We start from the raw sequence: 72,089 nt of genomic DNA, 5'->3' as shown, positions 1-72,089 counted from the left end.
CTGTCCATAGCATTGAAAAGGCAAATAAGCAAACGCACCCAAAGCATTGAAAAGGTAAATAATTACCAAGTTGCGTTTCAACAGAAAAAAAAATAAAAATTCAATAACTTTAGTTTTGAATGAATTGAATTGAATTACTTTTTATTGAAGGGATTTTCTGCCGTAGGCAAGTTGATCCCCAGTTACGTTAAAAAAAATTCAGGACAAGTCTGAAGGGCCAGCCTGAGGAAAACAACAATAATGTTGTAACTAGTCCAGGGACACATAGTTATTACATCGAGTTATTACATCGAGCTAGTGGGTTACGATCACGTGAATTGTACATGGACAATATATCTAAACCTTATAGTATAATCCGGCGTCCTTAATGAAGGAGATTAGCGCCCCCATTGAAGAGAGGTCGTCCTGCAGGACTTCTCGTATGCTACCAGAAATCCCATACATCTGTCTGGGGCTGTCAAAGGCTGGGCAGTTGCGGATAAAATGCTCAACTGTGTTACCCTCGCAGGACCGATGGAAAGGGTTTCCTCCGTTATTGTGGGACATTCTTGTGTGGCCGGATCTCAACCGGGAGTATATTATATGGTCCTTCATCGACTTCAGGTTTGTCCAAGCATCAGTGCTTCGTTTAATTTTTCGCAGGTCGTGAGTTCGCCCATTCTGCCTGCCATGTCTGGCGTATGGTCGATTTCACCCACCTTCGAATATCAGCAAGGGGTACCCTAGTGCTGTAACGAGGGCCAGAAGGGCCGGATCCTGCTAGGAAATCTGCGGTTGCGTTACCAGTGTGTCCTGGAACCCACATTATGGTAACGTCGCATGGGGCCCTTTTTATTATCCCCTGGATCCACGGGTGACGAGGGGTTTCAGATAGGAGCGCTGAGTAACAGCTCGCTGAGTCGGTGATGATGACTATAGGGCAGGTAGTAGGTACAGTGGCGGCATTTGGAATAGCCGGTGTTTCGGCGGAGAAGATAGAGCACTGTCCGGGGAGGTTGAGGTTGGTTGCTTGATTTTCATCTGTTATACCTATCGCAACACCTCGTACGGAGAAGGATCCGTCAGTGTATCGTCGCTGGTATGCTGAGTAGTCTTTCCGAAAAATCTCGGCGACGGTTTTTCGCAATCGGATGGATGAATCACCTGCCTTAAAACTTTGTTTTATTCTGTCGTTGAATTTAAAATTTGAGCTGCGCCAGTCACGTTCGCCACACCAGTGCGTTTTGGCAATTGGTGGGAGACGCGAACCGGTGGCGTTTTCTAGCTGGTGGTCTGCTTCTCATGAGGCGAGTTCTGCGGTTTCCCGCGGTCCTCTCAGCAATAGCGGCTGCTTTCGTGCAGAGGGTTACAATGACGAGGAAGCGGAATGGAAGAAGCCCGTCTTCAACACATGCAGCATCAGCCAGAGTGGAAGGAAGAAGCCCCGAGACAATGCAAAGTGCAAAACGTGGCCGGTGAAACCCTAGCTGGCCAACTTTTGCAAGACGAGAGGTGTCAAAACCCTGTTGAAAGCCTTTGATATATCAAGTAAAATTATTTCGGTATGGTGATCCAAAGATTTCGCCTCCTGCAAAGCCTCGCCGAGGGCCGCGAAGTAGGTATTAGTACCGTAATCGGGCCGAAAGGCGTGCTGCCGGTGATCCAGCAGGCCGCGTTGCTGGAGATGATGTGTAAGTCGACAGTTTACCATTCGTTCTACTACCTTAGAGAGGCAACAGGTGAGTGCGATTGTACGATAGTTTGGTGGTTCTCGAGCTTGATTGCCGGGTTTCGCGATTGGGACGACGAAGCTCTCTCGCCATTCCGGTGGGTAGGAGTCATCAGTCCACAGCTGATTTATAGGCTCAAGTAGGATAAGCTTACCATGACCTTCAAGATTTTTCACCAACATCGTCTGGGGCTGCGGATTTCCCACTACTGCGACTTAAAGCATACTGCAACTCTCGAAATGAGAAAGGTTGATTTATGGCAAGCTGTGCATTGTCCTCGGGTACAGTGAACCATTTTATGTCGTTGGCAGTCGCACCGATTTGGCGGACGAAGACCGGATCATACGTCCCAAAGGCTGCGAGATTGGAGAAATACTTTCCCAGGCCGTCGGCAATGATTTCTGGATCCGCAGTACTGTTTCCATCAATATCGAGGGTGGGGGGAGTGACGACTCTTTGTCCGTTGAGGGCGTTGACCTTGGCCCGTAGGTCAGCGGTTGATTGGGTTGCGTTGATGCTATCCAAGAACTCCTCCCAACAGGATCGTTTGGCGTCTCGGATGGCTTGCCGACAAGTGTTACGTTCGATGTGATACCGATCAACGATTACATCTCGGTTTGGATGGTCAGGTGCCATTCCCTTCACGGCGCGAAGAACCTTTCTACGTGCCTTGATCACTTTTTTGATCTCTGGAGACCACAAACGAAGAACTTTTCGACCAGGCTTGCTGCTTGTTTTCGGAATAGAAACGGCAGTCGCTTCCGTGAGAACGACAGTGAATTCTGCCATATTACTCGGGTGGCGAGAGCGAAGTGATACACTGACGCTGTTATTATAAGCAGTCCAATCTGCCTCATCGTACAGCCAGCGGGGCCGCTTGGTTGTGACGGGAGCCTCCACTGCTAATGAGATTTGAAGAGGATGGTGATCGCTGCCATGTGGATTCGAATTGACGCAACAGTTGAACCGTCCGATCTCCGACCGGGTGACAGCCGTAACATCGATTGCCGTCGAACAGCGACTATTGAAGAAAGTATATCCATCGTTTAGGATAGTAAGATCACTTTCTTCGAAGAGATTTAGTAGTGTATTTCCCCTAGAGTCTGACCGGGATCCACCTCAGACCGGATGGTGAGCGACTTAAGTTTTAAATGACGAAAATATTTGATGCTTTATACACCTATGAATGATGACTGCAACTTCCCCAACATGCGTCATCAAGTCGATCATTACGATAAACAAAAAAATAAATTAAAATTAAAACATTCGAACGTCTACCCGACGGAATAAAATTAGTTTGTGAATGAGCATGATTATAATCTTTCTGATGGGTATGATTATTATTCAAGCGATGGTTAACTGTAAAATGAGCATTGTTCGATACTCTACCAGGGGAATTTCGGAAATGACCGTTATCGTTACCGTAACGGACATTATCGTTCATCTGCATGACCGAGCCTCGACGACTCGCCTACGTGAAGGGCAATCCCAAAAGTTAGATTAATGAGGGCCCCCGCAGTTTGCACATACAATCAGGTATCAGAAGGCCGGCTCCAAAGGCACGTTCCCCACCAGTTGGGAGATTTGTGCCATTGCCATATTTGAGCCTATTTCATCATCTACCCGATGGGAGAGGAAAGGGAAGGGAAAGATGGGAGGAAATAGGAGTGGGGTCCCTTGAAGAGGGAAGCTCGCATTAGCGAAATGAGAGCATGTAGCTCCATACCACAATGGGTTCGAACAGCGCCCTAAAAAGGACACTGCAAAACGCATGAGCGTAAAGAGAGCCTATAGCTCATTACCACAGCGGGTTAAGAATAACAGAATATCCTGAAGATTCAGGCTTCTGAATTCAGTTTCACTTAATAAGTGTTTACCAAGTAATTGGAATCGCATTTGCGAATAAACTGGACAGTTACATATCAGGTGATACGAAGTTCCATAATCGGACTCACAACTATCACACACAAATGAGTCAGCACGCTGAATATTTGCCATGTGATAGTAGAGTCGGCAGTGGCCTGTCAACGCTCTGACCAAGAGACTGCAATTCTGCTTTGACAGATTTGTTAAATACTTCGCCACCCTTGGAGATGGCTCAGTAATGTACAATTTTGTTTGACGACATGACTCCAAACTATTCCAATATTGCTTGTGCTGAGTTGCCGCCCAAGAGTTTATCTGAAGCTTCACCCAGCACTTGGAAATTGGAATAGCCGGCTCAGGGCCAATGAAGTCATGTGATGCTCCATCGCGAGCTAGCTCATCAGCCAATTCATTTCCAGCGATGGAAGAATGGCCAGGTACCCATACAAGGTTTACAGAGTTGACTGAATTCAGTTCCTCAATTTGAGTTCGACATGCGATAACAAGCTTCGACCTTGAGTTGGTCGAAGCAAGAGCTTTTATAGCAGCCTGACTATCTGAACAGAAGTATATGACTTTACCCATTACGCGCTGTTGAAGTGCTGATTGCACTCCACACAAAAGAGCAAATATTTCCGCCTGAAAAACGGTGCAGTTTCTACCAAGTGAGTAAAACTGATTCAGCCTTAGCTCACGGGAGTATACTCCTGCACCAGCTCTACCTTCAAGAAGGGAGCCATCAGTGTAACATACTATATTGTTAGATATACTTCTTTCCAAATAGCCAGACGTCCACTCTTCCCGTGAAGGGAATTGTGTGGTAAATGTCCTGTAAGGAAAGTGACAAGCAATTGTGAGATCACTTGGAGCAAGGACAATTTTGTCCCAATTCACCAAAAGTGGAAACAACGAAGTGTGTGTAGATCTACGATTCACTGGATTTTTCTCCAGTAGATCCAGTACCCATAAACGGTAAGAGCAAGAAAGTTCTTCTTGTTTAAGATGTATGTGTAGTGGCGCAACGTCGAAAAGGGCCTCGAGCGCTGCTGTGGGAGTTGTAGAGAACGCACCAGACATCGCCATCAAGCACATCCTTTGGAGATGGCCCAATTTTGACTGGATTATTCTCACTTCACCCTTTTGCCACCACACAAGACATCCATATGCCAATATTGGTCGAACAACTGTTGTGTAAATATATTTGGGTTTGAGGCCCCAAGTTTTACCAAAGGTTCGCCGGCATTGACCGAAGGCCATGCAAGCTTTTTTGACTCTGAAATCAATGTGAGGTGTCCATGAAAGTTTGGAATCTAGAATGACTCCGACATACTTTACTTGATCAGTCACATTAATCTCAGTGCCAAAAATACTCAAAGGTCGAATTCCATCGCGGTTTCGTCTTTCCGTAAAAAGAACAATAGATGTTTTATTCGGGTTAACCGAAAAGCCATATTGGCGACACCAACTCTCGACTACCTGAAGAGCACTTTGCATCAGGTCGAATAGGGTGCTTATGCACATACCAACTATCAAAGATAGATAGTCGTCGGCAAATCCATAAGTTGGAAAACCGCAATTATTGAGTTGCCTCAATAGCGTATCTGCTACGAGATTCCACAAAAGTGGTGATAAGACTCCCCCTTGGGGGCATCCGCAAACACTCAATTTTCGAATCGCTGCTTGACGCAATGTCGAGAAGAGATGTCGGTTTTTGAGCATTTGATGAATCCAATTGGTAATCATTGTAGGTAGCCCATGGTTTCGTGCGGCTTCCAATATGGCATCGAAAGACACGTTATCAAAGGCACCCTCAATATCTAAGAAAACACCCAAGCAGGATTGCTTCTGAGCGAATGCTTTCTCGATATCGTATACAACTTTGTGTAAGAGAGTCACAGTGGACTTTCCAGATTGGTAAGCATGTTGATTCACATGAAGAGGCATGTTTGCCAAATAAACATCACGGATGTGATGATCGATAATGCGTTCCAGACATTTCAGAAGAAAAGAGGTCAGACTGATTGGTCTAAAACTCTTCGCTTCTTCATACGACGCACGTCCTCCTTTCGGGATAAACTTTACAGTAATATCACGCCAGGATCTGGGAATGTACCCGGTAGCAAAACTGCTTACAAGTAGCTGTTTCAAAACATGTTTGATAAATTCAAATCCCTTTTGGAGCAGAACAGGATAAATCCCATCCGCTCCTGGAGATTTGAAAGGAGCAAAACTATTAAGTGCCCATTGAATCGATTCAGTAGTTACGATACTGCGAGCCGAGGCCAGAGACTCGTAACTACATGAAAAGACATTTGGTTCATCCGTAGATGCTATGTCCACACATCCGGGGAAGTGTGTATTGAATAAACATTCTAAAACTTCTTCATCGGAAGAAGTAAAGTCACCATTAGGTAAGCGAATTTCGTTCACTTGGAAATCCTTAGATTTTGCAAGGATTTTGTTCAGCCGACTGACTTCACTCAAACTGGAAACATTTGTACAAAGGTTTTTCCAGCCGGATCGTTCAGCAGAACGAAGAGCCTTCTTGTAAGCCTTGCGAGCCGACTTGAACGACTCTGATCCAGCTGAACGGCGTCTGTTCCAACCCCTTCTACATTGTTTCCTGAGTCTAGTCAGATCGGAATTCCACCATGGGGTCCCTCTTGTAGTCTTTACAGACCGCAGAGGACATGCTTCTTCAAAAGCTTCCATAATGTAGGATGTTGTAGTATCAACTGCATCATCCAGATCACTTGGATTTTCAATGGACGGAGAATATCCATGAAATTTGGTCGCAACCAATTCAATATAGAGTTCCCAGTTTGTTGACCGGGGATTCCTAAAACGCAAAGTCTGTGCAGTTACATTTGAATGTTCAAAGAAGATGTAGCGATGATCAGATAATGATTCCTCATCTGATACATGCCAATTCGTCAACTCGTGACTGATTCTATTCGAGCAGAGCGTTATGTCTAACACTTCTTCTCTATTAGAAACTATGAAGGTTGGGCGATTGCCTATGTTAAGTAATCCAAGGTCTGTACTACTTAAGTATTCCATCAGACTGGAGCCTCTCAAATTGATGTCTGAGCTGCCCCAGATGATGTGATGAGCATTAGTATCACTGCCCACAATCAGCGGAAGGCCTTTTGTTACGCAGTGTACGACAACTCGTTTGAAGTCATCCGTTGGGGATGGTTCATCATGTGGTAAATATACCGAACAATAGACGTATTTCCTGTTGAGGTCACCAACAGAAACATCGATTGTGACAGCACATACATCTCTGGTAGTTAACTCAGAAATGAGTGTAGCAACGATTGCTTTATTAACGAGCACACATGCGCGGGGCATGGAGCGCGAGTTTGCCATTTCAGGTTTGCTGAAAGTAGCAAAAACTGGGTCCACAAGGTTACCTAGATAGAAGTTCCCTCTACGAAAGTAGGGTTCTTGAACTAGCGCCACTTGGGCTGCACCATTTTGCATGAGTCTGCAAAGATTGATCGTTGCTGTTCTTTTATGCTGAAGATTGATCTGAGCTAACCTAACCGTAGCCACTACCCAAACTAGGCAGGATAAAGCTTTTTGCAATCTCAGCACGAAAAAGACCAGCAACGAAAAAACCAGATCGGTATCTATTTAAAGTCGCCAAAGGCGAAAGAGCACAGAATACACTGTGTAAAACGCATAATGCGAATCCATATAGGTGATAATTTAAATTAAATGTCAACATATTCATAATCCCACCCTTATTAAGCCTCAGGATAGAGACTGAAGAAGGGCAGCCGATTATCTCGGAGAAACACAAGGTCACCTGCACCATTGCTCCGGGTAGCACAGGAAGGACTCAATACTGTGGAGGGCGCCCTGGTACCCTACAGGCTCCGTTAGCGGTTAGGTTTTATTTAGACCCCCCTAACCATTCATTCTTAGGCACGGTACGCATCACACCATAAATTAGGGGTCACCTGTGAGGTGGACTTTTACCACCGGAACAGGCAGTCCGTAGTGCTAATTCTTAGCCAGTTGAAAAAACCGCTACCGACACTACGCGGCTATCTAGGTTGCTCGGGAAAAGGAGGTTAATATTGATGATTAACTCCTGACGTGCCCAAGCAGCCGAACATTGTTCGATACTCTACCAGGGGAATTTCGGAAATGACCGTTATCGTTACCGTAACGGACATTATCGTTCATCTGCATGACCGAGCCTCGACGACTCGCCTACGTGAAGGGCAATCCCAAAAGTTAGATTAATGAGGGCCCCCGCAGTTTGCACATACAAACTTTTTGGTATGGTCTTTCACAGGGCAGACGGCACTGAATGTGGTTCTGGAAATTTCCTCCAGGTTTCTGGAAATGTTCCCATGTCACACGGACATCGAACATAAGTCTAGCTTTTTCTAAAGCTTTAATATTATTTTGATCTCTTGATCTCTAGATGTTTTAGAAGAAGTTCACGATCTTTAAGAGTTTTCGGTAAAACGCGACAGTCTCATTTCATTGCGATTTGGAAGGAAACCTTGATTCCCCTAATGGAATACGCTTTTTGAATAGCGCCCAAATCATTGAATTTAGCGATATAGTTTGTTCGGAGAAGTTTCTTGGTATATTAAAGCGCATCTTTTGATGATCAGTTTTGTGATCAACCCGTCAGGTTCCCCTTATAACTGCCTTCGGCACAAAATCGCGCAGATAATTCTTACAAATCATCAAAGTACCATATCTTCTCTTTCGGCGGATGATACAAACATTTGTCAATAAGCGTCTTTTCATTGGTTCTTATTTTTAAACAAATAAGCCTTATTAAAACAATTTCGACCGATAATTTCTTTACATTAAGAGATATAAAGGTGCCATGTTCAGCAAAAACGCGCGTTTTAAGATATCTAACAACTTTGTATAAGATATGAAAAATGTTAAAAATCTTGTAAAAGAGTTACAAATTTTTTAACAGAATGTACACAAAGTCGTATGAAAAAATTCGCTTAAAATCATAATTGTTCATAACTTTTACTTAGATTTTTTAGTCTTCCACAAAGTTGATAGATATTTTAAAACGCGTGTTTTCGCTGAACATCGCACCTCTCTATCTTTTAAGGTAAAGGATTTATCGGTAGGAATCTTTTTAAGAAGGCTTATTTCTTTAATAGTAAGAACCCATAAAAATACACTTATAAACAAATGTTTTTATCATCTGCCGAAAGGGAAGATATGGTACTTTCATGATTTGTAAGAGTTGTCTGCGCCATTTTGCGCCGAAGCCAGTTATAGCGGCCTGAACTACCCTTTAAAAAAGAGTAATCATAAATAACTTTTTTTTTTATTTCTTCATTAGTACAGTCACCCCACGCAGTTGAATCACCCACAATTTATGAATCAGCTGATTTCAAAAGACAAAATTATTACCATACTTATTACAAAACATCACAGAATCATTTTTACTGACAAGCAACACATAGTGTTCAGCCATTACAAGGCTTTTTATCTAAGTCAAACAGCTCTTGATCGCGGTATGAACCAATAATACTACTAAATTCTTTTTGTAGCTATTTGGGCTGTGTTTTTGGCCAATTTTGTAAGCCGTGTGCCTATTGACGCTTAGCTAGAAACGACGTTTTAAAGTTTGTTTCAAAGATTTTTTTGTGAGAGATCGAGCCCCAGACAATATTTACAGATTCAATAAACATAGCTATGAGAGATAAATGCGTATTTATACGGATTTCGATAAGATTTTTGAGTGAAATACTTGTTTAATAAATTGTGGGAAATATACACACCAGTCACAATTTATGAATCAGGGTTCAAACTAGTCGTACTTAGTATTTAAAAAAAATGATTTTATGTTTCATATAATTGCCAATGTAAAATTTTGTTACGGGAGAGCTAAAGTGGTTTGGGACCGATCATAAACTACGATTTTTTTACGAAGCAAAAGGTATTCACATTGAAAAAAAATGAAAATCAGAGGTCACGAAGTATCGTTAACAGTCATGTAGCCGATTTTTTCACGTGCGTAATGTGTCACCATATAATCACCATATAGTATTGGTTTCCTCACACTGAGAAAAAATACAAGACAAGGTCGTGTGTTTTACTTATGAATTTGCGCAATGAGGAAAGAAGAAATTTGGTAGAAGAACTCTTGCTCCCCAAAATATGGATCTAAGGCTCCACTGCGGGTTGCAAGCTCACTTGAATTTTTTTCAAACGAGTGAGCCAGCAACAAGCAGGCAGCGCAAATCCATGATTTAGGAAGCCCGGGATTAGCATATTCCATTTGATTAGAAATTGAAAACCAGGAAATTCTGGTAGTGGAATCTGATTTTTTTTTAAATCATACATTATGTTCCATGTTATTATAGAAAGGTAGAATCCTCTTATATCGGGCAACTATACTAATAAAAGGAAAATCGAATACACAAATTTCCATCCAACACTTCCAGCTTCAAAATTTGCTTCTTCTCTTTGGAAGCATGATGATGAATGTCGATCGACACAAGGTCTAACTGCAATTTGGTTCATTATGGGTTGATCACAAACAATTTAGAAGTTTTGAACATGGAAATTGATAGCAAAGCTCATAGATTTTATCAACACACACTAATTGCGCAAATCGATGAATTGACCAACTTGAACATGATTATCATGACACAAGCTAACCATAAGCAAACCATATAGAATCCGTGTTGGGTGATGATCTATGCGTCCATTGGTTGACGCATACGAATCTGAAGGAAAATCTTCGGGAACTTATGGAAAAAAATGGAATTCCTGTTTTCGGATGATGCATCAATACATGAAACAAAACAAAGGAATTTATTGTGTAACACACAAGAAATTTGCAAGAAAATCACAGAAAATCGATATGGACTTTCATGAATCGATCCATAATTTTAAACACACAGATCAAACGGGTGGATTTTTATCAGTGCAGTAAAGGCAGTCGAAGAGGCAAGCATTTACTAGTTCATGTAGATCTAGGGCATTTGCCCCCTTGGCACCCCCCCCCCCCTAAATCCTGGCCTATACCTGCCATCATTCTCCAAATAAACATGCTCCAGAAGCATATTAATCCACAAATTCAATGCTCACTTGGCCCACTCTGTAGCAAAATTAAAAATCAAGGAAAGTCATGCAGATTCTTAAAATAATTGGTTCCGGTTCACCCCCGGATATAATTAACATTGTCCGAGGCAGTGTTTTAATAAACATATGAACTATACAGCATTTACTTGCAAAATAATTGAAAGTAAACAACTGATTCATAAATCGTGTTTACATTGATTCATATTTGTGGACAACTTTTTTGCCGATTCATAAATTGTGGTTTTAGACAATCTTCAAATAATTGAAAATTTCAAATGTTTTCAACAATTTTAATGACAACATTGTGCATGAACTACAAGTTTATACCTCACTTTACCATTCGGCATTAATTTCATCAAAAAATATTGTTTATTTTGCTTTCTATAATTATTCACATTTAAGCAGAGCCTTAAATGATTCATAACTGTGGGACCAGTGTATCATTCTAAACATTACATCCATTTCTTATATCTAGGTGTTTTGTGTTATTAGACAACACTATCATCCTAAGTTGGTAAAACATATTTATGATTGTATTAACATTTTGTTAACAACATATTACATTTCATTTGCCGTAGCAGTTCAGATTTTTACAGGTGAGTTGGTGAAATCAACTGCTTATAAGGGAAAAAAAACACGTTTTCAATTGACTTAACCTAACTTAACCTACACATATAACGCATTAATCGTGGCAATAGAAGATTGTAACGATTTTTGCCTGAAATTATTAATTATTTTGTTTGACATTTGTTCCAATGTTTCAACATTGGATATTCTATGTAACTCATTGGTACAATACCAGGAAGAAAGCTTCAGAATCATTTTCAAAATTCATTTTTGATTTCTTTGCAGAGCTTTCTTCCTGGTATTACAACAGCTAGTCCATATTGGTACAGCATACAACATAGCTGGCCTGAAAATTTGTTTGAATATCAAAAGCTTGTTCTTAAGACAAAGTTTTGATTTTCTTTTAATAAGGGGATAGAGACATTTTACATATTTATTACATTTGGCTTGAATGCCCTAAATGTGATTTTTGAAAGTTAAATTCTTATCTAGCATGAGCCCTTACTTGACTTTATCTGACCAATTTATTGGAACCCCTCTCATCGTGACAGCATGCCTGTGGTTTATGTGGGAATATCATTAGTTGAGTTTTGGGAGCATTAGGAAAAATCTTCCATTTTTGCAAGTATGAAGAAAAAATATCCAAACTTTTTTGCAATCGACTAGAGATGACCCGCAGACTTCGTCCTTTGGTGGAGAGGCCTGTGTCATTCGCAAACAAGGATTTTTGACATCCCTGAGGTAACTCAGGTAAGTCAGAAGTGAAAATATTGTATAATATTGGTCCCAAAATGCTGCCTTGGGGAACACCAGCTCTTACAGAAAGTGTTTCAGACTTGGAATTCTGATAATTAACCTTTGACAGATAACTTTGAATTATTCTAACAATGTATGTTGGAAAATTAAAGTTTTTTAAATTTACGATCAAACCTTCATGCCGAACACTGTCGAATGCTTTTTCTATGTCTAGAAGAGCAAGACCAGTAGAATAGCCTTCAGATTTGTTGGAACAGCTCAGATTTGTTGGAACAGCTCAGATTTGTTACACGTAAAAGTTGATGAGTGGTCGAATGTCCATGGCGGAATCCGAACTGTTCATTAGCAAAAATTGAATTTTCGTTGATGTGGACCATCATTCTGTTCAAAATAACCTTTTCAAAAAGTTTACTGATGGAGGAAAGCAAACTGATTGGACGATAGCTAGAAGCTTCTGCATTTTTTTTCTCTGGTTTTAAAATTGGAACAACCTTAGCATTTTTCCATTTGTCAGGAATATATGTTAATTGAAAACATTTGTTAAATATATGAACTAAAAATGATAAGCTACTTTGTGGAAGTTTCTTGATGAGGATGTAGCAAATTCCATCATCGCTAAGAGCTTTCATATTTTTGATTTTTTTTAATAATAGTTCTCACTTCTTCCAAATCAGTCTCCTAGGCATTTTCGAAAACGTTCTCTTGATTGAGAATATTTTCGAACTCCTGAGTAACTTGATTTTCAAATAGACTAGTAAGTCCTAAATTAAAATTGAGCGCACTTTCAAATTGCATAGCCAGTTTTTGAGCTTTTTCGCAATTAGTTAGTAATAATTTGTTTTCCTCTTTCAATGGCTATTGGCTCCTGAGGCTCCTGGCTCCTGAGGTTTTTTCAAAATTTTAGATAATTTCCAAAAGGGCTTAGAGCCAGGGTCCAATTGAGAAATCTTATTTTCAAAATTTTAGTTACTTAATTGGGCAAAACGTTTCTTAATTTCTTTCTGCAAATCCTGCCATATATTTTTCATAGCAGGATCGCGAGTGTGTTGAAGTTGCCTTCTCCCCACGTTTTTAAGACGGATCAAAAATTGTAGATCATCGTCTATAATCACGGATTCAAATTTTACATTCACATTTTGGAATTGCAATGCTCCTGGCTTCAACAATGGGATTTGTCAAAGTTTCAAGAGCATTGTCAATATCAAGTTTTGTTTGTAAAGGAATATTAACATCCAGATTAGAGTCAATAAATGTATCATATGTACTCCAGTCGGCTCGAAAATAAATGAAAGTAGAGCTGATAGGATTGAAAATCGCTTCATTGTGTATTTGAAATGAAACAGGGACATGATCAGAATCAAAATCAGCATGAGTAATCAGTTGGCTACAAAGATGACTAGAGTCGGTTAAGGCCATACCAATCGTAGATGGATTTCTAGAAGAGGAAAAACATGTGGGACTATCAGGGTATTGAATTGAGAAATATCCTGAAGAGCACTCATCAAATAAAATTCTGCCGTTGGAATTACTTTGAGGATTATTCCATGACCGATGTTTGGCATTAAAGTCAACAATGACAAAAAAATTTGACTTATTGCGAGTCAATTTTCGCAAGTTAGTTTGGCTCAAATAAACTTGCTGTCCAGAGCATTGGAAAGGCAAATAGGCAGCTATGAAAGTATATTTACCAAGCTGTGTTTCAACAGAAACACCTAAAGTTTCAATAACTTTAGTTTCAAATGACGAAAACAGTTGATGTTTTAAACGCCTATGAATGATGATTGCAACTCCCCCACATGCCCCATCAAGTCGATCATTACGATAAACATAAAAGTTAGGATCTCTTTTGAGTTTAGATGCAGGTTTCAAATACGTTTCAGTAATAACTGCTATATGCACGTTATTAGCTGTAAGAAAGTTAAACAGCTCGTCCGCTTTACCATTCAAAGTACGAGCATTCCAATTTAAAATATTTAAATTATTATTTGGATCCATTAGAAAAACGTGATCCAATAATAATTTGATTAGTAAATTTTACACCTACTTGGACTGCTTCAGTCATAGTGGTGGCTTTGAACATTGCATCAATCATTAGATTCAATTGTTCAGTTAGAAAATTAAAATCAGAGGCAGACATATCACCTGAAGTGGGTACATTATCTAATGATTTCCCATTAGAATTTTTGGTAGACGAAGAAGCGGAGTAGGAGTTACCTGTGGCAGTAGGGTTTTTTTTTCATTTGATTTGAAACAAGTAGAATGGGCACTCATAGTACGAACAGGGGAGAAATCATATATAACTTTGTTACTTCAAAAGATAGCGTGATGATATGTTCACCAAAAACACGGGATTTTTAAGACAAACAACTTTGTAGAAAACACAAAATAGTCAAAATTCAAAAAGCGCATGAAATCGACATAATCCAACATAGTGCATTCTTGCCACGTTTAGTGACAGTTTTAAACCCCATTTTTGAAAGGAAGTTGTGAATTCAGAGATTCACCCTTCCTTTTGTTTATAGTTGCAATGGGTCCAACGAAAAATCGAAGGCACGGGTCCAAACAAGGATCGTAGAGGAATCAATAGTAGAAAAAAAATACTGAAAAGTGTTATTTTTGTAGCACTGATGTAGTACGATGCGCACTGGTTTGTTTTTATTAATTTTTGGTTCTCCCTTTTTTTTGTTCACAGTCTTGCAATAGGTAGCACGCAATTGTGAATGAATCTCGATCAGCTTGATGCTGCCTGGTAATTGTTGAGTTGGTGCTATCAAGTTCATACTGATAATGTTCACAGAAGAGCGATTGCTAGCAAGCAACATATAATATTCCAGGATAATTAATTTTGTTCAAGGTGAAGATGAATCAAAGTCACACCAAATCTTCAAAGCCCCAAATCATAAGAACTGGATAACTGTTTGCGCTTAAAACATTTTCGATTTATCACTTACTGGTGGTGACCAATCCATCAAATTTTGAACGCAAAGCGTTGATTGGTTCTTTGATTCTGCGCTTTGATTTATCTTCACGCTAGCATTTTGATAAGTTTTGAATATTGCAATTTTTGAGCAGTATGACTAACATAAAAATCCAAAAAAAAACAAATATTAATAATAGGACCTCTCATTTCCTTTCAACCAGCTACAGATCACATGAAATCGTGTGGAATTTCGATCGCTTTTTAGGTTCAAACAAACCGAAACAAATGAAGCCATTCGTTACTTGACGGGTCACGGCTCACAAAAGTTTCTGAAACATCGCTATCGTTACTTGTGCATTGCGTGATGTATTCGTACTTTACTTCCGATGCATTGAAAAAAGCATTCTTAGAATTCCTCCAGTTTGCGAAACAGTCGAAACATTACTGTATTTGTTTATAAAAGCAGCCCATGAGGTAATGAGTTCATTTTCTAATACCATCTGACCAAAGTCGTTAGGGTGTATTGTGAATTGTACTTGACGTGGAGTACAATAACAGCAAACCACATGTCGATACTTAATGTTGTTTTTAAATGAGGTTTTTCAAAAGTGGCAATTTTCACTCACTGCTGCCACAGTCTGTAGCAGGAATACGAAAAAACTTTTCACACGATGGTATCAAATTAACCACTGATTTTCTGGCTGTTGAACCGCATCGACGTACTAACTTCACATACCTACTTGTACAAAGGAGCCTTAACCTCTGTCATCTGGTTGGTGGTGGTTGCGGTTCGGGTTTTCCATCAAAGATCATTTTTGGCAGAAAAGAAAGCCAAAAAAATCTGTGAGCTATTCTCATTGTTGCGCAACATAATGTATGTAATGGCAGGGAAAAAAACTGTTCTTCCGCATTTTGGTGGCAAATTATCTCATTCAATCAATCTGTTCTTATCTGCTGTCGTGCTAGCGTGTATATATTGTTTCAGGCCCGGAAATAACAGTGGTGCCAACATTACCTGTTCCTATGTACGAATTTATTTGCGTTGGTCGAACGAAAAATAAGATTCAAGATTAGATTAGAAAATTTATCTGTTATTAATATAATTTTGTCGTATTATTATCTTCTCCAATCGGAAAGGAATAATCAAATTATAACAACCAGATGTATTTATACATAAATGTTTTATAATATGATGTGTTATTATTGAGTTTGAGAACCACTGGTTCAGAAGTAAACAAGCCTCCGCGTACTCTGAATTTTTGGATCGTTTTTTTCCGTCGCGTTCGCAAGTAAAATTCGTGCGTCTGCATCCTGGGGAAACCCAAACCCGGTAGCAGTCAGGAGAAGCAGGATGCGGCCACCAGGACGTCTCAAAGGATCATAAACAGAAATGCTACAAAATCTGTCAATACTCTAACCTCAATCCCCAAAGACAGTATGGCAGAGTATGTGAACAAAACACTGACCCATCCTACCAGTGCTTCGAAAAGTCCAACCCGTGTTCGATCTCTGGACAGAATATCGGGTCAATCGATGGCATACGCCAACACTGATGCCTGTACAAGTGAATTGGACTTTACGGAAGGCGATGGTGATACCGTCGCATCACCATTCATATCTCCAAACCAATTTGAACCACTGAGTGACGATGATGAGGGTGAACTTCCGAGTGCAAGTGCGCAATCGAAGAAGCCTTCCAAAGTTAGATTGCCGCCGATTTTCATCATGGATTCCACAATCAGTGATATATTCAAGCTGCTGAAGAACTGTGCCACACCACAGAGTGAGGATTTCCTGTTAAAGCGCAACAAATCTTCGGTGCAACTCTTAACCAAATCAAAGGATGTGTTCGACAAAACCATATCGACATTAAAGAGTAAGAACGTTCCGTTCTTTACGCACGGTACGCCAGATAACGTCCCAGCTAAATTCGTTTTGTCAGGATTGCCACTCGCCGAACTATCGAAACTGAAAGACGAACTAACGAGAGTTAACATTAACCCAAGTGACGTCAAAGTTCTGTCGACCACGAAGACATCTCAAGATACGTATGCACTATACGTACTCTATTTTCCTCGCGGTTCCGTAAAGATACAGGATCTGAGGAAAACGAAAGCACTGTTCAATGTAGCTGTATCGTGGAGATTTTATGAGAAACGTGCAGACGACGCTGCGCAATGCTATCGCTGTCAGCGTTTTGGACATGGCTCTACAAATTGCAACCTTGCACCCAAATGTGTGAAATGTGGTGGAAAACATCTCACCGATGGATGCACACTCCCCAAGAAAGCCAATCTCAGCAGCAAACAAAACGATAGGTCTCTGTTAAAATGTGCGAATTGTGGTGCAAACCACACTGCCAATTTTCGTGGTTGTCCAACTAGGAAAGCCTATCTGGAAAACCTTGAGAAGAGAAAGACAAAGCCTGTACAACGCCCGCCTCGTATGACGAACGATGATTTCCCATCCCTAGTCGGCCAAGGTACAGCCCTCCATAGAACTTCTCCTAATGCAAAAGGAAGAGCTACTTATGCGCAAATCTCTGCCAACACACCTCTCGCAACTTCTGCAAACCATTGCGATGAAAATCTATTCACGATTTCTGAATTTTTGTGTCTCGCCAGAGATATGTTTGCCCGGCTCAGTGGTTGCCGAACTAAGGAACAGCAATTCTTCGCTCTGTCTGAGCTGATGATTAAGTACTTATACCATGGGTGATTTAACCAAGCTTAATATTGTCAACTGGAACAGTAGGTCAATCCTACCAAAGAGAATTGAATTTTTCGATTTTCTAAACCAGCACCAAATTGATGTTGCTACCGTAACAGAAACTTGGCTATCACCTAAAAATTCGTTTCACCATCCTGAATATCACTGCATTCGTAGTGACAGGAGATCAAATAACAACGAGCGAGGTGGTGGTGTCCTTATTGCTATCAAAAAAGGCATAAAGTTTTCACAATTGGACCTCACTACAGGAGCAATAGAAACCGTCGGGATAGAAATCCAAAATGCAGCGCAACCGATCCACATTATTGCCGCATATTTTCCAGGTGGACACAGAGGTACAAGTTGGAACACGTTTAGAAGGGACATTAACAACTTAGTGAGACGCCCCGAGCCTTTCTTCGTTGCGGGCGACTTTAATGCACGTCATCGGCAATGGAACTGTTTGAGAGCGAACAAAGCTGGAAACATTTTGGCCTCCCGCGCATCTTCCTCTGATTTCTTCATTCATGCCCCAAGCGCGTTCACATATAATCCTCAAAACGGTCGCAGGCCGTCAACGCTAGATCTGGTTCTTTCCAATAACTTGGTTAATATGTCAACGGTGTCTGTTGTTAACGATTTATCATCGGATCACCTGCCGGGTCGTTTCGACATAGATCTAATCGCACCAGTAATCACTGTTACTTCCACATCACGATGTTACGCACGAGCTAACTGGCAACTGTACAAGCGATTGGTGAATAAGAAAATCGATCTAACTGCCGGTGTGATAAACAACCTCAATTGCTCCGCAGCGATAGACAACTCCATCCTACTTCTGACCACAACTCTCAAGGAAGCAGAAGCAATAGCAGTTCCAAATGTGCCAACGAAGATGTATAAGGATGTCAAGGGCTCAAGTTCTACTCGCCAGTTAATTCAGCTAAGAAACGTCCGTCGTCGACAATGGATTCGTACTCGTGATCCTCTAATGTTGATGATAGTTGAATCACTCAATAACCGGATTAAAGAGGAGTGCATGTCGGAAAGAAATCGTCAATTCTCTAGGACTATCTCCAATCTGGAAAACGGTGCAAAAGATGTCTGGAAAATCAGCAAAGCTCTTCGTAAAACTGTTAAATATAGTCCACCACTGCATCAAATTGACACCAACACTCTAATATCATCTTCTTCTGAAAAGGCAAACCTCCTCGCAGAATGCTTTGCTAGTACTCATCGTAACCCTTTACCAAGCGACGATCAAACAGCCATTGCTGTTGAGGAATCGTGTAATCTCATCGCTAATACGGCAACCGCGATCAACGATGTTCCAATGATTCGTCCCAGAGAGATCGAAAAAATCATTAAATCTATGAAACAGAAGAAAGCACCCGGAAAGGACAAAATCCGGAACGCACTTCTTAAGAATCTTCCTCGAAAAGGATTGGTTATGCTCACTAAAATCATCAACGCATGCTTGAGGAACTCCAAAAGTTTGGAAACACGCAGTTGTCACTGCAATTCCTAAGCCAGGTAAGGACATAACTCTTCCTGCGAACTATCGTCCTATCAGTTTGCTGCCCAGCATGAGCAAAATACTTGAGCGAGTCATTTTGTCTCGAATCGAAGGACACCTCGAAGGTCACAACATCATTCCTGCGCAACAGTTTGGGTTCAAACGTGGTCACTCCACAAGTCATCAGCTAGTTCGTCTCACCCAGTTCATTAAAACTGCATTCACCAGTGGAAAGTCAGCTGGCATGGTACTTTTGGATGTGGAAAAAGCTTACGATTCCGTTTGGCAAGATGCAATTCTGCACAAAATGAGGACTGCCAACTTTCCAATGTACATCCTGAAGCTTCTGCAATCTTTCCTTAAAGAGCGTAGCTTCCAAGTCATCGTCAAGGGAGAGCTGTCTCACGTTCAACAGATACCCTATGGTGTTCCACAAGGTGCTGTGCTGAGCCCGATTTTGTACAATATCTTCACGTCAGACATGGTGATGGTGAACGGAGTCGAATATTTCCTATTCGCTGACGACACTGGCTTTGTGGCTGTCGACAAAAAAGCAGAGGTGGTCATCGAAAAGCTACAGACAGCCCAAAAAGCTATTGAGGATTACCAACGGCAATGGAGAATCAGGATAAACCCGTCGAAAACTCAAGCTATCTTCTTCACTCGACGACGTAATCAACGTTTCCTACCACAAACGCAATTAACAGCAATGCACCATACTGTTCCTTGGTCGGATGAGGCCAAATACCTTGGCCTAGTGATGGATAAAAAGCTTAAGTTTGATAAGCATATTGCAAGCATATTGGGGAAATGTGACAAACTCATTAAAATGCTTTATCCTCTAATTTGTCGTCGATCACGACTCAACAGCGTGAATAAAATACTAATATATAAAATGATATTCCGGCCTATCATCACATACGGCTTTCCAGCTTGGCACAGCTGCGCTCAGTCTCGTCGCATGAAACTTCAAGTCAAGCAGAACAAGATCTTGAAAATGATGCTGGATTTACCATTCAACTGTTCATCTGATGAGCTACAAGAAGTATCACACACTGAACACTTGGGTTCATGGACCACAAAGCTGCTCCAAAAATTCTGGACTGGATGCACAATTTCGGAAAACGATTTGATCGTCAATTTGGTGCCATAATTTGTCTGTGATATAGTTTTAAGTAAATAATCCTTCCTCTTTCTGTCCCATCTCTAAAAGTAATGATTGCAGGTTTTTTGCTAGTATTTTCCTGCAGAGCTGCTCAAACGATATTGTATAAATTACGTCAAATGACAAACTGAATTATGAAATAGTTGTAAGGAAAACCAAAACTCTATTGTTAATCTAATGATACACTTTGTAAACTGACAAAACAACAAATATACATGAATTGAATTGAAAAATGTGTTATTATTTAGGTTAGGTTAACAAAAATTCTATCTCAAATTTGTGAAATGGAATAACAGATGTAAACTAAAACGAAATGATAAAATAAGATTAAAATGACTATCAAAATAAAAGTTGATAACAACTAGATACATTATTTGGATATAAAGTTATATCACATGTATGTTTCACAATTATTCATAATCTTGCAATAATTAACTTATTATTGCTAAGTTCCATCAAACCAATATATATCTCAAAACATCTATGTGAATTTTGTTGTATTATTGAAATATGTTTCGTGAATGTCGTGAAGGTCGAATTTCTTTTTTTTCTCTCCGGCTGCATAATGCAGCCTACAGACGTTCAGACGGTTTGACCAACATTGACTCCGCCCCCAGGTGGGTTCTCATGTTGTTGTTAAGTTTCACCAGTAATTAGGGGATCCACCAATATATCATCCAGTGGCTGAATTGATTGTATTGGAAAAGGTCAAAGTTATAGCCTATGTACACGTGACTTCAGAATATTCCATGAAAAGCTCATTGCATTCGCGGATAATCGTTACACAAATACAAGACCTGAGAACACTGTAAGACCACCAATAATTGTGCATTTGCAACAATCTGCAGCCTCATCAAAAGAAAGTGCTATGTAACTTGGAGCAGATTGTCGTCGCTTCCGCCTATGCCGCAAACCAATGCAAAAGCCAATTTAAAATAACCGAACGACGCAGAAGAGAACAGATTTTTGATTTATTGCCGTGCATGTTACAACACACAAGCCAAACCGAAATGCTGCCCGTCACCACCACCACTTCGATTCCCACTTATCACGTCGATAGCTAAATGGTTATTTTCGGAACGCATCTCTTTTGATTTTTGCACTGCAAATTCTTTCACGACGACTTATTGCCGGCGACGACATCAGAGTTCGAGATTTTGGAAGTTCGATAAACATCTGCCGCTCGCTCGGTTCGGTTTCGGTTGGGTCCTCCTGTGACGCCAATCAGTAAGTAGTGAGGCAAGATGCTGTGTATGTCACACAGATGTGATGAATTTTGTCATGTTTTGCAAAGAAATTTGTGTAATTAGTCGGTTTTTTGATTTCTCACCGTCTGTCCAATGAATGGCAAAAGTGTATTGACCTCATTCGACGCTCAGTATTTTTCCGATACCTTGATTGGATGCCAGCTTTCACGGTTCGTGGTGAAACTTTGACAGCATACAGTTTTGATCCAATGTTTCATTTTGGAGATTTTATAACATCACCTATTCTAGTCACGCTTTTTGTATGGATACTTTTTCAAACCATTACCCCCAAAATTAACTGACATGATAAACGCCCTGCCAATGTTTCATTAGCTACATGATCGATAAAGGTTGAATATTGAGTCTAAAGCAGGTAAAATCAACTCATCTGCAAAAAATCTGAACTGCTGCGGTAAATAAAGTGTAATATGTTGTTAACAAAGCATAACTAAGGATGATAGTGTTGCCTATCACAAAACACCAAGATATAAGAAATAAACGTTATATTTGAAATTATACTGATGAAGGAATTAAAAATAATAATAAAGAAACATTCCACTCTTACGTACCAGAATGCCCTTCAGCTAAAATCAAGAATCTACGACAAAAGGTCGAAAAACTAAACGTAGAAAGGACAGATGTTACGAAAGACAAGGAGTTTTTTAATTAATTTTTAAGTATCATTTCGAACATTACATTCATTTCTCATACCCAGATGTTTTGTATTATGCCATACTATCATTCTAATTTGATAAAACTAAATTAAGCTTTTATTTACATTTTGTTTGTTTTCGGTAGTTTTCAAACTTCAACTTGGCTGGTTAGCCGCAAACCACCAATCATAATTAATTGAAACGAGTATTTATCGAGCAACGGACTCATGTTCCGTAACCGGTCGATTTAGAACGTCGCGACCTATTGGAAGCCCGCACTATAGAAATCTCAGCCAGCACGTCGTTGGCGAGTGTGGTGTGGTATTTCAATACCTAATAAATAATGCGCTCTCGGGCTAGGCAATGAATACAAAAAAAGAAAGCGTTGTGTTTGGACGGGCATCTAATTCTTCTGAAATCAAAATAGGGCCACGTGATTATTGAGCTGAAATCGAATTCAGGTTAACTTCTGCGTCCATGAGTCCTCTCGTGACGTAGGGGTAACGCGCCCTATCTAGAGAACAGGGAGTCGTGAGTTCGATTCTCACCGAGAAGACGTGTAACTTTTTCGCAAACTTCACATCAATTTGTCAATTTAATCCAATAGCAAAGTATATGTAATGTTTAGTTTTTCGGTAGTTGTCAAACTTCCACTCGGCTGGTTAGTCGTAGACCACAAATTATAATTAATTAAAACAAGTACATTTTGTTATTAAAGTATTAAATTTAAATTCCCTTAGTTGTTCAAAATTTGTACTGGTGATAATTCACCCGTTTCTAAAACAAGCTTTGTGAGTAACTTAACATAACTGAACCTAAATACATAAAACATTTATCGCGACACTAAAAGATTGCAACCATGTTTGTTCAAAATTATTTTATACGACATTCGCTCCAATGTTTCAACATTGGATATTCTTTCTAATTCATATGTATTATACCATAAAGGAGCTTCAGCACCATTTTCAAAATTATTTCAAATCCTCTGTAGAGCTTTCTTTCTCATATTACAACAGCTAGTCCATATTGGTACAGCAAGAACATAAATCGCCTGAAAATTTGTTTGATGATCAAAAAGCTCGTTCACAAGACAATGTTTCAATCGAAGACAAAATGTCGAAAACTGAAAAAGAAGACACAAAAGGTCGAAAACATCATCTCGACCTTTTGTCCTTTCGACCTTTTCTCTGGCGACTTTTCGCCCGTGAACCTAAAACCAAATATCCACAAAACAATTTTTCAAACTTATTTTTTTTTTCAGGGAACACAAAGACCATTCTGAAGCTTATAATTTATGGGATTGTAATTAAAAATTGATTAATTGAAAAAACACACAAACGACCGGAGAATGACGATGATTAAGATGTTTGCAGTCGTTGTTTCCCATGGATGACGAGGATTGAACGTTAAAGTAAGATGTCGTTCTCTGTTTCAGAAGCAAAGACCACGATCTCATATGCAAGAAGGTTTGTACAGGTGGTCAGAAATATATAAATCCGTCATTAACTTTAAGTTTATGGCGCACATTCTCCGGAAAGTGTGAATTTGGATTCGATGCAGATCAGGTTGCAAAGTGCCTGACAAATGGTGATGGCAGTGATTTTCACATTTTTATACGTTACAAAGAAACTATCATCAAGATACTTTTTAAATTTGACTTTGATGAAGCTGTTTGACTTATCGGTTTGGAAGCCGTCCATATACCGCACAAAACCATGATTTTATACCCTCTTCCCCTGTAAAAAAATCTGAATGAACATTAGACTGATGCAAATTTTGAAGTTTTTGCTCCCCTATGCTTAAACGGTGTCAATTATGATAAAAATCATTCTCCCAAAATTTGAAGTGATTCGGAAGAAATTTGTTTGTGCACACGCCATTTGAAGTTTATATGGAAATTACTATGGGAAAGGCGAACCTTTTGTGTTCAGTCCTCTAACTGCTCGTCATAATAATCTATGGAAAAGTGAACAAACTCTTCTCATGTGAAATCTTCCCAGCTACAACTTTGCCGAAGACCACATTTTGATTGGACGTAAGGATAATTTGTCATCATTGATAACAAAGTCTAAATCATGCTGAGATGATCATTCACTTATTTTCAGAGCAACACTGCGTTTTTGCTGTAGAACATAGTAGCCTGGATTGCTTCGATCTATTTTTCCCGCCAGGAACACCACTGTTGCCTGCCGAGCAGTTGGTTAAGCATGCAAAATACAAACCCTCTTTATGATTATGAATAGCAATTTATCCTGACGTCCAATCAAAATGTGGTCTTCGGCAAAGTTGTAGCTGAAAGCATTTCACATGAGTAGAGTTTGTTTACTTTTCCATAAAATATTATGACGACGAGATAGAAGGCTGAACACAAAAGGTTGGCGTTTCCCATAGTAATCTCCATGTAAACTTCAAATGGCGTGTGCACAGTCAAATTTCTTCCGAAACACTTCAAACTTTGGGAGGATGCTATTTACCATAAGAAAAATCGTTTAAGCATAGGGGAGCTAAAATTTCAAAATTTGCATCACTCTAATGAACATATTTCCACTTACCAGAGAACATTGAAATAACTATCAAATGTAACGGAAGAGAATTAAATGCCCAAGTAATAACAAGTATGATTATATTATTACACGTTGATGTGCGGTATAATATCAACCTTATCAATGTAACATTACCTTTATTCAACAATGTTCAAGAGCTGTCAGGCAATAATACACGAAATCAACATTGCAAATGTATCAAAACATCACTGATGCACTTAAGTATGTTGCATTATCAATTCTCGATTGCTTTATTGATGCATTTGCATTAGTTCAGTCTGAGTCTAGTACACGACACTAAAACGGCCTTACAGTTGAGGTCGAAATACACATCCCGAGCAAAGGTGGGTAACTGGATGATAACGAATTTTATTATCGCTGTTATCATTTTGATATTCTGTTATCACTGATAGTCGAATGATAACATCTGTTATCATTGTATCCATGACAGATACGTTTGATAACAGGTTGATAACAAAATATGTTATCACACATTTCTCCCATGACATTTTTATAGAGCATGTGTTAGCCCCTCTACCGGCAGCTTATTTTTTACCGCTAAAAATATATTCAAATCGCGATAACTTTTTTGTTTCTTGATATTCTTGCACCATCTTTTCACAAGCTTTCGAAACACTTTTCTAGTTTAAGAATATGTGTCGATATTAATAATTGGACATCTGGATCCGAAGTTATTCCAAAATTACTTGGGAGATCGACGCGTAGCCATAATTCACGTGAATAGTATTCGGATAATCACTCTTCGGAATGACATATTAATGCGAGTATGTTGTGAAAAAATGAAGCAATTTGGTGCAGCTGTCTTTGAGTAATGAGCATTTATACCACACCAAATAAAGATCTTGAAACTTCAAAAAACATCATATCGTTATTTTCACACTTCTCCAAGAATACTGAACCGATTTGTATGATTTTTTTTTTTCAAAGTAGCTACTTATTACCTGGCATTGTATAGCACACATTTATTAAATCTCGTTAATAAAGTCAAACCAACCAACCAACATTTCATATTTTTTATTACCTGGCATTGTATAGCACACATTTTATTTTTTTGATAAATTGATCAAAAACAAAATGGTCGCCAAACACATTGATATGAAAGATTTCCGTTCCCTCAAGGAACATCGGAATATCTTCAAAACTAGATCACCAATGATTAATATCGACACGGATTCTTAAAGTTTTTTGAAAACTTGTGAAATGGTGCAAAAATATCGAGAAACAAAAAGTTATCGTGATTTGAATATTATTTTAGCGGTAAAAAATGAAGCTGTCGGTAGAGGGGTTAATAAACAAAGCAGACTTTTCATCGAACAATTTAATTCTAAAATTGTATGGAGTTAGTTAGTTTTGAGCCAGAACACTCATCTCTCTATTTTTTCTGTGATTTGTGACCATAATATTCAAAAAATAATGATGATATGCATTTAGTTATAAACTTGAACTCAGTGATAACTGAATTTAATGTTTTTTTGTTAATCGACGAACAAATTTGAGTTCTCATTTTTGTTATGTTGGCTGTTAATTCAGCCAAGATGATAACAAAATAAGTTATCAAGTGATGATAATCAGGTAACACAATTTCTTATTATTCTGTTATCAATCTTTAATGGGGATATCTGCCAAAGGAAACAAACTCAAAAGTGTTTTTAAATGAAATTGTACAAAACTTGGAACTTCATTAATAAAATAAGATTTATAAAATCAAACGTTTTAAAGCATGCATAGGCTCAATTGTACAATTCTCGCATAAATTATTATTTCACCCTAAAACCATTGGTAACCTAGTATATTGCTTGTTATTTTTAAGCATACTCATGAACAAAGATAAAAACTATCACAACTGGGAGATAGAAAGAGAAGCATCTCTTTATCATGTGAAATAACGCGTGATTTCATTCAGTAACAACAAGCTACCCTCTTGATTACCATTGGCTTTTAGGGCGAGATCATAAATTATCATCAGATTCACTATGTAAATACAAGTAAATGTAAATAAATAATTTTAACTTGTTTGTTTTAAGTCGTATGTTAACGCGTTGTGCTAGAATGCAACAGTGGTGACGCGAAGGTGGGTCTTAAATACTCTGGAAATAAATCCACGTGAGGGAAAAAGTAACAAAATGCAAGTTTTCTACAAATTCTGTAGTTATCGAAGAAATTCAAGTTGTTGAGATAGTTGGATCTTCAATCACAACTTCTCGGACCAACATCATAACAACCAGTACGTTGAACCAACAATCACGACGTTCTTGTGAAGACCGATTGAAGGATTGTTTATTACAACCAGCCATCATCAATCGAAGGCGTACAATATTTAGCGTATAACAGTCGACTCTCCACATCTCGATATCGAAGGGACAAGATAGGGAGAGATCGAGACAAAGAACTTTTTTTTTTAATAAACACTAGATTGAAAATCACTCCGATATAAAGAAAACTAAAAACAAACCGACGTCCTTTCGTGTTCGCAAATTGCTTTGAATCTCTAAAATGTAGAGAGAAAATCATCCACTATCCAGTGGATACGAGTAACTGGCACTGAAGAAGACTACAAGTGGTAGTCGAAATACGCGTATCTGTCAAAGATAAGCATTTAGGAGCGGAATTAAAAGGTACACGGTACTCCATCTACTTTTAAGTTTCTCTATCGATATTCTGCTCAGAGGATTCGAATATATTAAAAAGAGCTCCAAAACCAGTTTTTTTTTGCTCAAAATTCAAGCAATGTTTAAGAAAATCTATCATTGCATTACACTTGATACCTGGATTGCGATGAAAGATTTTTATATTAAAAAACTTTGTCCGTGATAATAGACGACGAACTTAAACTCTTAATCCGTCTTGAAAACGTGAGGAGAAGGCAATTTCAACGCACTCGCGACCCTGCTATGAAAAATATATGGCAGGATTTGCAGAAAAAAAAACTAAGTAACAATTTCCACAATTAAGAAACAAACAATTGAAAATAAAATTTCTCAATTGGACCCTGGCTCTAAGCCCTTTTGGAAATTATCTAAAATGTTGAAAAAACCTCAGAAGCCAATACCAGCATTGAAAGAGGAAAACAAATTATTACTAACTAATTGCGAAAAAGCTCAAAAACTTGCTATGCAGTTTGAAAGCGCGCACAATTTTAATTTAGGACTTACTAGTCCAATTGAAAATCAAGTTACTTAGGACTTCGAAAATATTCTCAATCAAGAGAACGTTTTCGAAAATTCCTGGGGACTGATTTGGAAGAAGTGGGAACTATTATTAAAAAAATCAAAAATATGAAAGCTCCTGGCGATGATGGAATTTTCTACATCCTCATCAAGAAACTTCCAGAAAGTAGCTTATCATTCTTAGTTGATATATTTAACAAATGTTTTCAATTAGCATATTGTCCTGACAAAAATCCTGCAGCAGTTTCTAGCTATCTTCCAATCAATTTGCTTTACTTCATCAGTAATATTTTTGAAAAGGTTATTTTGAACAGAATGATGGTCCACATCAACGAAAATTCAATTTTTGTCAATGAACAGTTCGGATTCCACCATGGACATTCGACCACTCATCGTGTAACAAATTTGATCCGTTCCAACAAATCTGAAGGCTATTCTACTGGTCTTGCTCTTCTAGACATAGAAAAAGCATTCGACAGTGTTTGGCATGAAGGTTTGTTGTAAAATTAAAAAACTTTAATTTTCCAACATACATTGCTAGAATAGTTCAAAGTTATCCGTCAAATCGTACACTTCTGGTTAATTATCAGAACTCCAGATCTGGAAGACTTCCTGTAAGAGCAGCATTTTGGGACCAACATTATTCAATATTTTCACATCTGACATACCTGAGTTACCTCAGGGATGTCAAAAATCCTTGTTTGCGGATGACACAGGCATGTAGTCGATTGCAAAAAAGTTTGGATATTTTTTCTACATACTTGCAGAAATGGAAGATTTCTCCTAATGCTTCCAAAACTCAACTAATAATATTCCCACATAAACCAAAAGCTCTTTATTTGAAACCTTCAAGTAGACATGTTGTCACTATGAGAGAGAGTTCAATAAATTGGTCAGATGAAGTTAAGTATCTAGGGCTCATGCTAGATAAAAATTTAACTTTCAAAAATCACATTGAGGGCATTCAAGCCAAATGTAATAAATATGTAAAATGTCTCTATCCCCTTATTAATAGAAAATCAAAACTTTGTCTTAAGAAAACTATTTAAACAAATTTTCAGGCCAACCATGTTGTATGCTGTACCAATATGGACTAGCTGTTGTAATACCAGGAAGAAAGCTCTGCAAAGAAATCAAAATAAAATTTTGAAAATGATTCTGAAGCTTCCTTCCTGGTAAAGTACCAATGAGTTACATAGAATATCCAATGTTGAAACATTGGAACAAATGTCAAATAAAATAATTAATAATTTTAGGCAAAAATCGTTACAATCTTCTATTGCCACGATTAATGCGTTATATGTTTAGGTTAAGTAAATTCAAAGCGTTTTTTTTCTCTTATAAGCAGGTGAAATCAACTCACCTGTAAAAAATCTGAACTGCTACGACAAATGAATTGTAATATGTTGTTAACAAAATGTTAATAAAGTCTTAAATTTCTTTTACCAAATTAGGATGATAGTGTTGTCTAATAACACAGAACACCTAGATATAAGAAATGAATGTTATGTTTGAAATGATTCTAATAAAGAAATAAAAAAATGACATTTTAAAATAGGTTTAATTGATTAGTGACAGGATTTGCTATTATGTTCCATGTTGCTCTTTAAATTGGACTTCTAAAGAATATGTTCGCAGAATTCTCTTAGAAATTTTCTTTCGGTCTCTTTAGGTATACCCTGGAAGAAAAAACATTCCGATTATTTTTCTGTACAGATGTGTTGAGCTACTGTAACAAACATTTTTAAAATTCGAACATATGTCAAAAATTCTTACTTATTGAAGGAGCTTAAGAAATTCTTCGGCGATATTCTGAATTTCATCGCAATTTTTAAGTCAACAGAATGTGGCCAATAAATTGCATTGAAGAGATCAATTGAAAATTTCTTTTGAAACATTGAACGTATTAGAAACCTAGAAATCAATTCAAAAAATGGTTTGCCACAGGTTTAGCGATAGCCACTTTATTTTTTTTTAGAATTTATGATATAGGGTAGGTGTACCAGTTATGGACATAGTGGTGGTTCCCTATTTCGCCATACGTAATTACTTTAATGTCTTAAATTTTTTTAAATTTTTGTTTGGAGTTCTGTTTGATCTTCCGACCTTGACGCTTGCTTCTGCGGGAGCGGGTGACGAGGGCAGGATATAACATGTCGCGCGTGAAAAAGTGCCGCGATCGGTTAGTTCTGTTTGATCTTCGACCTTGACGATTGCTCCTTGGCAGTGCGTCAAGAAAGCCCGAGCAATCGTCAGTTGTTTTCCCTCTCGGGTTGTGCGCCTATTTTCTCTGAGTGCTTTTATATAGCCGAGCAAACGAGTTAAGCTGAATGTGGATTGTTGCTGCTCAGTCAAGGATGACGGATCGATTGGTGAGCTCGTTCCATGCTACTATTTCTAATCTATAAAATATGTATGACTGCACATTTAATCGATACAACGGTAGGACGTTTATATGATTTTTCAACAAACTATGAATGGTTCGTCACTGTGAGTGTCGACATAAACTCTAATTCATGAATTATTTATGTTTAACATTTTTTTGATTTCAAAACGCTCCTTTCTTTTTATATTTATTTTTGTAATTATAAAAAAACTTTGAATGGTTCGACACTACAAGTGTAGACTTGTGAAAGTTTCACTATATTCAACAAACTTTGGATGGTTCGCCACTGTAAGTGTCAGCATAAGAATAAGAGTGTTCTATGATGTTCCAGCCAATCGAGTTTTTGTTTCTTTTCAAATAAGTAAAATATAATAACACATGCTTTCGTCCTGACAGCTGTAGGAATGTTACATTTAGATATTTGTTCAACAAACTTTGAATGGTTCGTCACCTCAAGTGTCGGCATAATTTTCCTTTACATAGAAATTGTTCATATCAAATGAAAATATTATATTTTCATAAAAGCATATTTATATTTGACAAAAAACTATTTATCATGGTCTAATCACTTATCAAAGTGAATCCTTTGACCCAACGATCCTCCCCATTAACAAACATCCTTCCCAGTAACCTTTGGTGAGATGCAGAGGCAAACACGGTCTCCAAATAGCAAAGGTTACACACTAACATTCCTTCCCCCAATCCCATCTGACTGCAAGGACGTGGCCGGCGCCGTTATTGACCCTGTATAAATAGAGGCACTGAATTATGCACACTGAAGAAGATTATGGCCAATCCCAGCCGAACTTCTAGTTGATTTTTTGAGCATTTTCACTGACTTCGGTCAATCACGGAATAGCAACCATTGATATGTGTAGTCAGTCTAAGCTAAGCTAAGCTAACAAGGGAAGGTCACGATGGTGTTACACGGGGTTTTCAACCGGACCATTTTTGTTAGATCCTACATGCCGAAATAAGAAAAACCCCAAAGCCTTTCGGGTGATGGACCAGTGGTGTAGCCAGGAGGGGCTCTGAAAGGGGCAATTTTATACGTATATTTTATTATTAAGCTAATTGGAAATTTGACAAAAATATTTTTTAGTATCTATTGTGATGGCAGAGAACAGAATTGACATTAATGTATGTTTGAAATGTATTTTCCATGCCATAGGCGCAATCGGGATGGGTTTAGTATTTGTATACTATTCTAATAAAACCAAATTTGTTTTGGTGTCCATAGTCCATGTTAGTTACGCCAATGGCATGGAAAATACATTTTAAACATACATTAATGTCAATTCTGTTCTCTGCCATCACAATAGATACTAAAAAAATATTTTTGTCAAATTGCCAATTAGCTTAATAATATAATATACGTACAAAATTGCCCCTTTCAGAGCCCCTCCTGGCTACACCACTGGTCCATCACCCGAAAGGCTTTGGGGTTTTTTATATTTTGACATGTAGAATCTAACAAAAATAGTCCGGTTGAAAACCCCGTGTAACACCATCGTGACCTTCCCTTGTAAGTTAAAATTTTTAAAATTTTTGTTTGTTGTAGAAGTTAGATTTAATGTACATCCTGATGTTAAAATATTCAAAAAGATTTAAAATGTGAAAGTTGTCAAAATTTCACATATGGCCAAATTGGGAGCCACTATGGCCATAACTGGTACACTTTCCCTATTCATTAATGGTTTTGGTTATCAAATCCAGTAGATTCTGCAATCGTATATTTGGCCATAAAAAGAAAATTATATCAACAGTTTATTTGAAACTCTTTTAGATAGCATCAGGGCAAGTAATAGAGTGCTGTGAAGTATTAAAATTCAATAAGTCGTAAATATTCTAATAAAAGGGTGCAAAAACATTTGGGCTAGAGTGTCCATCCCGGGACACCCCGGGACAAAATATCCCGGGATTTGACAAAATTCGGGATTTCCCGTTTCCCAGGACTTTAGTTCTGACATCCCGGTAATCCTGGGATTCCCGAAATGTAAGTAAAATTTGATGAAAACCACTAAATTTCAATGAAAATAATGACATTTTTCCGCACTATCAACCCTTATTTGATAAAATAGAAAAGCATCATGAAAAAGAGAGTAAACGAGTCATTATTTTCATGAAAAGATAAATTTACCTAGTAAAAAACACATATTTTTATATCTCTAGTTGCAAAGTTTCAATGCTTTTCTCTTCAACATTAGCCGGTTTTATAATCCTAGGCTGAGAAAGCAAATTTCAAAGTACACCTATACATCAGTCAATAATTTTAGATAAATAACTTTTTACATGATCTTCTATAATACAGTGTGGCCCATAAAACATGCGAAAATTGATTAAACGTGAATTAACCATCCATAAGCGTTATTTTTATTGCTTTTGTGAGTGAATGTTATTTCTGATTACTATAGGATATTTTGACATAATTTCGCTATCTAGGACAATTTATGTCATGTGTTTCCTACTTTCCTAAAAAATGTAATATAGCAAAGAAGATTAAAGGTTTTGTCCGCTCAAAGTTAGAAATAGCGTCTGATTGTCGAATACTCTGATGATAAACTTTCCACCTCCGAAAATCTCTCTTTCTTGTTGAAAATGTTAATATGTTTGGTATCAGAGGATGGAGGGGTTCATAGAAAACGTGTTTTCCATGGTCACAATGAAATGTTTTGCAAGGGTCATTTTGGGGGATTGGCGTCTTATGGGTTTGATATGCCTTTATTTTGTATTAAAAATTAATAAAAACGTCAATACAGAGGTCTACAGCGGTTTTTTTAGGAAGAAATTTGTTCCTTTGGTTAGAGACAGCTTATATCAATACTGGCTCATAGGTTTTGAGCAAAACAGAGCAGCTTATAACACTTATATGTAGGTTCAACCATGACTCTCCAGAATTAGCCGTATTTTCTAAAATAATTTTAAATCTTCATTGCTCCAGGTATGAATCCATTCTATCCTTTGATATGGACGAATGCTGGAGACAAGGGCTGTGAAGAATCTCACCTCATTGCTGATACAGTTAAGAGTTGACTGTATTTTAGAAACTTCCAACACAAAGATATTGAACTCGACGACAGCCTGATAAAAATTGAAGGTATGCTTACAATTCCCCTCTAGTAAGGTAAAAGCAAAAGATAAAAATCATGTCCCAAACAAAAACAGAGTCTAAGTAGATTAAACAATACAAATAACGAATAACATTTATGTTTCGTTTGCATTTTCCATATAAAATCTACCATAAAACATGATATGACGAATTTCGCATTTTTTTATGGGCCATACTGTACCTTCAATGATTTTAATCGTTTATTTAGAACAGTTTTTCAAATGTTTGAAGCAAATTGCTTTAATATTATGACTTAATTTTTTACCATACTTCCATTAATGAGTGATATAGAGGATTTGAACAATCCCTTGCGAACCCCTAATTAATCATGCTAAGTTTTGATTTTTGTTAAGTGACTTCATCAGAATAAGAAAGTCTTACATGAAATGTGATTTGTTATAATTCACATATTATCTTGGAAAGTTACATTATCTTTTTTTGCATTGAAAAAGCATTGTATTTTTGAATTTGTACTTTTATTTCGACCTATATATTAGTTGTATCGAAAATTTGAGAAATCCCGGGATCCCGGGATTTCCAGGGACAAGCTTAGATTTTGGTCTCAAATCCCGGGACTAGCAAAATGGCCGGAAAATGGACACTTTAATTTGGACATTTCCACGGTTCACTTTGGCATGGGGTTTTATTCCCGATCGAATTTTCTGAAACATTGCAAAAGAAGCGTGTCATTATGACGCATATTGTTGCCAAATATGAACTCTGTAGATTATAAACCACTACCGACGTGAATAAATCGTCAAAAAGCCTTTCTCATGAATTTCATTTACTTCATTTTAACAACCAAAATATTAATAAAGGAATCGAAAAATAAATAAATACCATTAAACGGTAGTAAATAGATATGGATGGATGTAATAAGATAAATCAAAAGTAAGGCACACATTACGAAAATGTTGTCTTTGGGCGCCACGACGTGCATATACCAACTAGTTTTCCAATAAAATTATACAGAATTCAAAAGAGCTTTTCTAGAGAACAGAGAATGATTAGAACACATTAGAGTGAATAGCTGAGGACATGGGATCAAAATCCCCCCAGACAACCAGAAGTCGCATAAAAGATCACGTAATAATTCGTTAATTCATACAAATTACATAAAATTCGCAAAACACGGTGAATAAAATCGTCAGATTGATGAGTTTCCTCGCATAAAATACTTTTTTCTGAGTTCATTTGTACATTTTGTTTCGTCCCGTACACTCGTACAATTTCAAATCAATCCGTAGCAGCAGTCAGATCAACATTTGTTATCATGAGTTGTCGCATAAGATCGCAGGTTAGTTCGTGAAAACATTTGTTATCATAAGTTAAGTCGCATAAGATCGCGGGTTATTTCATTAGAAAATTTATACGCTCGCATTGTATGCTATTATTCATCACATAATATATGCACGTATATCGCCTCCATTTTTGTACGTAGAAGGCCTTTTCGCGGCATCTTATAACTGAAATTTTGCACATGCAAAGCCTCCAGATGATTTCGTTATACGTACATTTTGGTTGTCTGGGCAATCTCCGAGATAGTCGCCTATAACGTTAAGATTATAGTGACGACTTTATTCGTAAGGGAAAAGCCGTTGGTCCCGAGATGAACTTATTCTGGCCTCGTTAAGAAAGAGAAAATAAACGAGTTTATTTGCAGATTCAACAGTAAGTTATGTAAATGGTTATGGTATAGATGGAAGCAAAAGGATCGTTTCGGATTTTAATATGTAAAGCTGATTTTTTTTTCTGTAAAAAACATTTAATATTCACATAATATATACTTTTGTTTTAGCAGAATATATATATCAGCGTTTACGCCCATATGTTCTCTGTGTTGCTCTACAAATGTTCAGCTGTTGAGTTTTTCGATATCTCTTTTTGCATGGAATTCTCAATGTACGCTTTCCTACGTGAACATGCACGAGTAACCGATATTCCTGTATTTAGACAAGTTTTTTAAAAACTCATTTCACCTTTTCATGGTAACCGCTCTCTGTTTGATATTTGAATGACTTTTCTTTCATTCGTTACGATCGTTTCCTACTGCTTCTAAGTATATTGGTACCAGACCATGGTTCGTTTAATCGTTAACCCCCCAAGATTCACCGATGTACTTGATTGCAAACATTGATTGATGGCTAATAAATTAATACGCTTGCCCTTTTATGGTTTACTTTCCTTTAATGTTGGGCAATTTTTTTTTTGAGTTGTGTGTTTTTTCCCAGATTGCATCATGGTCCGAACATCTTTAATGGCTTTATTACTTGACCTAACCTTCAATGTATATCACGTGGCCTCGGATGCCGCACCAAACTGCTGCTACTTGGGCATTAGTTTACTTTCCAACGATCTTCTTGATTGGTGATCAGTTTTAATCAAAGTTTCATTATATAATTGTTATTCTGTATAATAATATACAATACAATAATTTGTTTTCCGTAATTCATATAGTTTTAATCATATAATTATGGCCCTGTAGAGACACAGTTTCGTCGGCAGGCTTTTCCATTTGAACCGTTGATTTTTATTATCATCTTTATGGGTTCTGTCAGTCCGCTTTGCGTCCTACAGTGAGTGCCTGCCGACCGTCGCACAGTGGGACGAAATCAAAAAAAGTGGGACATGTGTGTTTGCGCTGAAACTATTGGGTTTAGCGTTTCAACATGTTCTACAAAGTTTTATCATTTTTTGAGTACTTAATTTGGACACTGAAAAAAATTTAACTTAATGTGATATACACTGAGAAAAAAAAATTAACTTTTTTGATTATTGTCAAAATTGAAAACTGTCTAAGGAAGTATTGTAGGCAACCTCATTTCATGAAAGTTTGTCGAAGACGGAAAAGTTCTATCTCCTACACTGACTAAGTTAGGGGGTAAAAATGATGGGTACCCCCTTAAAACTCATATTTTCTCCATAACTTCTAAATTTGAATTTTTGCATTTTTACAATGTTCTACAATGTTTAAGGTGCTGTGAAAATACACATTTTTGCCAAAGACACTGAAGCGCTAGCTCTTCATTTTGAAGATTTACGAACGATTTTCTGATTTTTTCACATCAAATTTAAGTGTGCATATCTTGTAAAGTTGCAAGTAGTAGCAGCTAATTTTAGCATCATGCTGTTCTTCAACCTATACCCTTTTAATATATGTACGAATAATTGCGGGGTCAAGCGGGGCTCATTGCAGTTTGTTTAATTGAAAATTGTATTTCCTATAATTAAACATATATTTTTTGTAGTTTTTATTTATGTGGTATAGTTTTTAAGTATTGTATTCATTTTGCTATGGAATTTTTAATGTTTGCCCAGTTTAAACGATGATAAAATGTTATGTTTTACAGTTTTTGTCAAAATTTGAACAGTTATATTTTTTTAAGTAATATTTATTTTTCCATGTATCTGACAACATTTTTATAAGTATATCAAAGCGCTAAATACCACTATAAGGTTAAAATCAACTGTTCAACTGATTCAAATATATAATTTGATTGTATATACTACAATCTTATTGATAAAAACTAATTGAATTTCACTCCTAAGAACATTAAAACATAGAAAGATACAAACTAGTTTTGATAGCTATCAATGATATCGCTTAGATATCTATTATAGCGCTGTATATCTGTATATGTATTGATTTCCTAGCTCTGCAAAATTACAAAAAGCGACAGACGGTATCTAGTATAGGACCAAAATTGAGTATTTAAGGATTAATAAAACTGTGTTTAACTATTAATAAACCTGATACACTTGAAAAAAAAATCCAGTAATTTTCACGGAAACAACAACTGTCAACCGTGTCAAATTGAAACTTGAACAGTAAACATTATAAATGTGCCGTTCGTAAAACGGGCCAAGAGTTAAATATCATAACAAAACATAAAAAATAACAGATAGAAATAAAAACAATAATTTAAATTTAAAAAACATACATTTAATTATAGGAAATACAATTTTCAATTAAACAAACTGCAATGAGCCCCGCTTGACCCCGGAATTATTCGTACATATATTAAAAGGGTATAGGTTGAGGAACAGCATGATGCTAAAATTAGCTGCTACTACTTGCAACTTTACAAGATATGCACACTTAAATTTGATGTGAAAAAATCAGAAAATCGTTCGTAAATCTTCAAAATGAAGAGCTAGCGCTTCAGTGTCTTTGGCAAAAATGTGTATTTTTACAGCACCTTAAACATTGTAGAACATTGTAAAAATGCAAAAATTCAAATTTAGAAGTTATGGAGAACATATAAGTCTTAAGGGGGTACCCATCATTTTTACCCCCTAACTTCGTCAGTGTAGGAGATAGAACTTTTCCGTCTTCGACAAACTTTCATGAAATGATGTTGCCTACAATACTTCCTTAGACAGTTTTCAAATTTGACAATAATTAAAAAAGTTAATTTTTTTTCTCAGTGTATATCACTTTAAGTGAAATTGTGTTCAGTGTCTAAATTAAGTACTCAACAAATGATGAAACTTTGTAGAACATGTCGAAACGCTAAACCCAATAGTTTCAGCACAAACACACATGTCCCACTTTTTTTGATTTCGTCCTACTGTGCGTCGTCGCGAAGGAGATGATGATCATCTTTCGCCGCGAGTGAGGATCTCTTTCGAATTTTCAATTTCGCTTTCTTTGTTTTAGTTCGCACTCATTCACATCCAATCGCAACGGTCATAGGCGAACGAAAAGTGAAGTTAGGGATGTTCAATTATTAGGATTAAAGAAAAACAGCTCTCTCTCTAAGACCACTCAACACATTTGGCTTGGTTTTACAAATATTTGAAATGGGAAATGTGTCAAACTCACAGCTCAATAATAAAATAGGTCAATACATTAAATCGTGCCGGAATACTGAATTAATTGCGCGTGTTTGCATGGAGCCAAGCTTTCAAAGTTGGTACGAATAATTTAGACACCCTGTATAAACGTCGTCATTTAATGAATCGGTACAATGGCACCTACAGATTGAAATCTTTTCAAATAATTAATAATGTCAAAATTGAGTTATTGAAACGTAAAAACCCATGTTTTAAGATTAGCTCTTTTAAGCAAGCTACAAAAAAACTGTTACTTTTTTATCATTACACAATCCAATTTAGAAAATTAAGTATTGACTTTCGTAAAACTTCGTTAAAAGCTGTCCTCGGCTAAATTTAGGGGATTTCAATGAAGAATAACCTTTGTAGGAATTTTTTGCAAAATTAATTCTTTTTGTAGTAAATATCAAAGAAATTTCAATTATAATGCAAGTCCTTACCTTTTTCAGCAATTTACACTACATGATTCTTGAGTATGAACACCCCTACATTGAAGACGGTGCACCCGAGCGACTACATATTTGATCAGCCCTTGGACGTCAACGAGCCAATTGTGAACCAAGAAAGCGAGCTGCCTCCCTTGTGTCGCACTGTAATTACCCGTTCGATTTCAGACTTACTGATAACGCAAAGCAATCCCATCAATGAGATGAGTTTCCAGCCCAGTCACCACCGGGCTTGTTTGGCCATTCGTTCGGAAATCAATATCCCCGTGAGCCTGATCAGCCCCCGGGCATGCAATTGCGTATATTTCCATTATCGTCACGTACTTTAGATAACCCTCATTGCGTGGAAGTGCGCCTGATTAAACTTAATAATGCTCAAGCGAGATGCCATGCCATCCCATGTTGGCAACCGATGGATGCAGGTTGGTTAATGTTTTAATTTGGATTTCCAATGCACCGGCGAAATTAATCCGATTACAAGGTGATTGATTGGAAAATTACAAGGAGCAAAGCATCAATTGGTCGAGAAAATACACAAACAGTAACAAGTATGCCATCCCCATTCGAGATTAACTTTTCTTCAGGTGTTCAGTAACGGAAGTGACTTTGAACGTGTGAGCAAATTAACCTCCACGTGGCTTCCGAAATCCTAAAGCTTTAATTGCTACCAATCCACTTGAGGGTTAAAACGAAAAACGAATCGAGTCATTAAAGTTAACCAAACTTAATTCGATAAGCTCACGAAGTGGTAGAATAGGTACTACCCATAGTCAAGGCTTTGCCGTAGAATCAATCGATGAGTTTTTAAATACGTTTATAAACGTCGAAGCAATTGGAATTGGTTGGTTTGCTGCCCGGTTCGGTCGATTCGTATACTTATTAAATTATCGTGTAGAGTGGTTTCATATCCTCGAGCTTCAATATCGTCATGGTCGATATCGGTGTTGGTACAGGAACTGGCGAAGATGATGTTTTACCTGCAAAGAAATCCAAAACAATTGTTCATTTAGTTAATTGAATAAATTGAACTAATCACATTTTTGTGCGCGCAAGGATCAAATAATGGACATCTAGTAAACATGACACTACTGAACCTGAACACGCTCTCAGAAACATTTCAGCACGTCACAATTTTGAGCTACAAGTCGTTATATTAAACGCATTAGTAATTTGATTCACCATGATGCAAATTGGGCCTTATATCTTTATGTATTTAGGGTGTAGTTTAATTTGAATTACACTATCAAATTTCGATTTAAACTTTGTTTCAAGAATTTTCGCAGTTTTCATACAAAATTATTCGTTTTATATGGTAAGAAACAATACTTTTCTAGAGCTTCAAAAAATGACTTTAGAAAATCGCACATGTTGATGAATATTTTTCAACCCATGCAGACGTCTTCCACACCGAAACTGGCGGACAACCCTCGGCGCTGGGGGATACATAGAAGAGGGAAGCATTGCACCTACGCCTATAACCCTGGAGCCTGGACATGGGAAGTCAAGACTTGCAAGCGCTAGGGACGCATCGGGCTCTACCCGCTGCCCCAACGGACGACGTGGGAAGTGGGAATTCAGGCAAGGAACCGTTCAAGCACCCAGCCTACAGTGTAATACCAACGGCTTCTTCAGCAACCTAAATGAGATCAACCGGATCAATATCGAACAACTCAACCGCTCTCTCGGCGGCAAATACATGTAGAATCTGAAGCGGAATGCCAATTTCCGCCGGTCCGTCGCTCTCGGTGGGCTAAAATCGATTCCATTCATCACTCAACATTGATTCTAAACTATCAATGGCCGGAGTCAAGCTCCAGGGAAGTGTCCCAATATCCGTAGCTTGCGTCTATCTACCATGTGGGAATATCCCTGACCTACGCGGGGAGGTAGAAAAATGCATTCATCAACTCCCGGAACCAAGAATAATTGTCGGTGACCTCAACGCACACCACTCTGCCTGGGGTTACTCTAGTTCTGACGCTAGAAACAATAGTCTGCTTGATCTCTTCGAGGACAATGATATCGCTATTCTTAATAACGGTAATCGAAGATTCAGCCTTTACCCGGACGGAGGTCCGCCAATACGGTAGGAATGTTAATGCTGACCCTTACGGAAGTGATCACCATCCTATACAAATCTCGGTAGCCACTGAGGCTCCCACCAGCGGAACCAGCGGCTATAGCGAATGGTCTTGGCAAATCCTTCGCTAATCTTACTGCTTTTGATAACAACAGTCCGGAGTTTATCCGACGATCCGATGTTACAACCGATGACATAGTGAACGTCAACGTCCTGTTTATCGGACTGGGGATGAATCTGCCTCAATAAAAAAGTAAAAAAATCAACACATGAAAATTAAATTTTGTGGTAAATTAAGCAAAAGAAACGCTGTACGAGCTGGTAAACTGGAATTAATGAGGCTAAAGTCGACCAAATTTTTAATAATGCATTTTCAATAGTTCATGTTTTAAAAACTTGACGTACTATTATTTTCGAAAACGCCAATGGTTTGAGCAAACCGGAATGAGATGGAATGTTGATGCTCGCAGCAAAAAAAAAAAAAGTTCCATTTAGCACATAGGCTACAGAGTTGAGTATTAAAAAACCTAAATGCTTTTAGTTGAGCACTAGTGCACCCGGAAAATTTTATCTTGCCATCAATCTGTTGAAAAACACCAGGAAACAACATCAACCAAACGTGGCGAATGAACAATTACAATCATCACCGAAGACAAATTTACGCAAGCAGAATTTTTTTATTAAATTAATAAAATATTTTTGTTGATAAATTAGGCAATCCGGCTCCGTAATGCCTTTGGGCGCTTGAGCCTTCTAAATAAAAAAAAACGTTTATTCTGGATTACAATAGAGGGGCCCAAAGTAAGTGATAATTTGGTCGATTTAGAGTTAGATGTACTGAAATATTGAACTTTTTTCAAGCTTTCTAACATTGTTTTAGATGGTTTTTGCATCTAAAACAATATCATAAATATGAAGATCTTCAAAACCGTTTAACTCTGAAGCAGGTTTTTTTTCACTTACACCCAATTTTAATTGCGCGTCTGACGGTTTTGAAGTAATTTTAACACTTCAGTCGTCGCACTGCTGTATTTTGTACAGCACTGCTGAAAAAAACCTCGCTTTTCGTTCACAACAGCAGCGTGGTGGTTCTGACGGTGGCAAATCGCGCGACGACTGGAAGGTTAAAGAAAATTCAAATCTAACTTTGGGTAATTGAATCCATATCCAGAACATTAAGCATAAAAGTTTAAAAGGAATTACCAATGAAAGCATACAATAGCATCCAATTTTTTTCTGAGAGGACCCCCACATTTGTAAATCCGGCCCTTGCGACTCCAATTTATGGGCAACCCAAATTGACAATTGAGCGCTATAGTATAGAACTAATATTCGCTATAGAGTTGTAAGTAATAATTTGGTATGCCTTAATTAAATTCAGTGATGATAGCAAAAGCTGTTATTTCTTAAGATCGATTGATTTTTTTTTGTTCTATTTAGCCATGATTAGGATTAATTGTGTAGGGATCGAGATGAATAAATTTGTCTTGGTGTTTTTTGGAAAGCGGAAGAAACACCTGATGTAAGCGTTAAATACAATTGTAATCTTTGTAAAACAAGAATGAAAATTTCTGCTTTAAAGCTGGGGAACTTCCAACCTACTAAAAAGACAGTTTTCTTTCCCTGGAAACCCGCATCTTGAACAAACTTTTAACTGCTCAACTGTTCATCAAGCTAGTCCTTCGAAGTGAGTGACCCTGCGTAGTAAGGAGAACTGCAAAGTAAGCGCCCATTTTAGAACCTCCACTGCATACTGAAATCCCTCCTTTGTTGATGATGGTGGGAGACGCTAAGACCTGCGGTATGTGCACCAACGCTTGGACGACCGCCTCGATGATGGGGTGCGATATGTGTGATACGTGGTTTCACCCTAACTGCATTGATGCAAGCGAAGTCAATATCGAACTGGACAAGACTTGTAGAGGCAGTCACTGTGCTACGGATGGCGAAATTAGAGAACCGGCAAGTGCGACTCAGCCTTGAGTCAAATCGAAGTTCCGCTAGCAGCCAAGCGCGTAAACAATTATTGATACAACAGCTCGAAGAACATCGTAAACGACGAGCGGAAAAGGAAGAGGCCTACCTTCAGCAGAAGCAAAACATTATCTTGGAGGAAGATGATGACGGAGAGAAAATGAGCCGATTGAGCAGTCGTGCCAGCCGTAAGAAGGTCCTAGATCGGCTAAGTAATTAACAAGCATTCGGAAAACTTCCCCCATTACTGATTCATCCATTTTTAACGTCGATCAAAAGCATGGATCTCCAGTTGCGGTATCTGGGCTACAAATCTCAGAAGCTGTGGTCATAACATCTAGAACGATGGTCGTTCTACAATGTTGGGTGCTAGGAAGTCTGTGTTAGCAGTTCCGGTAACTCTGGCAGGCGTTTCGGGTTACATCACACCGCCAGGGCATCAATTAAATGGTACATTTGGTAATATTGCAACTCATCCGGAATTTACTCCACAAAAGCACCCGTGTCACCTGTCTTGTCGGCAATCCCAACTGGGTCAAATTATGCGTTAAAGTCAATCTCGTCGATAGTGCCGCAACGACATGATTTGCCACCGGTCTATCACTTTAAAGTTTACCTGCTGGTCAACCATCGAAGGGTTTCACGGCTGGTCAATCAACCACGACTATCACCGGCGATGTGGCATCACACTTAAAGCAAATTCCTTCGCCATCAAACCTAACAGCTGCAATACAATCGACTATAACGTTGCTTGAAAGAGGGGCGTTAGACTCAGTGAAAAGCTGCTTGTTGATGCCAGAATCAGTGCCCCACGTTATGGAGACACTGAGGAAATGATATGGATGCCCGGAAGTCTTGATTCACACTCTGATGTAGCGGTTGCGAGTAGTCTCATCTCCAAGCCGTGAATCAATCTCCAGTCAATCATAAACTTCGGAATGGATGTACGCAACTTGGTGGACCATATGTTCGTGGCACAACTAGTAGATCACCTTCGAAATCCGATGCTGCTACATGAGTTATTACAGGGTGTCCGCAAGTTATCCGAACAGCAAAATATTGGAAAGAAGATCTCGCATTGAAAACATTGAAAAATCTATGTCCATGTACCTTTTATAATACATCTATGTGTTAACACAAAATACAACTATAAATAATTTCTAAATGATTGCTTGTCACTGAGATAGACACATTTATTTTTTTTTCGGAGACGTTTTTCCTGAGGGCCGCTAGTCATACTGGAGATGTGTTACCTCTAAAATCTAAAAGAGTGAATCCAAATGTCCTATTATTATTTGATGTTACCTGCAGTTTAATGGCTTCAAGTTAGACTGGAAATAAAAAATTATACGGTTCAAATCCAGTGAGTTCTATGGACATTTCTCTTCCGTCATGAAGCTTGAAAAGCAGCTCATTTTAAGACACCTTAATACATTTGGCTTGGTTTTGCAAATATATCAAATCGGAAATGTGTCAAACGTATTCCTTAAGAATATAATAAACCAATGTTTAAAACCGTGCGAAAATATTGAATTTATTATGCTTGATTGTACAGAGCCAAGTCTTCAAAGTTTGTACGGATAATTTGCGGACACCCTGTAGAAAAACTACTAAAACTGCAATGGACTTGGTATGAACGTATGCAAACCGATGTCAACTTAGCGACGTTTGGTGACTTCATGAACGAACTTGTCGATACCACATTCAATGTAACTCTTCCAGAGCCCCAGTGACGCATGAGAATGACGGAAAGAATGTGGAAACGTTTGCGTTTTTAGACGACGGGTGTCAAACTAATCTTATAGAAGCCGAATTGGCAACAGAGCTAGAAATCAATGGACTAGCTTAAACACATTGGCTTGGATGAACGGAAAACATTTCTTTTGAAGAAAGGGGTTCACAACGGTTCAATGTTAACATTTCCGGAAGAGGACTCCCACAGTACAGCTACGTGAATACGTCACCAAGGATCATTATCGGCATTGAACATGTGTAGCTCCTTACCACTCTCAAAGCGCGGGGAACGAGTGAACCAGTGTCCGCTAAGACATGATTAGACTTTTGCGAATATGGCAAGTAGGTGGGAGAATGTGAGGCAGTTGAACGGCTACAGAAAAGAACATCGAAAATCACGATCACGAGAATTGATGAAGTAGTTTTTTAAAGTCGATGAAGTAGCAGTAGCTTTGCCGATCGAGTCCACGGATGACACTCGGGCCTGGACCATTATTGAACGTACGACACGTAGAACACTAGGAGGATTCGAGGGTAGCTTGCTGTAGAAGTATGATCGGCCGACCTTTCCCGATAAACAACGGCGGCAACAAAGCAGAACGTGGAGTCGGATTCATAGTAATTGGGAAGCAGATGAAGCGAGTTATGCGGTGGAAACCAGTAAGCGACTGAATCCGTGTGTTGAGAATGAAGGATAAGTTCTTCAACTACAGCCTGATCATCATATATGCGCCAACGAGCGATAAACCCGATGAGATGAAGGATGAGTTCTAAAAAAGCCTAGATAAGTGCTACGGAGAGTGTCCAAAACAAGATGTCAAGATAGTCATCGGCGATTATTACTAATGATAATGGCCTGCGGCTAGTAACCTTCGCTGCTGCTAGGGTGGCAATCAGCAATACATACTTCGCACGACAAAATATCCGCAAACACACTTGACGGCACCCGAGAGGCGATACCTGCTATCAAATCGACCACGTGCTGGTTGATTGGCGACATTACTCACATGTCAGGATGTCAGGACCTTCCGAAGCCCGGGCGCGGTTATCCAGCGTCACGAGTTCCAGAACTAACAGAACGCTGCGCTTCAATATCCAACACTTGTCGACTGATGGGATAGCTGCACAGTACCGCCAGCATCTAGACGAGCAGTTGAGAATCAACGGTTCTGGAGATGTCGATAGCCTTTAGGACCCTATCCACGAAGCTGTGACAACAACGTCGCGGGAAGAGATTGGCACTGGTCAACGACGAAGACGAAACGTCTGGTTCTATGAAGAGTGCCAGAGGGTGACAAACACGAAGAATGTCGCCAGAACATACGGCTTCGTGGCCGGTATCCGACAGAACAGAGCGGTACATAGTAGCGGCAGCCGAAGAAAAGCGAATCCACCGCAGAAGGAAAAGGCAGCACGAAGAAAGTGTGGTAGCTGAAGCTCAAGATAGCATGAACTAGAACGATACGTGGAGATTTTTTGCAATGACGTATGCCACAATACCGTACAAGTGCCCACCATGTGCAATGATCGTGAAGAAAATTTTCCCAGAGACCAAAGTTTCATAATTTTTCGGGCCCTGGATACAATAGGTCCAAAACACGTTTCAAGTTAGTATGGAAATAACTTTGGAATTACTACTCGGCAAATATTACTACGGGACGAGCTGTCATTATGTAAATTGAAATGTCATTTAGCTTACAGATTGAAATCTTCATTAATCATTTTCATTGACAAGGTTAAAATATTGAAGCGCAATAAAAATATGTAATACTTATAAAAATGTGCTCTTTTGATCGAGCAACGAAAAACTATAACTTTTTCATCGCCAAACAACCCAATTGTTAAAAGAATAAATGTAATGAAAAACAGGATGAACATTGATGATGAAGACCAAGCTGTGGAACCACCGACCAGAGAGGTTAAAAAGACTGTCAGCGAGCTGAAGAACTGTAATGCTGTGTGGCTGCTGGGAAGGACGAGATCCCGTTCGAGCTTCTCAAGCACGGATGTGAGCAGCTTTACTAGTCGATCCACCGAGTAATTCTGAAGGTATGGTAGGACGAAGAAATACCCACCGACCTCATACGCCCAATCTACAAGAAAGGATAAAGACTGAAGTGTGCCAATTATAGAGGAATTACCCTACTGAATTCGGTTTACAAAATACTGTCACGCATCCTGTTTAACAAACTGAGACTGCTTAAAGAGTCTTTGATCGGCAAATACATACCAATCACGTTTTCGTGAGTGCCGCTCGACAACGTACCAGATGTTTACCTTGCGAATATCTGAACATGGTTTTCTGCCGAAACAAATTAGGGTGATACGTGCTACGCTGGAATGTTTGAATTCAAATGTTCGGATTACAGGTGTCAAGCTCTTTACTCTCTTTACTGTTCAACATTGTACTCGAGAGTGCTATTAACATGACTCAGTTGTATCAAGAGTATGAAGATGCGAATGCGTGTAAAATACAGCAGAATTTAGTGGACTGGTCACTGGCAGGGGTTGAATCCTGAGAAAATTGAGAGAATCTCTCACGTATCTGTAACTATCATAATATGCTGCACATTGTGAGAGATTGTTTATCGTATACTGCTACAACTTTGATCAGATTGGGGGGATAGTAGTGCATGATAAAACCCCTCTAAACATGCTCCAAGCCTGGGGGACACTATTGATATTGGAAGTTCGTGGATTGTTTATCGTGCCAGTAAAGAAAGCACCTTCTCCCAAAGGTAAACAAGCCAGAAAAAAATATTTTATCATCGCTCTCTCTTTGGGGCTCTCGTTCACAATAGAGTTGAGCATTGTACAGCCAACCACGGTTTGTACAGTCGTAAATGCTATGCGACCACTTCAATATATCTCAATAGTAATGAAATAGAGTGACATACACTAAATAAACGGCATGGGTTTACCATGAAAAATCAAAGAAAACTGGTCCCAGTGATACATGAATGTTAAAAAAAAACGATTTTAAAAATCAGACTGGGTTTGAAAAGCGTCATTGGCTGCTTTATAACAACTCGTTCTTGACCTGAGCTTATATTTGTCCCGCACCACTATCAAATAAAAGAAGAAACAAATATAAAAAGATAGTTTTTCAGCTTGACTCATAAGATGAGAGTATGTTTCTTGTATTTTCAACAATGTATAAATAGCTTTCAATGATATTCTTATTCATACTTACAAATCTTGTCATCGGTGTGGATTCGGATATGAGAATTCAACGTGCTAGACTGTCTGAACTGTTTCTGGCAGACAGCACACTCGTAGGGCTTTTCTCCTGCAAATAAATAGAAAATAATAAATGTTATTCTCATTTCGATCGTTAGATGCAAAAAAGTTTATTCATACCAGTATGGATTTTCATATGATTCGAGAGCGTTCCAGTCTGTCTAAAACTTTTATTGCAATATGTACAAGTATAGGGCTTTTCACCTGGAATGAAGATTATTTTTGTAATAAAATTATTAATGCCTGGAAGTATGTTAAAATTTACCTGTGTGAATTTTCAGGTGGTTTGACAGAGTCGTAGTTTGGCGGAACTCCTTGGGACACATTGTGCATTTGAAGGGTTTCACAGCTGGGAAGGGAAGAGGCTGTCACTATTATTTATGGGACACCGTTTGACTTTTGAAGGTACAAGCTTCCAGTTGGAACATTGCGATATTGAAAAGTGCGATACTTACAATACTTATCATCCGAATGGATCCTAATGTGACTATTAAGCGTACTAGACTGTCGGAACTGTTTACCACAAACGGAACACTCGTATGGTTTTTCACCTGCGCAAAGAAATAGTATTAAATAGTATCAAACAATTTACAACGAAATACTTACCAGTGTGGATTTTCAAATGGTTTGAAAGTGTGCTCAGCTGCCGGAATTGTTTGCCACAATAAGTGCAGTGAAATGGTTTTTCACCTATGCGAATGAAAAGAGTTAAAACATATATTTATTGAAAGATGACCTCTCTCATTACCTGTATGAATTTTAATATGGTTCGATAGAGTTGTAGTCTGGCGGAACTCTTTCGAGCATATTGTGCATTTATAGGGTTTGTCGCCTGCAATAAGCGCAAAATGAGATCATTGATCATGTACTAACGCTTGAATATTTTGACAATTACCTGTATGAATTTTCATGTGATTTGTGAGAGTGCTAAGCTGTCGAAACTGCTTATCACACTCAGAGCACTGAAATGGTTTACTACAGCTGGCTACTTTCATGACTGGTGGCCGAGACACTTCCATTTTTGGGACTCCTTGCTTAACTTCTCCTTAACGAAATCAGCGATCACTCATCGATTTTTCTTCTTAACTTAAATTTGACTCGAAACATTTATTCTTGTCGTGCAGAATAATGGACTTGCTCTATTTCAGATCATATCACAGCCGAAATTGCGGGGAGGTCGATGGTATTTTCAAGAGATCGAAGCCATGCTGAAAAAAATAGAAAGAAGTAGGTTTTAATAAACAGTACCTTTTACATCATCATTAGTCATCATATTTGTCTAGCTTTTGAGCGTAATCCATTAGACACAAAATGCAACACGTTACAATCGAGGGAAGATACAAACTTTACTCAATCAAAATTTACCTTGAGCCGGCATCAAAACAAACTTACAGCAACAAATATTCAGAACCAACAACAATTTCGGGACAATCTCGTGGAAAATAAACATTCGTAATCCATTCAACACCGACAAGAACAGCAAAAGTATTCATTGAGGTTATGTTTTACCTCCTCCCAACGACCTGTGTGTATTGGTGTATCGTAAGAAAAGTTATTTCATCTTACTCTCTCGCTGCAGAATTCTCTATCCTTTTTCTTATCATAAACTTTTGATTTTCTAGACAAACAAAACGTTTTTCGTGAAAAATAGACCAATTGAAAGAATTCCTTACCTTGAGCTGTTTCGATCCACAATGAACTTTGACACCCACCGCTAATAGATCATTAGAGATAGTCCTCAGTCGTTTAGAAACCTCTTTCCTACTTCACTACCCGGAAGAGAAGACGAGTTCTTCCAGCTTGCGGCCGACAATTTTCGTGCTACCTAATACAATTTCATTAAACTGCACCACGAAAATTGGTATTAACGATTAGTTTAACGCATGTTTATCGTCGATTTAACAGTAGAAAAATCCCCTTTCCAAATGCTGATGTCAGCTATGATCCAGAAGAACACGCACCACACGCACAGGAGGAAAGGTAGAAAATATTATTTTTTTCACATTTTGACAGCTGAAGCTCTCACGAGTCGGTGCGCAGCAATGTGCAGGTAATTGTGTGCGTGAGAGAACATCAATGTTTTTCTTGGCGTGCCGGGTGAGGTACTAGAATGAGAAGATCGACGGAGAGAATGTAAACATGATGCCGGTTTGATCGATTTCATTGACAGCTGGAATCGACGAGAGAGGTAGCATTCTTATTTCACGAAGAGTCAACGGGTGTCACACGTGATATTTGAAATATGCCTACAGTGTCTGTGGCACACTGAAGGCGTTCAGTTTTTGATTGATTTGGTAACCAGCTTGTTCAACCAATTTACAAGCCGGGTTTTGGCGTCGATTTGAACGGTATTTCATGCAAACCATCGGAGTTCATTTTTAATTTGAACATAGTCACCTCTTTCAGTGTTTTGTTTTGATTCTGCGTTCCATCCCAGACGTATAACGTACATCCCATGATGTACGTATAACGAAGTGTCGCGCAATGCATAGTACGTCAAATAAATACAAAAAAAAAACATAAACGTTAATAGGACTAGAATGTGTGTTATCATATTTTACCTTGTTTGAGAAAAAAAGGCATGTAACGCATAGACAACCATGCGATCACCAGTGGATAATCCATTCTTGACCAAGATGTCACAAAAGATTCTCAACGACTCAGGTCAATCACGGAGTAGTAACCATAGTTATGTGTAGTCAGTCTAAATAAAGCTTCCTAGGGCATAGAGTATTTTCGTACCTGCCACATGTTCGGGCAGCACGTACTTGCCATACGTTCGGGTTGCAAAATAGTGAGTCTACAACCAGGAAGGAGCGTCCAACATAGCTCTGGTCCTCACAAGCCACTACCTCACGCTTCCACGAGTTCAACGATGACAAAGACCGCCAGCTAAGGGTTGCGTACTCAGCTGTCCTTTTGACATCAGCTAGAGTGAGGAGTGCCAGGTGGGAGCTTGGGATTCTTACATACAGCCGTAAGGAATACCACGACCCCACAGTTATGGATCAAATAGTGTGGAGTCCAACCTATAGAATTCAATAAAACGACATGGAAAACGTGAAATTGTAATTTAAAAGCACGAATTGAATCGTTTCAAATTGGAAATTCAGTTAGTAAACTGTTTTGAGTGTAATTTTCACATAGGATTGCATAAAAATTAAAAATTGTATCGGTTTCTCAAAACCATATTATGGATCAATTTTCATATTATGGATCAAATTGTGATATATTACGGATCAGTGTGCAAAATCAAGAGATTTTCAACTCAATGCATCTATATTGCATAATTTGGCGAAAGTTAACAATGTGTCACATATTCCTGCAAAAAATAGCAGTGTTAGAGCTGAAAACAAGGGTGAAATGCCATTTTTTTGTGATATTGCATTGTAGTAACTGAGACATGAACTGTTTTCACTCCACACCAAGTTATCCACCCATTTTTGTCTGCTAAAAAATGAAATTTACAAACCTTGATGTTTTATTAGCTTTATTTTTAGTGCTATTGTCTGAAAATCTCGAATACAATGCTTAAAACGGTTGTAATCTACATTCTTTGGAAGTGATCCATAACTGTGGTAAACAATCATTTCATATTATGGATCACTAGTTAGAAGTGCTAATATTCGGTATTAGAATCAACAATCAAGAAAAATATTTCCCAAAGATGAATTCATACTTAATCGAAGCGAACGAGCATGTTTTATGCTTTAACATTTGAATTTTACCACCTGTAGGAGCTTATGAATGCTGACGGTACTTCTTATAGAAAACGAGCATATAATAGCTGTGTGGTATCAACTAAACATTTGTCAAATACACCATTATTTGGCGGTTGAATGTTGTGCTTAACATTACAAATGGTAGAAGACAAATAGTATCCCGACTAAGGGTACATAACAAAATTATATCAGCATATGTTATTATGTTATAAATTTTTTTCGAACATAGGTTGTTACAAACTTGATGCAGGATGTTGTTAAAATAACTAAAATTATAACAAAAAGTGTATGAATAGTAACATAAACATAACAAAATGTGTTTTAATTCTATCAAAAACATATCAAACCAAGTTATAATGTTTGATACAAAGTATCAAAATTATAATACTGTTCGATATACGATAATATTGCATATTATTGAAATGCATAACTATCTATTTATTTTGTTATAAAGTTGTTAAAAATGAACAAAAAAATATCTTAAAGAGAAATAAAACACATTATGTTATATTTCTGTTTTATTATGTTCTATGGATAACGGAGCCTAACAAAATTATATCATAATATGATATGCATATCACATTCTGATAAAATTTTATTATATTTTTGTTACAAGCCTCTAGTCGGGATAACATGGGAAAAATATGTTCTACGTCAACGTTTATGTTTTGAGCGAGTTATCCGATGTTGAACGCCAAAGTGATCCGTCACTGTGTGGGCATGGTACCACCTTTAGTACTTCCTTCGGGAGGTGGCCGAGCGTTTGGTCCATCTGACCAGGGGTCAAGCATGGTCTACCTAGGTTGTGACGGGGATTCATCAGTGAGCTCCCTTGGTTGTGGGTGTTCCTATAGTTGCGGTAGTGCCGTTTTCACTGATTTTATTACATTAACCATAGAACTGACATTGCCAATCGACGTATTGGCTTGTTGATACACGGAATAGTTGAAAAGAGCGTTCAAAATGCTTTAAAACTGATGAAATATCACTAAAATTGCTAAAACTTAACTTGCTTGTACCAACAGTTGCGGTAAAGTGTTCCTATAGTGGAGGATCCCATAAGAAAACAACGGATACCGCAACTATAGCAACACAAATTAAAAATATACCGCAACTAAAGGAACACAATAGTGGAGGTATTATTTTTCACTGACATACCGTGGATTACTGCGATGAAATCATTTTTCTCATTAAGTCAACGGTCGTTACTTCCCGTTACAACATGTACATTAATAGCGCATCTTGAATTTGAGCGTTTAAATGAAGTTTAATCGTGCTTGTGGGGGTACACTATTGGTACATCTACCCTACATATAATGTTGACAATGCCAAATAACTGAATACAGGAAAACAAGTACGAAGGTAAGCCTCATTGGCACATATACCGAAATTTCCAGACAAATGTCATTTTAATGCTAAGAAATATCCCTAAAATAAAAAATCGGGGAATCGTATTTCGGGGTGAAATTGATCGCTTGTCAGTGCGATTATTCTTAGTTTTCAAAACCACTCTACATAATAAATTTGAGCTTCCTGAATCCGAATATACTTGCTAAATTCTTAAGAATAGAATATTTATTTAAATAATGAATAGTTAAATTTCAGGAGTCACGCGAAAAACGCCTAAATGTTTGCAATTTTCTAAGAAATTTCCTGATATCTAACAAAAAATCAAATATTTCAACCGAATGAGTAAATTGGTACGAGTTTTGATGATGAGATCTGGTTTGGGGATATATCTTAAGCATTCTTAAAAACTTTCAAGTTTCTACCATGTTCAAATCATTGTTTAGAGCTAGAAGTTTATGAATGTTTGTCTATATTATACCGTACATTATTTTGAAATTTTACATTATTTTCATAAAAATAAACATTCTGTAACGCAAAAAACTTCGCTACACACAATTCGACAATAGTTACGACAGACAACGTTCATTCACTGCAGGTAAATTGATATTTGTGCTCCATTAGGAAGAAATAAAATCGTATGACACGGTGATCAATTTCACTCTACTGATCAATTTTACCCAAATTTACGGTATCTGCAAGTAGCCCTGAACAAGCGACTTGGTACCGCTTTCAAAGTACCTTAGCCTTCTTGAGTGCCAACCGGCTCATCAGGATGGATACTGGTCACAGCGTAGAACAACGGAAAGGACACGGATTACGGATTGGATACGTCGACCAACAGTCGTGTGCTGGCAGTGTACTCTACTGTTCCCTGAGTAAGGAAGGGTGACACCAACTTGAAACGGCGAATATGACTATGATGAAACTGCCTCCGTCCTGATAAAACCTTGGCAGGCCTTCGTGTACGTTCGAAACTCGTCACCAACCTCGGTGAGTAGTAGACTCAGATGTAACATTCCTGACTTACGCCGATCTGGCTCTGAACACAATCCCCATGAAGGATTGTGTCAACCCTAGCATGGCAACCCTGCTTGCATAGACAACCATGCGATCACGAGAGGCGACTATATACAACAAGTAGAGATAGCGGCCCGAAGAGGGGACCAAATCGAATGGAACAAATAATCGATTTGGATGGAGAATCTAGTAGAGGAAACGAAGACGCGATAGTATTCGCAAGGGGCGGAGAGATGTAGAGATCTCCAATGATGCCACAGACGGTTGCAGCCAGCGCTACCAGATGCAGCACATCGAGTGAGCCACCGGGAAACCAGCGGGATGCAGGCTTCCAGAGTCAAGTGTTCGTACCAAAGTCGGGGAGTAGCACCACTCAAGACGACCGGCAGCATGAGAAGTCGGAGTTGTCGGAAGAAAAAGAGGAAGGTCTATGAGTTCGTCGAGACCAAAAACAATGTCCACCTCAGAATCAAGCAGCTGGTAACGAGCATCAAGACCACCGTTACAGCCGCAGAACGCGGACAGAAGGAATTGTGGATTGGAGCGGAGAAAGCCAAAAAAGCATTGATTTCGGTGAGAGCAACAGCCGTTTCACAGGAGACGCCTAGAACAGGGATTGAATCCTGAGAAAATTGAGAGAATCTCTCACGTATCGCTGCACATTATGAGAGACGGTTTATCGTATACTGCTACAACTTTGATCAGATTGGGGGGATAGTAGTGCATGATAAAACCCCTCTAAACATGCTCCAAGCCTGCGGGACACTATTGCTATTGGAAGTTCGTGGATTGTTTATCGTGCCTACCCCCAACGGTAAACAAGCGAGAAAAATTGATTTTATCATCGCTCTCTCTTTGGGGCTCTCGCTCGCTGCTTCCATTTATCAGACTTGTTACACCTTGCGATCGTGGACCGCAACAGATGGGATGTTTTTCTTTGTTTGCTTTGATCGTGCTTCATACTCAAATGAGAGCGAATTCTGCAATTCCTGGCCTAGAAGCAATCCGACCACCCGCTCGGAAAAAAGAACGAGGGATAGGGTAAATTATGTATTTTGGACAGGCTAAGGATATGTCTGGAAACGGCGATCAATTAACTGCATTAGATACTAATATTTTATTACGTAATTATACTTATATGCTTAATGTCCCATTGTTCTTTGAGTTTCTGGGGTAAATAGCTTACAAACTGTAGTATTAGCTTCCAAAATAGCGTTTTTTGGCGGCATGTCTGTTATACATTTCGGACACCAAATATACATTTTGGACACCCTCATGTGAATATAATTTGGACAGGGGCGTTATCTCAATATCCATACAATGGTTTCTTAAAAAGACGATTGTTTCATAAAACTTTGAGAGTTTACTTGTGACTTATGCAATTTTTTCGCTTATTGGATGTGTATATTAGTGATAATCAATAATTTCATTTAATGCAAGCAAATATCATCAGATCCACGAGAAAACGCCTGCAAGTATGCATGCATGCTACATTCCAGTGTATTTCATCAGATGGCCAAATTATATCAACAGAACAAAAACCATTATCTATTTTGGACATCACCTGATTTATGCCTTATATACTCATGTTAAGATTTTAGATGAACTTAGCTTAAATTTTAGACATTTTTTATCATATTGCCACTTTTAAACTTTTTATGAATGTCAATTCTGAGCTCTATTATTGCATTTAATGAATGTTCTTGAAACGCACGTCCTCTTGCATTCGTAGGTTTCACAGATGTTCTGATGATACAATTTACAATTTTGATAGTTTTGACGCCAATTTGTACTTGTTTTGAAAATGGTCATCATTATTAAGTAGCATAGTGTTTTAATAATGCAATACATGATTTCCCGTACATATATTCCTCACCATCTCATTGGAAATGAGCATAGAACGACTAGCCTGTCCAAATTATATGCATGTCCAAGTTATATACGTTACCCTACACCAGGAGAACAGGAAGATCCCAAAAAGCAGCGAAGCGACAATGAGTGCGTCAGTGAGTGGCGCACCGTGAAAAGCCAGAAGGAGAAGAACGCAGCACGTAAGGAGAAGAATAGAAAAAGAAAGGAACCGAAGAAGAAAGAAAAGCGACGGTCACCTCGTGAGAGGTTCAAGGGCGATGCTCTTGTCATTGAGGTAACCCGACTAGAGGTACATAACAAAAATATAATAAAAATTTATCATAATATGATATGCATATCTTATTATGATATAATTTTGTTAGACACCGTTATCCATAGAAAATATTGAAACAAATATATCATATTGTGTTATATTTATTTTGACAATATATTTTTGTTTATTTTTAACAATTTCATAATAGAATCAAATACACATCTATACATTTAATCAACTTGAGTTTTTAAATCAAGCGAAATATATATTTTTTATTTGAGATTTCATTATTCTTAAATATAAAATAAAATCTCTTGAGTTTGTAAAACCAGCCAAGCGGTAACAAAATGTTATGATCATAATTTAATTATTGACTAATTGCAAGTGATTAAAAAGTGACTTGTTGCGACTTTAAATTCCTTGTTTTTGATATAACATACGTTTTTATGTCCCTTGCACCGAATATGAAGTTTTATTAGAATTTTATACATGTAATTGATAAAAAAACTAATTATAACCCTATATATTTCTGTCTATTGCACGGAATATCATGTTTTGTTAGGAATTTCTTATAATTGATCAAAAAGCTCGTAACTTAATGAGTTATCCCGTATATTATACAGTATTATAATTTTGACACTTTGTGTCAAAAATGAAAATTGAATTTGATATTTGTTATATTTTTGTTTGTTATAAATTTAGTTATTTTAACAACATCCTGCATCAAAATTGTAACAACCTATGTTCGATAAAATCTTCATATCATAATAACATAAGCTGATATAATTTTGTTATGTACTCATAGTCGGGAAGTGACAAGACAACCTACGCGGTGATTCTCAGGAAAGTGAGGAAGGATCCAGAGGTAAAGGAGCTGGGTGAAAACGTCGTGATAACCAGGCGCACTCAAAAAGGTGATATGCTCTTTGAGCTCAAAAAAGATCCGTCGATCAAGAGTTCGGCCTGCCGGGAGCTCGTCGCGAAGTCGCTGGGCAACGAGGCAAGTGTGAGAGCCTTATCCCAGGAGGCAGTGATCGAATGTAGAGAACTGGAGGAGATCACAACAGAAGACGACGCGAATGAAGCATTCACTGCCATGAATCGCAAGTCAGTCCCATCTGTAAAAAGTAGGCATTGAGAAAATGGGCTTTGAAGATTCCAAACTCGTTTTCCATACGAATATTCAAAAAAATCTAGAAGATTGGAACATGTTCAAATCTTAATGAAACTTTCACAATTTGCTTTTCACTACGACATCTATTTATGAAAAATTTAAAGATTATCAAATCACGGTTTATTTTTGTAATACACGGTGTGAAAATCTGTAATAGGACTGACATGCGATTACTTTTCATTATGGGACAATTTGACTTGCTGTTTTTCCTATTTTTTCCGAATAAATCATATTTTCTCATTAGTGCAGCTTAAAGAGAATTGCGAGATAGGTTGAAAAATGATCTCAACTCAATTTTGACAAAAATGCAGATGGGACTGACTTGCGATTCACGGCAGTTCAGAGATGCAAAGTTAGCTCTCAAAAAGGAAACTTAGAGTCGAAAACGGGCATGCTTTGATAGCCTATGTCAGAGTGCCAACTCGAGTCCGTGGGGTGACGTGCTAATGGCTAATACCAAAGGTGACAAAGCATCCCAAGAGAAGTCGCCCGACGATCGATGGATTCTTCCTGCATTATCCTACAAGCCCATATTCCCCAGCGCCGAATGCGGCAGATGCACGATAAGTAGTGGCGACGGTGACGAACGAAGAGCTGGCAGAAGTCGTGAAATCATTCGCGTCAAACAAGGCACCGGAACCTGATGGTATTCCAAATGTTGCCTTAAAAGCTGCAGTGAATGCGGATCCAGACATGTTCAGAACCACGATGCAACGCTGCACAGATCAAAGAATCTTCTCGGATGTATGGAGTCGACAGAAATTGGTGCTACTATCAAAGGCGGGGAAACCACCAGTAGATAGATACTAGAAACGACAGGCAAGTTCTGAGCAATGACCACGGTGCATACAAAATTTAAAAAATTGTATGGAGAGATTACTATAAGGGGGAGAGGGTGTCTGGAATCCCAAAAAATATGTCCCCGTGGGTAATGGACAGCTAAGGTATGGAGAACCAATCTGGTCAAAAGCGCTTAGAACGAGCAGAAACCTAAAGCAGTTGGAAAGCACGTAAAGGATAATGTGCTTAAGAGTAGCAAGTGCATACCGAACGGTATCTAAAGAGGCCGTATGCATCATAGCCGGGATGACGCTCATCGGGCTCATCACCAAGGAAGATGTTCAATGCTTCAACCAAAGAGGTACAAGAGGAGTCCGCAGCGAATGTAAAGAGGCAAGACTCAGAGGTTGGCAGCAGAAATGGGATAACTCCACTAAAGGTAGATGAACTCATCGGCTAATACCAAATGTGTCAGATTGATAAAAAAGAAACCATGGGGAAGAGAACTTCCATCTGACGCAGGACATGGTTGCTTTAGGCAGTACCAGCATAGGTTCGGGCACTCAGAATCTCCTGCGTGCCCCAATTGTGCTGGTATGGAGGAAGCAGCGGAGCATATTGTGTTCGATTACCCCGTTTCATTGTGGATCACATGCTCGCTACATGCGGAAGGGACACGTCCTCCGACAATATAATAGACAGAATGTGTGCGGAACACTGGGGCCTTCCTTAGCCGAGTAGTTAGAGTCCGCGGCCATGCTGAAGATGTCTGGGTACAATTCCCGGTCGGTCCAGGACTTTTTCGTAAGGGAAATTTCCTTGACTTTCCTGGGTATAGAGTATCATCGTACCTGCCACACGATATACGAATGCGAAAAATGGCAATTTGGCAAATAAAGCCTCAGTTAATAACTGTCGAAGTGCTCATTGAACACTAAGCTGAGAAGCAGGCTCTACCCCAGTGAGAACGTCATTCCAAGAAGAAAAAGAAGTGTCCGAAACACTAAGCTAAGAGGCAAGCACTGTTACAATTGGGACGTAACGTTTAAAAGAAAATAAAAATCTGTGGCAAATTGCAAATTATTAAAAACAATAAGACATGAAAAAACTAATACGTACGATCAATAATAGTTGGGTTTCGGTATAGTACTTGGATATTACGAAAAAAGAGCAACTTGGAATAATTACTTGTAAATCGAGAATCCCACGAATTGCATTTTCTTACTAAGGTATTTGTTCATAGTTTTATTATTTTCGTCACTTTATAACCGATTCTTAATTATACCACATGCCTAACTTACATTTTTTCAATCAAACAAAGCCAAGCCAAACTTAACACCCTAACACATGCTCGAATATTTTGATGCTACTGCGCATCAACTGGATGAGCTACCGTATAATTGAGAAGCATCCCGTCCGTCGAATCAGACATTTCGCGAATATCTAATTACGCTGTTTACCGTAAACGGGAGCTCGCTTCAATAACGAAAGAGCAACGCGGTCGTGACGTCCTAACACGCCCGCCACATGGCCTCTGTTGCCAAATTCCCTTTTTTTCGGTAGCAGATGCCCTACAAATCTTTTACGTTCCTTTGTTCACCGAGTCGAACAGCTTTCTTCGATATCCAGAAAAACAATCTAATTGTGTTCGGTAGTGTTTCGAAAACGTAATGCAACCTTCAATTATCGATCTGAATTTGTTTGCAAATTAAATGGTTCTTCAATTGGATGTATTTTGCATATTGTTTTCTGCATTCTGACCATGTTCTACATGAGGTATTTTGGTTTCGCGTGGATTATTTCAAAATTGTATATGGAGGATCAAACCCAAATATTGTGAAAGCATATTTAGGGTAAGTGCTAATATCGCTAATGCTAATATTCTAATCTACCATTAGAAGAACAATTTGAAATTCAAACTGTGAACGAATATACTGAAGCAACTATAAATTATTGAAATTTTTAAATACGAGAATACATTTTTCAGAGAATTAGGGGCAAAAACATTTTACACATACATTTAAATTTTATTTTGGAGTTGGAAACATTCAAGACCAGCATTTTACTGAAAAATATCAAACAAAGTCGTAGCAAGGCGAATGAAAAATGAAGGGCTTCCAATAGAAATATTAGTAGTAGAACGCTAATGGCGCTGCTGTCACAAAACTGAATTAATTTATAAAAAACGTAGTTTTTCATTGTTTGTTCAATGTCTGGTTGTAGAGGATGATTTGTTTTGTTTTTAAAAATTAATTTGACACTTTAAGGCCCGGTACTCACGCTGTCAGCGCGTGGCAAACTAGATGTTGGTAACACGAACAGTAGCGACATTAGCATTCTTAGGTTGATGCTTCTACTGGGCTTCCTTTGAAATGTTTACTGAATCTATAAAATAAATATTTCGATGTCGCTATGCAATCACGAAGATGTGAAGCCTGCTTTATTCTGAATATATCTTATTGGTAACTAATTAAACGGACTTGGATGTCGTTAAATAAACTAAAAAAATCTTCTTAAGCTTCTCTAACATAAGACTAACATAATAATATTTTTTAATGGTATGTATAGGTCGACAATTAAAACAAATATGGTATGTTTGTACGATAGTGAATTTTGAATATCAGTTACGTGTTTGTATGATTTTTAAGCAATCTTCATCCATTCGCCGGTTTTATGAGTCGAAATAAAGTGCTTTCATCCTATATCATTTTTTTTTTTTTTTTCAATAATGGGAAAACTCGCTTTGCACAAAATTTTGATAACCTTCCTACACGTCTCAACAAACAACCTTGAGGGTAATCGTGGGCAACTGCATCTCGTGACATGTGTATGCCAACTTGTTCAAAAGCAAGGATATGGTGGAAAATTCAAATAATATTACAGGCTCGTGATTCCAGGCGCACAATCTGATCCCATCCAGTCAAGTGCCGAGCTTCGGTGCAAGTTGATTGTAATGCAACAATCACGATTTCTCATCATCATTATCCTGGTCTTCTTCTTGCAATATTTCAAGCACAGACCACGAATATTTTTTTGGCATTCATTAATTGGTTGAAACGATTCTGAGTAAGATTGATGAACGCTCATTTAGGAATTAAGATGTTTACCTGAACCTCCAAAACAGTAGCTGTATGAAGCTGGCTCGAGTCCCGTGAATCCAGTTCAGGATCTCTTTGAGGATATTCGTATACATACACTTTCCGATCAAGGTAAAATGGGTTTCACGAGATCACGTTTTACGATAGCATAGTTTAAAGCAGCACCGTAAGTTCGGATAGATAAATCCAAAACCAGTAAGCTTGAGCATTGGAGGGATAATTGACTAACGGTACCTAGTTGTTTATCATCAGCAAAAATTTGAATAAAAAGGGCATCTCGGAGTATTTTGAAGCTGGAAACATTCATTTGACCACCCTTTGCGATTATGATTTGAGAAAAATATGCTCATATAAACACTTAGATCAAGTTACCAAATTCGGTTATCCATTTACCGCAATCTCAACAGCTGATTGATTGTAAATCAGTTCGGTAAACGAATAGATTACAGATCTTTTGGTTATTCGCATTTTTAATTTCAGCTGTCAAAACAACTGAATTGTTGGTAATCGTTTACCGAAGACCTGTAAAGATTACTCTTCTTGGAACCTATTTATTGGAACAAAAGGAACGGAAATTGATTTGTATAGTTGCGCTTCCTTATTTTACAACACAATTTAACAAACATTTCATTAAACCTACAACAAATAGAAATCAACAAAATTTATTAAGGTGCAAGAGAAAATGGCAAAAAAGTCAGAACTGAAAAAGCAGTTTTCTCCTTTTAAAACAACAAATTGATAAAAATAAAAACACACAGCCTTTTTATTTGGCAAATAAATGAGCCTGATGTTTTTATTTTCTTTGATTTGTCTATTCAAAAAGAGTAAACGGCTTTTTTCAGTTTTGACTTTTGCATCATTTTTACTTGGGCCTTAATGAAACATAATCGTTGATGCGATCGATGCCAACTCCTTTCTGGTGCTAAACACAGCAGGACGCGCAGGGGAAACTGCAAGGTAGCAGCGGATGCTGACGGTCGGACGTTAGTTAGTTTTCAGGAAAACGATTATTCACTACTATCATTATCACCTCTGTCTTAATTACCTGTATAGAAAACCATGAAAATTCTAGCACTATTTCAATTTCAGATATTCCCCGAACAGTGTATCTGCTACGCCCGAAAGAAAAACATAGATGACTGATTGACGCTGTTATTTTTTTTTTTTTTCAAATTACTGAAGTCGGTAATCTAGCAGAACTTTTACCGAAATTTAAGTTGAATATCGTTCGGTAGTTCTGTCAGTGATGAGCTGTCAAAAACTATTGAAGGCCCAAAATTTTTGTATTGTAAGTTATTTTCCTTGTTTCCTTTCGTTCAATCGATTGCACACATTGAGTCTTCTAATAGCTAAATGCGTCCCTGATATATATACTTGGGTAGGCTCATTTACATAAATGTTCACATATACTTCATGAATTTTGACTTCCAATCAAATCTACCAAAGTTGTTTTGAAGTCCTTCAAAAAGTCTGGAGCATTGGTGGGATTTTAACTTGTATACATTTTCTGATGATCTGAACCATTCTTATTGTCATTCATTTTATAAATGATACAGAGACCTTCTCAATAGTATATACATGAGTTAAAGGCCTATGGTGTACATTTTTAGATGTCAATGTTTGAATTATTATCAAAACCATAAATTTTGTATACGAATTAAGCCAATGAATACTATTTTTATTTACTATTTCGACATATACAAATCTTCTTTTATGTCCTAGACCACTTGGGAGGCTCGAGGCGAGGAAGATATTCAGGGTACAAACAAATATTATACAAAAAAGTTAATTAAAAAATAATAATTTTATGCTTTTATTTTGAACAGTGACTGTAAATCGAAATTATTTCAAATATTATTTTTTAAACCATCCAAAAATACCTACCAGGAATCATCCAAATTTGAATAATTAATCAATATAGGAGCCGGATCCAATTCTTGGCACTTTTGATTCACTTCGGCAGTGGGGTTGTTTAAAAACCATTGAGCTCATATTTGACCACAATATGCATCGTATTGCAGTGTTTCTTATGGCAAAGATTCAGACTATTCGGCCGAGAAAAACCCCCCATGCCAAAGTGAATCATGGAAATGCCCAAGTAGCTCTGCACCTAGTTTTTATCCGGTAACTTATATAAATTATGCCATGGATTTTACAAAAACAAAACAACAACAACTTATTAAACGTATCCAGATGTCGCTAAAATCGAGTGAAGCAGGAAAACCCACAAAAATAAGTTCACGCGACGATCGGTGTAAGAAAATACACGGTGGAATGCATGGTGGGATGACGAATCGGAGGTTGGAACGGTCGCCCCTCAAGAGCAGGCATTGAAAATGCTCAGCTCATGAGTAGAGTTGATTTTAGATGATCAGTTGATTTTAGGGTAACTTGAGGCTCAGCTAAAGAACAGGTCATGAGTTATCAAGTTCGTTGAGCGTTGACGATCGTCAACATCTTTCTGCTTGATCAGCGCAGTTCAGCAATAAAAAACAAACAGAACATACAAGTCAATTGATCAAATTGAAGATATTTATGAAGTTTTTGATAGATACAGGCACTTTCAGTGCTAGAAGGGATTGAGGTAACAAGTTAACGAGTTCGTTTTTCTCCATATAGCAGTTTTTCGTGATAATTCGAGAGATTCGTTGTATTGATTTTTAGTAGAAATGTTTAACAGCACAAGAATTCCATTTCTATATTTACCCAACATTGATTAATTCAAATTAAAAAAATGTAGGCTTCAGCGTTAATGCTCAAACAGAAATTTAAAGAATTCCGTACAAATAACATTATAGGGAACAGGGAGGGAATTTGGAATTGTCGATTTCGGCGTAAATTAATGAATGGAAGCTGCTTTAAAATATAATTGTTACAATTTGCAGCTTATTATGATGTAGGAATATACTCGCTTGTGCGCTAGAGTACGGATGGGATTCAACTGCATAAATGTCTTACATACCGTTTTGACTCATATTCCGAACACTTAAGGCATACAGTGACTTCAAATGCATCTGATATCAATAAATCAGCTGATATTTGTAAAAATCTCAATTTCTTTGCAAAACCTTACTGTTAGCTGTTGGGTTTGCAGATGAAATTGTTTATTTAAACTTGTTTAGTATTGTTTTTACGTAAAAGTATGGAACTACATTTTGATTCTAATGCCGAACACTGCGTTCATTTTGTCTCATATTCCAAACACCTTGATTCAAATTCCGAACAGCACGAATAAATCGTATTCAAATGAAAAAAATCGCAAATAAATTCATCTGAGCTAGTTCTACTAGCCTATAACTAGAGAATCATCACTATTCCTGAGATATAAAATCAGGGGTCTGACACGACTGTCATTCTGCATACATTTCGGATCTTCCTCACATCGTTTTGGTACTTCGCGTTTTGGTACCCACTTTCTGGTTTGTTTATTGTTTTATGCATCAGCGAGGTATCATTGATGTCTTCTACCCATAAAAACTGTGTTTTGTCCATCCCAAAATAATCAAAACAAGAACACTGGACGCCATGTTGAGTTGATGTTGGGTTGGTAATTATTGGCTCTTGCCACCCCCTTGTATAAAATAGATTGTAAGACGTTAATATTAAATGACAATTGACTGCCATTTCCTGATAAATTGATGACATATTTCAGTGAAACATTTCAACCAAATCGCCAAACAAAAACCGAGCGTTCGGAATATGAGTCTGTTCGGAATTTGAGACAAAACGGTATAATAGTCATGAATCATGAGTATAGTAGAATTCAATACTTTACCTAACCAGTGGCTGGGTTGGAAGGTTTGTGATCTAGTTTGGTATAGTTTTGTGGCTCGTTAGATTTGATTCAATTGAAATCATCGCAGATCTTCAAAACTAGAACTGCTTCCAAACCTTTTTGCAAATCCTTTGACGTTCAGAAATCAATTTGGTTTGCTTTGATTTCAACTTCCTACACAGTAGTTGTGATAGTCATGCACAAGGTTTCTATAGTGATAGGTTTACCGATCTAAGCAGTCAGTGGGTGCGCGATGTGGTTAGCTGCGGGAAAGGTGGAAGTGACAGCTGGCGAATTGGCTAGCTGGCGGGTTTGGGTACACTGTATTTCACTCTACCGTTTCTATGGGGTTGTTAGGGAATGTTTACTCCAACAAACATAAACACAGTGAAGTGAAAATTTTCTCCAGCAGTGATGAGCTGTTTCGTCGCGAATCATATATTCGTCGTTAATGTAATATTCCGGTGTTTGAGTCGAAGAAAAGTAGATTACTTGAAAAGTAGGTTGTAATGCATGTTAATGTGGAAATTTCGAATAGTTCTGCGGGTGAGAGCCGCCCACCAACGACGGTCCACCGATAAAAGAGAGGATGTGCCACGGTGTTCCCGTCTGACGGTGACGGTTGTGTTCTTGTAACATCAACTCGTAAGTTTATAGTCATTCTACTATCGATGCATTACCTAGTAAACGAAATTCAGATACTTTGCCGCGTATACCACACACTAGAGATGGGCGACTCACTCACGAATCAATCAAAAGAGTCGACTCTCGAAAATGAGTGAACGAATCACGGTTCTTTTCAAAAGAGTCACGATTCATTTGCATCGACAATTCTGAAAAAGAAGCTCTATAGTTTACTAGGAATAATATTTTCGAGTTGAACTTACCGAAGCCAAACAATTCGGACATGTGTAAATAGTAAGAGTAGTTGTACGAAACAAATTCTCATTAAAAAATTGTTATAACAATATATTTTTTTGTTTATTGTGTGAAACACATGATTCTTTTTTTTATTTTACAAAATAAGTAATCGAATCGATCAAAAGAGTCGATTCACTTTTGTGAGTGAGTCACCTACGATTCACTCCCAGAATATGACGATTTTGCCCATCTCTACCACACACATGTGTGTGTAAAAAAAACATTCTACACCTACGTTGTCACGCCGTGCACCGGATATCCAAACAACCAAAACAAACTCGCCAGCTGTCATTTGGCATTTCAAAATGGCGAAAGGGTAAATCTGACACTTTGGACTACCTCCCTTCTAGATAACTTGGTCATGCACTTTGGGGTTGCCTACACAGTACCAAAAAATAATGTGATTTACGTCTTTTGGGATGCACATAAAAGAAGCGAGCCGAATGACGTAAATTGGTGTCCAATTTCAAATACGTTAGTGTCTGATTCGCGAAATGACGATCACAGTTCCATCGTTTTCGTGTCCTTTAACATGTAAAATTACATTTTTTGTTCAATACATCTTCAAGGACACGTTTTTGTGTCGTTCCATCACTTACATCATGTATCATTCAGTCATAACCAGAATTACGTCCAGAGTAATTTTCATTATTTTTAAGAGTGTAGGTAAATTCCAAGCTCATTGTTTATCCGTACATTGAGCGCTCATGATCGTTAACTACCGTTTTACTGAGTAGCACAGTTGGATCACAGCATAAGGTCGCTTTGATTGTACAATGTTCATCCTCATCAAGCTCGCTCACGGCTTCAATGCCTGCTCAAGAGCGATCACGAATGTTAGAAGCTTTGTATGTTATCGCCGTAAATTCCACTCAATGTAAGTACATGCCATTCTCCACTGCGATAGTAACTACGGTTGAGATAGTTCATTGGATGCGTCTGATCCGAGAAATACAGGACAACAAAAACATAAAAATCATTACAAGTCATGTAGTAAAAATAATCTATTAAGAGCTTATTTATACGTCATGGTGTGTATTTTTTGGGTCGTTTTCGTCATGTAATTTTAAAAACGGACTTAAATTTCTGTTCATTTGCTCGCTTCTTTTATGTGCATCCAACAGGACTTAAATTTACACGTTTTTTTTTTCGAAGAGTGTGGATTTCATCAGGAACAACATTACCAACAAATCCAGGAAACTTTTAACAGTATTTTCATGCAGAAACTCTACAGATTATTCTAAGCAATGCTAGCAGGAATTTTTCCAGTAAATTTTGATAAATTTCACCATTATATTGCTAGTCATAATCTATTTGGCGTTCATATATACACGTCAATTCATTAATAGATTTTTAAAAAGAATGTTTACCCGGATTCTTCAAGTATTCTTGAAGAATTCATACAGGAATCTTTTTAGGAGTTTATCAAGGTCTTCTTGAGTCTTCTTGAGATTTTTCAGAGGATTTTTTTTCTAGTATCTTGGAAATTTGAATTTCTCAGATAATTAGAAATTTTAGAAACATTCTTCATTTTTTCTAGACCGCCCATCTTGAATTCGTCCATTACTACAAGAAGTTCTTCAAGTGATAAAATCAGGGAATTTTGAATATTTTTGGAAGATTTCTTCTATGACCTCATAATGAGTTTTTCAAAGTAAAATAAAAAAAATAAGGAACTTTAACAGAGTTACTTCAGAAAAAGCTCTGCATGTTTGTTTTAGGATATATTTCAAAAGTTTCTTTAAGGACACCTTCTATGAGTTTCACTGGGAATTCCTCATGACATAAAATCAATAATATAATCCAACAATTCATCTCAATTGCCTCCTAGATCTGTATAAAAAAAACATAAATAAAATCAGTCATTTGCGCAACAGGAATTTCTCCAGCGATTTCACCATAAATTGTCCTATAAATTGTTCTAAGATTTTTTTTTCAGGAAGTTTTGAAAAGTTCAACAAGGAATAACCTTAAGCATACAACTAAATACCGTACAACCTACAGAAAGTTATCCAAGAATACCTTTAAAGATCCAAGAAAAGAAACATATAGAAACTTCTGAAGCAATTGCTTCATATATATTTTTTGATTCCACAATACATAGCAAAAAAAACTACTTCATAGCGGAAATACTGGCTGCGTCCTCGAATGGGTTATTTTTTTCCGGCAGAATAATTTTTAAACCTTTAATTACGAAATTTTATCAAAAATGTTAAACATTTCCGGAAAATATATGAAGGTTTGTGTGAGTTCAATATTAAAAGGCAAATTTTGCAAACCTCTCTTTGAGGAGCCTTCAAACCTACCTCCGCACCGGACCCCGAAAACTCTAGCTATGCCACTGCTGAGATGGGACAAAAGTATTTCTGCCTTATGCCCTGGCTATAGAGCCTTAGCTTAAGCGCCATTACTCGATCTCAGAAATTAAAACAAAAGAAAACTTTTTCATCCCCATTGATGATCTAACGCAAAGCTAAAATACAAAGATGGCGCTGTCCTAGAATGGTGATTAGCGCATCGTAGTCGAAACGTCTTATGATAAAATTGGAAAAAAATCACCACAATCATTTAACTGATAAAAAGTTGGCAATTTAAAGCACAGGGAAGCGTAAATATCCTTTTTTCAATTGCAAAACTTTCGCAACATAACCTCACATTTGATCGCCAATTATGAAACAAATCAATGTATGGAAACCACAGGAGCAGGAATGGAATTCTCTCACCAAATTGATGTTCAACGTCTTCTTTCTCCAATCGTAAGTCCAAGTCCTCTTCTGGATGATTAAAATAGGACACCTGCTTGAAATTTTGTTAATCAGGATCATCTGCTTCCAAATCCAGCGATTTTTCGGGCCAGCTTTTCCCACTTCTTCAAATTTCTCCAGTTCTTCAATTTACGAACAAGCTACGACCAGCAGCAAAAGCTAAATCTTTCTTCAAATATCATATTTTTACTTCACTTTAACTGACGAGACCTTGCACAAAAATCAGGTATTTTTGAAAATTGTAGAAATTTGAAATATGCATGAACACACAGAACTCTAACGTAACGAAATTCATTTTTTAACACGCATCAAAAAGACAGCCACATTTTTTGAACGCCTGTTCGTCCACGCTCACAGTTTGCTGCGATCTCTTCCTACAGTTATGTACGTCGTCATTTTCAGTAGAAGCATTAAAATAAGAATGCTAATGTCGCTGCTGTTCATTTCTATTTCATTTTCACATATAACTAGAAGGAAGAGGGGAGGTTTGACGGTTTAGATTTTTGTTGTGGATGGCCTTTATTCCAGTATGTCTGAAGAGTGGTACTAAGTATAGCGTGCATTATCACTTGGTCGGGATTCGATCGAGCTGACACCGATCAATTTTCTGACACAGTACAGATTTTGCGGAACGTCACTGGGATGCCCTTATGCAAAGGTTCCACCTGGGACACTTCCGACCATCACTTAAGATATCCACAAAACAACAGCGCCGTCTGGTGGCAAAATCCAAAATCTCTTGGCTCAAATAATGTTAGCCCTTGTGCTACTGAACAACTTTGTCGAAGACGTCATCTTTCCAAGTGGTCAGGATCCTGAGATACCACGGTGTAATTTCGTATCAATATTTATTGAGCTACTGAACAACTCTTCCAAAGACAACAACCTTCCAAAACATCATAATCTAGAGATGTCATAATATATCATTATGTTCTTCTTCTTTTTTCTTTCTGGCGTTACGTCCCCACTGGGACCGAGCCTGCTTCTCAGCTTAGTGTTCTTATGAGCACTTCCACAGTTCTTAACTGAGAGCTTACTGTGCCAATGACCATTTTTGCATGCGTATATCGTGTGGCAGGTACGATGATACTCTATGCCCTGGGAAGTCGAGAAAATTTCCAACCCGAAAAGATCCTCGACCGGTGGGATTCGAACCCACGACCCTCAGCTTGGTCCTGCTGAATAGCTGCGCGTTTACCGCTACGGCTATCTGGGCCCCATCATTATGTTACAAAGTTTATATTCGTATCCCTCAAGGTTCATATAGTGCAAGTCAGAAAAAAACGCCCTACCGGCCAAGTTCTCAACTGAAAGGATGAGGCAGGTTAAGTTTATTAAAAGGCGTTTTTTTTATCTTTTAAGCAGGTAAATTCAATTCACCTGTAAAAGTTCTGAATTGCTGCGGCAAATGAAATATTATATGTTGTTTTAACAAAATGGTAATAATATGTAGTTTAATTTAGTTTTACCAAATAAGAATGATAGTGTTATTTAACACCGTACTCTTAAGAATAAATAACGAATGTAATGATATAATTATATGATACTAATAAAGAAATTAAAAAAGGCGATTTTAATTTAAAAAAGGCGTTATATGTAGATCATATTCCTTTTTAATTACCTACAAATGATGCATTCTGAAGTCCAGCATCAATAAGTATTTGTTGAGAGCTAAGTAAAGCATAAAATATTTACAAAATTTGTACCTGAAAAAAATTACAAAGAAAAAAACGAAATTATGCTATGCCAACTTCGTATTCCCTTCTATAAAATTAACATCCGTTTCAGCAGCGGCCGCGTCATTAAAGTTTATTTTGTTATGATTATTCACCGCTCGGCTGTTGCATCAGGCGCCCAGACTAAGTCTTCAATTACGGAGCCAAATAACAGCAAGTTTTGGAGGCACTAAACCCAAGCGCGAAATTCGTCAACTTTTATGACGCGTCTCGTCGAAACAAAACGTCCTGCTCGACATCAAAGCACGTCCTCATGTGTGATGTGACCATTTCAATCAACGATCGGTTGGCTTGGCTGGACCGGAATTTTCTGCTCTGTACTTCGGATCCTTCCGGCGGGACTATAATTTACTCCTTAAATTGCCCAACTCGAAAAACAAACAAACCCTTTGGACATGCTATACACTTTACATACAGAAAAAAAAGAAGAGATAATTTCAATCATTTTATGCAACGACTATTTCCTCCATCAGATGGTAAAACAAACATGGGATACGAAGTATGATCGTTCGGAATTGTGCGATTGATGGACCACTTGCATTTTTGCAAGGTATACCCACTATAGCATCAAAAAATTGTGTGCCTCCAGAGAGGGATATAATTTGGTGGAATTTATGGTCCACCATTCGGACCCAAGTTGCCTCCTTGATGAAGTATGCCTCTAGCTGCTCGTTAGAAAGGATGTTTATTTGTTTAAGGAAATCGTATTAGAGCCGAACGCCACCACCGAAAAGGGCAAGCGTGTGATTTCAAATAAAGAAGGGCAGATAATATAAAGGATGAATATTTAAGAGGCAGTCTCCATCAAAAATTTACAACACAAGATGCACTTAAGCAAAGTACAGAGAAGAAATAATGAAGACTTCCTTGGCGACTCCACTTCAATAAACTTGTACGGAATAATTCAGGCTGTCATTTTCAGCGCCTGTGAATTCCAATTTTTTTAGTTCCATAGTGAGAATGTAGTTGAAAAGAAATAAAACCTAATATGTCACTTTCTATTGATGGAAGCTCTGATTGCTAAGAGGCTTTCCGTTTTCACAACCATTGCATTGCAACGGTAGGGGTGAAATTAAAATCGATTATTACTTATATTTTGCAAGTTTTAAATATACAAAGCTCTTATCGTGGCAATAGCAGATTGCAACGATCTTTTTCTAAAATTATTATTAAATATTTTTGACATTTGCTCCCATGTTTCAACATTAGTTACTCTATATAATTAATTACTAGTATATGCATCAAGGAGGCAAGCTTAAGAACCATCTCAAAAAATTCTCTGTTGAGTATTCTTCCAGATATTACAACAGCATGTCGATATTGGTGCAGCTTATTATATGACCGACCTGAAAATTTGAAGAGTAAAAGATTGTAGATATAAGGTTTTGATACTATGCTCATAAGTGAATACAGGCATTTTATATATTGGTTACATTTGGCTTGAATACTAGTTAAATTTAATCTTGCATTATGGAGATGAACCAGCCGTGGGCTGAAAATCTCCCTAATAAAAACAATAATAATAGTAATTTAAACTACGTTTATTTGGCTTACTCAGTCATGAACAAAAAACAAAACGGTATGTTTTGCTCTGCCCGACGTTTCTGCTCTTTTATTTGGGCCTTATTTTTTCAAGGGTACAGGGTAAAGGCCCAATAAAAGAGCCGAAACGTCGGTCTTAGCAAAACATACCGTTATGATGACACATGACAGAGAAAGCAAAATAAACGTAGTTTAAAAATGAAACATCCCAGTCGAATTGATCAACAATAACAATAATCTGGCATTAGTGCTAGATACTTAACTTCTTTTGTCCAATTTATTGGAATCTCTTCCATCGGGACAATGTGTTTCATTATTGGTGTCAAATGAAGAATTTTGGTTTATGTAGCA

At 37.9% G+C, this 72,089-nt stretch overlaps 1 protein-coding gene across 3 annotated transcripts; it reads right to left on the bottom strand.

Annotated features, from left to right (window-relative positions):
• Nucleotides 1-38,093: 38,093 nt before the first annotated feature.
• LOC5565706 (gastrula zinc finger protein XlCGF8.2DB) lies at nucleotides 38,094-49,761 on the bottom strand. Of its 3 annotated transcripts, none has more exons than XM_021843503.1 (9): nucleotides 49,407-49,758; nucleotides 48,629-48,941; nucleotides 48,482-48,565; nucleotides 48,340-48,423; nucleotides 48,189-48,284; nucleotides 47,999-48,082; nucleotides 47,854-47,937; nucleotides 47,687-47,782; nucleotides 38,094-39,682 (listed from the first exon to the last, which is right to left on the bottom strand). In XM_021843503.1, the coding sequence occupies exons 2-9, from the start codon at nucleotides 48,750-48,752 to the stop codon at nucleotides 39,585-39,587; spliced, it is 750 nt and encodes a 249-aa protein (XP_021699195.1). In that variant the 5' UTR covers nucleotides 48,753-48,941; nucleotides 49,407-49,758; the 3' UTR covers nucleotides 38,094-39,584. The 3 variants fall into 3 exon arrangements, with proteins under 3 accessions (XP_021699195.1, XP_021699197.1, XP_021699198.1); XM_021843505.1 differs by lacking the exon at nucleotides 49,407-49,758 and adding an exon at nucleotides 49,099-49,253; XM_021843506.1 differs by lacking the exon at nucleotides 48,482-48,565 and having other exon boundaries at nucleotides 49,407-49,761.
• Between the last annotated feature and the right edge of the window lie 22,328 nt (nucleotides 49,762-72,089).

The sequence above is a fragment of the Aedes aegypti genome, chromosome 2 (genome assembly GCF_002204515.2).
Source record: "Aedes aegypti strain LVP_AGWG chromosome 2, AaegL5.0 Primary Assembly, whole genome shotgun sequence".
Lineage (NCBI taxonomy): Eukaryota > Metazoa > Arthropoda > Insecta > Diptera > Culicidae > Aedes > Aedes aegypti.
Note: the sequence above shows the minus strand (reverse complement) of the source record. Positions and strands in the feature narration are given on the sequence as shown.

What these genes read in the sequence shown, in the direction of transcription:
- LOC5565706 (XM_021843503.1), bottom strand. Translation starts at nt 48,752, where the DNA reads ATGGAAGTGTCTCGGCCACCAGTCATGAAAGTAGCCAGCTGTAGTAAA. An exon ending in TCACATGAAAATTCATACAG is followed by an intron (nt 48,566 to 48,628) that starts GTAATTGTCAAA and finishes CGCTTATTGCAG; the next exon opens with GCGACAAACCCTATAAATGC. An exon ending in CCATTCGGATGATAAGTATT is followed by an intron (nt 48,083 to 48,188) that starts GTAAGTATCGCA and finishes TTCCCTTCCCAG; the next exon opens with CTGTGAAACCCTTCAAATGC.